Raw genomic sequence first — 72,089 nt, forward strand, 5'->3', positions numbered from 1 at the left:
GCCGAGAAGGTGTTCGACAGAGTGGACTAGGATTTCATGCCAAGCCTTCTGAGACACATGGGTTTGGGTCCCCTGAGTCTTCATAGAATATTGTCACTTTATAGTTCTCCTTCAGCCAGAATTAAGGTTAACGGCTCCTTGTCTGTGTCACTCAATATCCTAAAGAACACAAGGCAAGGATGCCAATTATTGCTAATGATTTTTGTCCTATGCATGGAGACTCTAGTGAGGGTTATTAGAGCAAATCCAAACATCTCTGAAATTAATATAGGTGAACGAGAATGTAAGTTGGCATTATTTGCTGACGACCTGCTGGCATCGATCTCCTACCCTGTGACTTCACTCCCTAGCTTGATGACTGAGTTCAATACTTTTAGGGCACTTTCGAACTTCAAAATCATTTTCACAAAATCCATAGCTATGAACCTGACTAGTACTTCACCAGTGGTTGAAGGTTTAAAGACAAGCTTCCCCTTTGTGTGGCATATGTCCCGCCTTACTTATTTGGGGTTTCGGTTGACCAGAGACCTCTCCCAGATTTTAAACACCACCATCTCCTCTGTCACCCTACTTCGCTGCCTGGGTGTCACCCTCGACTCCTCTCTCTCTTTTGCCCCCCACATTGACTCCTTTGCCAAAGCCTGTCTCTTCCAACTACGCAACATCGCCCGCATCCGTCCTTTTCTCTCTCAGGATGCCACCAAAACTATCATCCAGGCACTCATCATCTCCCGCCTCGATTATTGTAACCTCCTCCTCACTGGCTTCCCCCACTCCCTTCTCTTCCCCCTCCGCTCTATACTCAATGCAGCGCGCGAGACTCATCTTCCTCTCACGCCGCCTTATCCTCTGCCTCCCCTCTCTGCCTTGCCTTACACTGGCTCCCCTTCCCCTACAGAATCCTTTTCAAACTCCTCACCACCACTTATAAGTCTCTCTCCCACTCTACTGCCCCTTATATCTCTAACCTCCTCTCCATTCACACTCCCACCCGCTCCCTGTGCTCGGCCAACGACCGCCGCCTCTCCTCCACCCTTATCACCTCTTCCCACTCCAGAATCCAAGACTTTTCCCGTGCAGCCCCCCTTCTCTGGAACGACCTCCCTCGTTCCATCCGTCTCTCTCCTTCTCTGTGCTCCTTCAAACGTGCACTCAAAACTCACCTCTTCCTCAAAGCCTACCAACCATCTACTTAACCCCCATCTCCTCTCTTTTGCTCATCCTCCTTTCTCTCCTCTTGCCTCAACTGGCTCCTCTTGTGCCTGGTCTGTTTACCCTCACTTAGGATGTAAGCTCGTATGAGCAGGGCTCCCTCCCCTCCTGTCTCCATACCTGTTCTTCCACTCCATCTTTAATGCATATGACTGGCCGGAGTTTCTGAAGTATTGGTACTTTTTGTTCATTGTTCTGTATGGTTTCACCCTGTATAGTCTACTGTTAGTACTGTGTGCGGCGCTGCGGATACCTTGTGGTACCTAACAAATAAATGATAATAATAATAATAATAATAATAACTTCTCATCTATTCCCTCTTCATTGAGGGCAGATTATGAGAAATGGCACTCTTTACCCTTGTCATGGATTGGTAAAATCAATGTGATCAAAATTAATACATTACCCAAAATCCTAAACGTAATGCAATCTCTTCAAATCCACATATCTTCGAAATAGCTCCACGATGTACAGGGTGTAATCAGGCGCTTTAACTGGGGACAAATGCTCCACCACATACAACAAGAAATTTTATTCAGACGCAAGAATTTGGAGGGGCTCCAACTACCACACATCTCTACCTATTATAATGCCATTATGCTAAACAAGATCTTAGAATGGACCAGAACAAAAGATAGCAAACAATGGGTCTCAATAGAAGAATATTTCCTTCAATCCCCATCTAAAATAGCTCCCTGATTGCTGAGTCTACCCTTGCTTTCTCACATGACTATTTCACCCACACTTAGATGTTGGAAACAATTAAGAACCATGCCATGCATCTCTTCTATGCTCTCACCTCCTTTATAGCGAACCTAGTTTTCCAACCGGGCATAAACTTACCTTCCTTCCACAATTGGTCACGGAGAGGGGTCTTCAGATTGGGCTAGCAGGTGGACTCAAAGGGTATCTATCCATTCTCTGACATTAAATCTAAATGGGATTTATCCAATGCTGATTTTTGGAGATATTTGCAGCTCTGACATTTCTTACAATCCGCAAAATGAAAACAGATAATACTCAGAGACTTTACTGTTTTTCAGACTTTATATGTCTCTGTTTCTTCCCGTTTCCACACCATATCTACTCTATTGTAGATACTCATTGTAGAAAATATGTTTTAATCCATGCCGGCTTTCAGCAGATGTTGGGAACGAGATTTAAATAGAAACATCTCTATAGAAGAATGGCAGATGGTCTTCCAGCTTACACATGTATGCTCCATCAGTATCTCTGTAGTGGAAACACAATATAAAATATTGACACGTTGGTATAGACATCCGAGTTTAATTCAGAAGTTATACACAAATACCTCAAGCATATGTTGGAGGTGCTCTGGAAAGCTACCTACACATTTTAAGGGAATGCCCACGTATTCAGCAATTTTGGATTGAGGTAGTTATTACTGTTAAAACCATTCAGAACTATGAAGTTCCTTTAGAACCAGCTTTCTGGTTCTTCAACTTGTTTAAAATCTCTATTAATGTATTTAAAATATCCCTGTTAAGTCTCCTGAGCAACGCAGTTATAGCGATTATTCCTATCCAATGGGAATGCCCCGATCCTCCATCACTCAAGGACTGGTATACCCGAATAGACTACTATATGTCAATGGATGACTTGATCTCTTCCTCCTGTGATAAAGTCACTGATTTTTACACCACCTGGCTTTCCTGACTGAAATTCAAGGCCACTGATTGTTATAAAGATTACACGTTCGCAGCAGATGGAGCTCCACTACTGATTGTTTATTGGGAAATTTTGGAGTAAGGTTACCATGATATCACCCTATTTTTCCTCATCTCTTTTACTAATGCCTCCAATCTCCAAGGACATTGACCGTATGTGAGACGTATGTGGTCCTCCTCCCTCTATCATCCCATATCTCCCCACCCGCGGCCCTTTATCTACCCTCTTCTTTTTAGTTCTTCTTTCTCCATATAGGCATATTCTTGTTTTTGTTCTTTTGCACTTTTTTTGATTGATATAATTGAAAATGGAAAGCCTTGTAATCTGTGCATTATATTGTTACATTGCTAGTTATTTAGCTATATGCTTTCAATAAACAAAGTTTAAACATACATTTTATGAAGGCACCAGCCCTATGCTGACCATTTTCACAATTGCAATGGTACCTCATCCTTGTGGCTTCCTTGTTATAGTGGGAACTAGTCCAGGACTTGTGGAGATTTTTTTTTGATGACTGCTCAGTTAATGATTTTTTTAAATGTTATTATTTTGGGCACTTTCCACTATGTAAAACATATAGGATGATACAAGATCTTTGCCAGCTCTGAGTTGGCTAAAAAAATGCAAGTCCTTCTACGGAGTGAAAATGGCCATGAACGGCGAAGAGCTACTATGAAAATGTCCCTCCTGCATCCCATCTACTATGGTATCTATATACAAAACAGGGTGAAATCTTCTATAGGGACCACCTCACTCTGCCTAATCCCCCCCCTATCTGCTCTGCAATCCTATGCGCCCCAAGTGTCCAGGTTCAAGCAGTACACTTGATGTTGATCGGATGGGCTTACGTCACCACATGGTCTGCTGGAAGAAGAAGATGAAGGGATGTTCTTCTTACACAGTTTATCTGGATTTGTTTCTCCCCATCATTAACCGGTCGTTACTGACCACTCCTACTAGTGCCACCAGACACTCGCCGACTGCGCAAAAGTTGGAGCAGAATCTCGCTGCCACCACTAGACTCATTCATGGCACCTAGAACCACTTCATTCTGGGTAGCTGGTATAGCTGCTGAAGCTCTTCCTTGCTGTGGGCTAGCTGGTACCTATCACTTACTATGATTCAAGGCTCTGGGTAGCAGGCAGAGCATTGACACTGAGATGCTGAATTCAGCACAGTAAAGCTGGGGAACGGATTAGAGTGTAAACTCTTACCTGTTGGTCCCAGGATACAGCAGGTAATAGGCATCAGGCAGAATCTTCAAGCAGTGATATTAATAGCTCAACGGTCCTGACAAGGACTATTACACACTAGTTGGAGACACTAGTGATCATCCAGAAATACAGATGGTTATAATACATTACATGGGCAAACAAGACTTTTTTTATACACTTTAACAGTTCCAACCTGACAGGAGGTAATCTGGCCTCCTGCCCCTTTAACTAATCCAGGGAGAGGGGGGTACAGCCTCCTCTCCTACTCTGGTGCCAGGATGTTAGGGTGGGAGATTTATCTTTAACTCTCCCACCTAAAAATACTTCAGGGGACCCTGTATCGGGGTCTGGCTCTCCCCCTGGCTGAAAATAGTACCAGAGGGAGAGTGACCAGACCCCGGGGCAGCAGCCCCTTGTCTGTCACTCCTGGAGCTCTCAGAGCCCCAGTATTATTTTCAGCCTGCTGGGTTCCCCAGCATGCCATTCATCTTCATTAGAATCCAGGGGGCACCATTGCAAGACCCCTCCGGCAGCCATGCAGCTGCCGGCAGGGTTACACTCAGGGAGACCCTGGCTCCCTCTTCATCCAGGGGCTGCTCCTGCATCCCCCAGTTGGACCACCAGTGATTAGGGAACCCTCCAGAATCACATCGCTCCAGTCCCATGGACATGGATCTGAGCATCAGCAGGAGCCTATCGTGGGAGCCCTAGTTCCCCACTGGACCTCCATGGAAGGTTGGCGACACACTTCTTTTAAAACATATTCAGTTTTAACATACACATATTTTAAACATACTTTACATCTATGCATGGCTCCCGGAGTTAACCCTTTCTGGGGTTTACTACTCAAAGGGGGGTCTCCAGCTATACTACACCGCTGGTAGCTGCACAGAAATCCCAGCCGCTAATGGCTACTTTATTACTGGCGGCTGAGAATGCTGGTGCTGTGTAATAGTCACACACTTTCCCCAGCAACAATTACAATTGTAATTCCCCTACCTTCTGCATCATGTGTTCAACATGCCTCAAAAGGAAATTCAATTAAGCACAAAGCTCCATGGGAGCCTTGTGTGGTGCGCTACTTTCTTCTTCGCATTTTCTTGCACTTCACGCGTCATCCTTCGAACATACTTCCCTATTTCACTATTAATTGAATTCCCCCCTTTAGATTGGAAGCTCACTTGGACAGAGCCACCTTTACCTTCTGTTTCATGTTGTCATATCCTATATATTTGTATCATGATCCGCTCAAGGTGCTGCGTGGAATAATACGTCAGTATTTTATAAATAAATAATAATAATAATAAAAATATTATGTCCTTTTGTTAAGAGATGCATTGTGCAACGTGTCCTATAAGTGGAAAGTACGCTTTTAGCCACTAGGTGGCAGAGCTCTACAACCGACTGTAAAGCTGTAATACTTCTGCGAATTCAGACACAAAGAGACACCGTTTGTACTCATTTGTGTAGGGTAATTTTATTCACAATACGCCTACCGTCCCTATTACAGGCTTGTGGATTCTCCAGGGAAATACATTCAGGGAAGGGTATAACCACTGTAATTATAAGACATGACTGTGAAAACATGAAGAAAGTGGTGATTTTCTTTTGATCTGGAAATGTTGGGGTAAAGGCTCTGTACCTGGAGTTTTGTGCTGAGAAATAAAGACAAAAGAGTAAAAAAAAAAATATTTATAATAAAAAAAAAATTCAAATTCCCATACCGGGAGTCGAACCCGGGCCGCCTGGGTGAAAACCAGGAATCCTAACCGCTAGACCATATGGGATCTGATGCTTGCTGTGTAGCAACAGCTGAACACAGATATCTCACTGTCCTGCAAGACACCATGTGAATTTTAAACATGACATGGTAACCCTTTACCGGCCGGCTGATCACGGGAATCTCCGCTCTCTCAGTGACCTGAGCTATCACAAGGATCAGGACTTGTGTCTCTATCAGCAGTAACTGCCCTGTTCTTATATGTAGTGTGGTAAACCGTAATTACCCAAATGGAGTCTCAGTAGCATGCTGTATGATTAACATGTAGCAGAAAAGAAAAGAACTTACAGTTTCTCTCACTAAAAAAAGAAAACATTGATCAAAGATTATTTTGTATATTTCTGGGTGCTTACTAATTTCAGAAATTAGCATTAGGATTTAGAAGAAAAAAAACATATTCCTTCGAGCCGGAATTGAACCAGCGACCTAAGGATATCTGTAACAATTTCCTCTACAGTCCTCCGCTCTACCAGCTGAGCTATCGAAGGAGATATGCATTTTTACCTGTTACACAGATATAACTATGTCATTTTTTTTGGCTTAAATATTTTGTTTCTGACAATATTAATTTACCTTTCACCTCTCCTTGTATTTTGTTTATATTTATATCTTTTATTGGTTTTGAAAAAGTAATCTCTTTACAAAATTTCCATCACAAAATTCAATTTATGCTCAATTTTGCAACAGTATATTTCATTTCTACCCCTTGGTCCTGCTGCCCCTTTAGGTTCTGTGACATGTTAGGTGGATCTAAGGGGGTTGCTTAGAACTTCAATATGTCCCGATTCCACATTTTGGGCACGTATATGTAGCTTTCATATAATCTTCTGACTTACACCTTCTTGCCTGTCACTCACTGGGGTTGTATCTACTCAGTGCTTCCAGTTTGGTCATCTTGTACACACGCAATAGGAACGTTTTTTGAGTTTATAAATTGTGGATGTTTGGAAAAACTCCTAACCCTTCGATAGCTCAGCTGGTAGAGCGGAGGACTGTAGTGGAAGTAAGTGCAGAAATCCTTAGGTCGCTGGTTCAATTCCGGCTCGAAGGAGTTACTTTTGTTTTGAATAAGTTCTACACTTCTCTTTTTTTAAAATACTAAATAACCCAAAAAAATACAAAATATACATTACTCCTCCTGATTTCAACTTTTTAATATACTTTTTCTGCTACATGTTAATCATACTGCATGCTGCTGAGCCTCTATTTGAGTGATTATGGTTTACCACACTACATGTGAAGACAGGGCAGAGACAGATGATAGAGACACAAGTCCTGATGCTGGTGATACTTTCCATAGCTCAGCTCACTGAGAGAGAGGAGATTCCCTGTGATCAGCAGGTTATATAGGACATACACATGGTGTCTGGCTGCACAGCAGGTAGATGAGATGTCTGTAGGCAGCTGCTAGTTCAGAAAAGACTCATCAGATCCCATATGGTCTAGCGGTTAGGATTCCTGGTTTTCACCCAGGCGGCCCGGGTTCGACTCCCGGTATGGGAATATGATATTTTATTAGTACTAGTGACAGCTCTACTTGCTTTAGTCATTTATTGGTTATCAAGGCACAAAAATCTATGACAAAGTGTGCTATGGTCATGTAAAGGGAAGTATATGACATATATGAATACAATAAGTGTAATAACACATAAATAATCATGAGCTAACAATTATAGCTATTAGCATGAATATAGGTACATATTCCATGCACATGAGTAAACAAACAGCAAATCATCCGGCTTAAGACAGGACAACAGAGAGCTGCACATGCGCGTTTTACTTACAACACTCGCGGCGCCGTTAGCTGCTGGTGAAGAGTAAAGTTACTTTGTTGCGTAGGGCAGTCTTCATCAGGGCTCCAAGAGCAGCCTGACACACAGAATAGCAGAGGTGCTGCAGGATGTACCTCTGTGATTTTTTGCAGCCATACATAATAATTAGTGTTTAGATAGTGCTGTGGAATAATAAATAATCTGCATAGTTGGTGGGACTCAGCCCTGTGTAGAGGGAAACCAACAGATTTCCAATCCATTACTTTAACCAAGTGGTCACCACAACCTTTGGGGTAAATGTGTATTGATACACTGAATCTTCTATGGGATTAGCTCCATGTCACTTTCAACAATTTAATGTAGATTAATGTAGGTGTTTGCACCTAGGCCATGGTTCTAACTAATTTACCAACACATTTAATGGAATACAAAAGGGGAAAACAGAGATGTAATATGACTTATTGGCTTACAGAAAACTGAGTAGTTTACCAATACCTGTCAAACTTGGTAAACCAGATTCTCAGGTTCCCAACTTTACCTGACAATACAGATAATATATAATTGCAGGCAACAGTCAAACCTGGAAAACCTGGGTCTCCAGCTTCCAGGCTAAACCTGGTTATCCTGACAACCTGCACCCACAGTAATCCTGTTGTGCCAGGTCTCCAGCTTCCAAGACAAACCTGCTTACTCTGACTAATCTAAACCTGGTTATCCTGACAACCTGCACCCACAGTAATCCTGTTGTGCCAGGTCTCCAGCTTCCAAGACAAACCTGCTTACTCTGACTAATCTAAACCTGCAGTTAACCTGTTCTGCCAGGTATTCAGTATGTCTGCTCCTCAGATAACCTAGTTATCTTGAGAGCCTGTTTCAACTATTTATATGGACTTATTTTAGTTGCCTTATTTTTTACTGCATCTCATTTTTATCTGCGTGACCTGTGTCTAAAATAAATCACTGTTTTATTCACATTCTATCTGTTTTCTTCATATTGGGAATCCTGACGTCAACCATCTCCTGGGGTTAAATAGCTGCACTTTACACACATCGGCCAGATATATCACACCAGTCTTGTTCAAAGGTCTTTCCCACACACAAGCAATATACCTGGGCTTATAAAGGATGTAAGGCAGAAAGCCTGGGACAAATATATCTGTCATTTGCCTCATAACCCCCCCCCTTGTTTCATCCTGTGGGAGGAACACTTGTACTCCATAAGCACACCTCCATTATCAAAAACTTTTTAGCCTCATGTTGTTGAATGGGTGCGAGTGAATTGGCTATTGTTCCTTTCATAGCCCCAGGAATAGCCGTTACTGCAAGACCAGGATATCTGATAGAGCAACTTTATCTTTCCAACTGGTTTTTAAACTTTTCATACACTTTTCATGGTAGATCAGATCAGGTCTTCCTTTCCCTGATGGGTAGTGGGACAAGCGTAATTTAATAATGAGGCCTGGAAGCATGGTACTGACACTCAGCAGGAAGCATAGTAGTCAGATTCATCTTTATGAGACCCTGGCCAAATAAAAATCTGCAAAATTCTTTCCCCTAGATGCCCTGCAGTTATGTAACCATGAGCCAGGTCTAATACCGTTTTTCTATATGCTTTAGGAACTACCAACCATTCCAAAATATCTTCTCACTTGTTGTACATTTGATACAACAACCCTAGACTTATTGCCATGTGAGGGTACCACAACCCAATATCAAGCTCTACGGGGTTTCCATCATCCACTTTTACAATCTCTCCAGCCTTTACCAGAGTAGGGTCTTTTAACTGTTCTGAGGCAAAAATATATTTTCTCACTTTAATGTCAGATTATTATTATTATTAATTTTTATTTATAGGGCGCCACTAGGTGTCCGTGGCGCCGTACAGGGACAAACAAAATTACAATACGAGGTGAGACAGCAAAGTACAGTAAACAATAATCACAGTAACTCAGTGAGCTCAGGGCACAGCTAGAGGGGCGGGGAAGAGGAGAGGGGATGGTCTGCCAACAACGGCACCTAGGAGGGAGGGCACGGATGAGAGGGATACCCCCAGGGGGAAGAGGAGGGAGCGAGAGGGGGCGGGGGAAGAGGGTCCTCGAGGAGGAGGCAGGGAAGCTGGCGAGCAGAGTTGAAAGTGGAGAAGACAGGAGGAGAGAAGACCCTGCTCAAAGGAGTGTACAATCTAAGGGGTGGGGTAGACTGACAGAGAGACACAGGGGAGAGAGGGAGAGAAGGAGGAATAGAGAGGGGGAGGGGAATGAAGGAAAGGGGAATGAAGGGGAAGAGTCAGAAGAGCAGGTAGGAAGTTAAGTTGGAGACTGAAAGGCTTTAAGAAAAAGGTGGGTTTTTAAACACCGTTTGAAACTGGACAGATTGGGGGAAGTTCTGATGGAGGGAGGGAGCTTGTTCCAGTGGAGGGGGGCAGCGCGGGCAAAGTCTTGGATACGCGCGTGGGAGGAGCTGATCAGGGGGGGAGAGAGGCGACGGTCATTGGCCGATCTGAGAGGGCGGGATGGAGCATGAATAGAGAGGAGGAAGGAGATGTAGGGTGCTGTGGAGTTGGCGAGAGCCTTGTATGTAAGAGTGAGGAGCTTGAACAGGATTCTGTAGGGTAAGGGGAGCCAGTAAAGGGATTGGTAGAGGGGGGAGACAGAAGAGGAGCGGCGAGAAAGGAAGATAAGCCTAGCGGCAGCGTTAAGTACAGATCGGAGGGGAGCAAGGTGAGAGTGGGGGAGGCTAGTGAGGAGGAGGTTGCAGTAGTCCAAGCGGGAGATGATCAGGGAGTGAATGAGGCATTTAGTGGCATCTTGGGAAAGGAAGGGCCGGATGCGAGCGATGTTCCGCAGCTGGAAGCGGCAGGATTTAGCAAGAGAGAGAATGTGGGGGCCAAAGGAGAGAGAGGAGTCGAGGATGACCCCGAGGCAGCGAAGTTGGGGGACAGGGGAGATAGAGGTGTTGTCGACAGTGATAGAGAGGTCCGAAGGGGGCGGGGAGCGAGGGGGAGGGAAGACTATTGTCCTCAATTTTAGAGGAGAAAAAGGAGGCGAAGTCGGAGACAGTCAGGGAGGAGGGGGTAGGAGGAGGGGGCGGGGCCAGGAGAGTGCTGAAGGTGGCGAAGAGGCAGCGGGGGTTGGAGGATTGGGAAAGGATGAGGGACTTGAAGAAAGATTGTTTAGCGAGTGAGAGGGCAGAGCTGTAGGATGAAAGGATGAATTTGAAGTGGAGGAAGTCAGCCAGGGAGCGGGATTTTCTCCAGTGGCGTTCGGCGGTACGGGAGCATTTTTGGAGTAGGCGGGTAAGTTTGGAGTGCCAGGGTTGGGGTCTGGAGCAGCGAGGGTGCACGATTGGGTAGGGGCGACCGCGTCCAGAGCAGAGGTGAGGGTGAGATTGTAGAGGGAGACCTCCTGGTTGGGGCAGGACAGGGAGGAAAGGGGAGAAAGGAGAGTATCAAGAGAGGAGGACAGAGTGGCCGGATCAAGGGCATCGATGTTGCGAATGGGTAGAGTAGGTTTGGGCAGGGGGAGGGGAGCAGGAGAAGAGGAGAGAGAGAAGGAGAGGAGATGGTGGTCGGATAGAGGAAAGGGAGAGATGGAGAAGTCAGAGAGATTACATAGGTAGGAGAAGACAAGATCAAGGGTGTGGCCAAGGCAGTGGGTAGAGGAGGAGGTCCATTGGGTAAGGCCAAGGGAGGAAGAAAGGGTGAGCAGTTTGCAGTAAGCAGGGTCAGAGGGATTGTCCATGGGGAAGTTAAAGTCGCCAAGGATGATGGAGGGGAGGTCGGAGGAGAGGTGGTGAGGAAGCCAGGCGGCGAAGTTATCAAGGAAGAGGGAGGTGGGGCCAGGGGGGCGGTAGACGACAGTGACGCAGAGATCGATGGGGAAGAAGAGGCGGATGGAGTGGACTTCAAAGGAGGAGAAGGAGAGGGAGGGTTCAGGGGGAATGACACGAAAAGTGCAGGAGGAGGATAGGAGGAGGCCCACTCCGCCACCTGGACGGGCACCAGGTCTGGCGGAGTGGGTGAAGGAGAGGCCACCATAGGAGAGGGCAGCAGGAGAGGTGGTGTCAGAGTGGGAGAGCCAGGTTTCAGTAAGGGCGAGAAGGTTTAGGGAGAAGGAGAAGAAGAGGTCGTGGATAGCAGTCAGCTTGTTGCAAACTGATCTAGCGTTCCAGAAAGCACAAGAGAAAGGGGGAGAGGAGATGGGGGAGATGGGGATGAGGTTAGCAAGATTGGCAGAGCGCGGGGGAGGGCGGGGAGGGGCAGGAGAGGAAGGGCGGGGGGTGAGTATGGGTATGGATCGAGAGCGGGGGGACATAGTATGGAGAGAGATAAGGAAGACAAAGGCAAAATGAAAGACAATGGCAATATGAAAGACAATGGCAATGCGAGAGACAATGGCAATGCGAGAGACAATGGCAATATGAAAGACAATGGCAATATGAAAGACAATGGCAATATGAAAGACAATGACAAAGACAGTATGAAAGACAATGGCAGTATGAGAGACAATGGCAATATGAAAGACAATGGCAATATGAAAGACAATGGCAAAATGAAAGACAATGGCAAAATGAAAGACCATGGCAATATGGAAGAAGTTAGGGCAAGGAAGGTAAGGACAAAGAATGAAGTAGGACTGTAGAGGGCTAAAGACCAGAGCGGAATAGAAAGGCAGTGTCAGAGACAAAATAGAGTACAGTAAGCAAAAAAAATAAATAAATAGGAAATACAAATAAAATCAGATACAGTAAATAAAAAACAATGAAATTAACTAAAAAGAGAGAAGGTAAAGGTGGCCTAATGGTAAGATTGAATTGGGAGAAAAAAGTACAATGAGAAGAAAAATACAATGTAGATGAGATGAAAAATGCAAAGAGAATTAAAATGAAAAATACAAAGTAACAGAAAAATGGAGGACTAAAGAGAGCAGGTACCAGGCGATGAGGAAGGAGATCGCAGGAAACAAGCGAGTCCAGGCAGAGTCCAGGCAGATCACGGGTCACAGGTAGTAGCTGGAGGGATGGTGATCTGAGGGAAACCAAGTTCAGGCTGGATGAGAGGTCCGGGGAGTCGCAGAGTCACAGAGAGCAGGTAGGACTAGAGGACGGGAGACTAGAGGTGAGGAAGGACCAGGAGAGCCCAGAGATCAGGTGGACCAGCGATCAGGAGGGCCAGATGAGACAGCAATGGAGCAGCAGCACGGGAGACCACAGAAGACGGAGCAGCAGGAAATCACGGGCGGCGGCCCAGGAGAGGATCAGAAGGATCGGAGAGAGCAGCAGCGTAGTCCCGGAGGAGTGAAGTAGAGAGGGCCACAGGACTGGAGGCAGCCGGAGGACCAGGATCGGAGGCAGCTGGAGGACCAGGATCGGAGGCAGCCGGAGGACCAGGATCGGAGGCAGCCAGAGGACCAGGATCGGAGGCAGCCGATGAAGGAGCAGCAGCAGAGGACAGCGTCTTGGAGGCAGGAAGTGGCCACGTGGTCAAGACTGCAAGTGTCCAGCGGAGATGGAGTCAGGAGGGCAGCGGGAGTCGGCAACATAAGAGCCAGGAGGCAGCGTGGCAGACGGACCGGCAAACAGGTAAGAGCACCCTAGAATAGGCAGCCGGGAAGTCAGGTGGACAGCCGGGGAGAAGACCCAGGTCAGGGTGGAGGGGGAGGCCGGAGAGTGAGGCCGAAGCCACGGCCTGGAGTGAGGTGAGTTGTCCGGGGGGGGGGGAGGCATCGCCCAGTAGCCTAGTTCCCCATCAGCAGCAGCAGTCGTCAGCGGGGGAGGCAGGCATCACCGTGGAGGGTTAGATCGCCCGTTAGCCTAGTTCCCCATCAGCAGCAGCAATCGTCAGCGGGGGAGGCAGGCATCACCGAGGACAGTGCAGGAGCCAGAAGGGGTTCCTAGCTGGGCTCCGACGGAGGACAGGAGAGCGTGGAGGACACGTGTGTCCTGTTCAGCAGTTCAGCATTATGTGTCATGCAGGTTCAACAACATTTCCTATTTCAGTAGGAGGTACACTATCCTGCGCTTCAACGCTGCTCTCGTCATTTTCTGACTCCACAATCATGTTTGAGAAAGGGAATATTCCAGACTCGAGAACACTCCCACCACGACTGCATCAATAACATTATTCAACGGATCTGGTTTGTACACTGTTGCAATCGATTGAGTTTCCCATAGCTTTCAGAATTGGGAACAATCTCTCCCCAATATAGCATCAAACCCCAAACCAATAATTAATCCCACAGTGACTGTCATGGAACCACACTGTATCTACGTTCACTTAAGTGGTAACATAATGCTGAGTATACCCATGTATGCAGGTTACCTCAATACCCTTGACGCTTTAAGGGTCTCACCAACTCAGCTCTTACAAGAGTAACCAGACTACCAGATCTAGCAGAGCGTTTACCCTTTTCATTTCTACAGTAATTTCACAAATGTGTTCATGTGGCTCAGCCTGCCGGTCTGCAGTGCAGACTAGCTGGGCAAAGAAAGATACTCTGCGATGTACACAAGCATTGTCTCAGTGCATAGGTTCAGAGGAAAGAGGATAATTAACATCAATATGTCCTAAGGTGCAACGTATAACACATCTTTTCACATTATTATCAAGTCTTATTCGAGGTGAGAACCATTTTGGCATAACTGGCCCATCTCCAGGTTCCAAGCATAGTCTCTGCAGATTTCACTTCCACAACCCAGCACCCTTTTCCCCTGGAACAGTTGTGATGAAACAGGGTAACGCTGGAATGAGGAATTTTTATTCATCATCTGTTTCTCACAGATTAATATACTTTTTAATCCTTGGCCCAGTCTAAGAGGTCTATGCATTGATCCTTGATACTTTATCCATTAGCCTGTTAGGAAGAAATAGCTCCACCAAGTTAACCGAGTGTGTGATTTGTTGATACATTTGATTAACAAGCTAAGTGAGCTTGCATTTACACTTGTATAACAGACTGGAGAAGAGTTAACCCTGTGCTTGCTGGTGTGTGTCTTGCTAATCTGTGGATAGGTAGAAGCCTTGTGTGCCAGTGTGGGACAGTATATTGGGGTTCTCTTGCCCGTATGTAATAGGTGGTGGCAAACCTGAAGTGTCTGGGTGTGTGAAAGCGCTGTGTTTGAGGGCGATTCAGTAGGTCAATTCCCTGTGTGATAGGTAAAGAGAGACTGCAGGCTGGACTTGGCAGCACGGTGGCCTAGGGGTTAGCACTTCTGCCTTACAGCACTGGGGTCATGAGTTCAATTCCCGACCATGGCCGGAGCACCTGGAGGAAACCCATGCGTGGTGCTCAAGTTTCCTCCCACACTCCAAAAACATACTGGTAGTTTAATTGGCTGCTAACAAATTGATGTGTGTGTTAGGGAATTTAGACTGTAAGCTCCAATGGGGTGGGGACTGAGTGATTTCTCTGTACAGCGTTGCAGAATTAGTGGCGCTATATAAATTGATGGTGATGACTTCATACAGCAAATACCCTCAAAGTCACATCAGCTGGGAGCGTGTTCGTAAAACTATGTAGAACACTGAGAATATTTTATGTAAAATTCCAAAGTATATTTTGTTACCTGACCTGAGTATGACCTAGGCAAGTGTCAATGGTTTTTTTAAAGTGGCCAGGCCCAAAGACAGATCTGGGAGTAGTTTGTATATACAGAGGAGTTGGACTTAGCCTGGAAAAAAGAACAGTGGTGAGAGATTATCTGAGTTGCCCAAGCATATATATTAGTGATAGATAATTTACTTTGAAAAGCTCTGTGACATTTGGGAGATTAATCTCTCTTTATTAACAAACTAAATTCCTAAGGTGGGGGATGACGAGCCAACAAGAAATGGTTTGAAAATCTCTTCTTTCAGACATCAGATTGTCCATTTCTTTGAGGAGGGTCTGCCACGACAGAAATGTTCCATGCTTCTCAATGTGTACTCCTCACACTCCAATTCCTGAACTTATAAGTAGGGATTCTGGTTTTATTTCCTATTTTGTTTTCTGAAACTCATTTGTGCAACCTATGGTATGTCTGTTTATTACTTTTTTGTAAATAACCCTTGTAAACATTTTTCAGAGTAAACATATTTTATCTAGCGTACTCGCGTACTCCGTGATTCTTTGTGAACTAACGAAGCCCAGGGAGGCTCATGCTACATATGTATGTGATTTAAGTGTGAAATATTAATAAGTGGTTCTGGTGAACGTAAGGACATCATTGGTGGTCGCAGAAATTGTGTATTTATTGTTAATTAACTAAGGTAACACCAGTCACGGCCAGCTGAACAGATTGCTGTATCTGGGATAGGCTGGCCGTTCGTGACAAGTACGAAGCCAATTCACCACCCGCACTGGAAGACCATAACACACAAGTAGAGCCCATTGGTATTAGTGGACCACCCTATCGAAGGTAAGCTGCGGCAAGATTGATTTTCCTTGCAAATCGTTATTCCTCTTTTGAATCACTCTGTATGTCTCTACACTGGTTGCCTGTTTTCTACCGAATCCAATATAAAATACTTTTACTAACCTACAAGGCCATCAACAAAGCGGCACCAACATACATCTCCTCTCTTGTCTCAAAATATCTCCTAACTCGCCAACTCCATTCTGCACTAGATTTGCGTCTCTCATTCACACTCATTACATCCTCCCATTCCCGGTTATAGGACTCTTCAGACAAGCTTATAATATTCCTCAACCACCCTCTTAACCTCACTACATTACCCTATTACCACCCATTACACAATTTCACACAAGACAACTACCCCTTGACCAACATTGTTGTGTGACAGGATGATTTAGCTTATGAGTCACTTTTACCTTTGCAGCCTGGCTGGGCCCAAAATGCAAAATGTAGACTTAACCTCATGTGTCAAACTCCCATTGTCCCATAGATTGTAAGCTTGCGAGCAGGGCCTTCTTACCTCTTTTTCCGTTTTACCCAGTTTGTTTATTAGTTTACTGTGTTTGTCCCCAATTGTAAAGCGCAAAGGAATATGTTGGCGCTATATAAATAAACTATTAAAATGATGATGGTCTAGAAAATGGCAAGATGCACATCCACCAGACCCGCCTGCCTCACCATACTAACTCCAAAAAATAAATCATAGCAAAGAGAAGCGCTTGAACCTTCCCTGTCTTTGGTCCTAATAATAGTGTTAAAGTCACCACCAAAGATTGCTGGGTCAAAAAAAGATATGGCTTTATCTCTCTGAAAAGACATTTCCTCTCCCACTTCGTTTGGGGACCATAGATGTTAATTAATCTCAGGTCGTGTCCTCTCAGATTGACATCCAAAACCATACATCTACCTACTTGAAGCTCTATAACTCATTGAACAGTTATCATGCCGGTAAAAATGATCGCCATCCCACCGTACAGAGACCAGTATGAAGCACCATGCATCCACTATCTTTTAGCCTTATGCAGGTCAGCTAAGCGACCTATTCTGGTCTCTTGCAAAAATAAAAAATCAGCCTCAATCGTGCTGAAAAAATCAAAGGCCATGCAATGAGCTAGTTCAGACAGAATTGATTATTATTATTATCTTTGACTTTTAAGGCACCACAAAGGGTCCACAGCGCCGTACATTACATATACAGAAAACAGAACCAAGACACAACATGATACAAAAATATATACAAACACAGGTGACAGGCTAAAGCAAATCAGATTATATCTGGGACAGATAGTGAAAGGGATGGTAGAAATCAGCAGGAAGAAGGCCAAAGCTTAAGAAAACAGGGAGAACAGGACTAGCAAAGCAGCCAAAAGGTACAGAGGGTGAAGGAACAGTAGAAGTAGCACAAAAGGAAAGAGGGCCCTGCTCATGAGAGCTTACATCCTAAAGGGAAGGGGGAGACACAAATAGAGTGGTACTAACTGGGGGAGAGAGCCAGGACAAGGAAGTTAGGAGGAGGACTGATAGACTTGAATAAAGAAATGAGTCTTAAGGGCACGCTTGAAGCCTTTGAGAGTAGATGCTAACCTGATGGAATGTGGAAGATCGTTCCACAGCAGGCGAGCAGCCCGGGCAAAGTCCTGAAGACGAGAGTGAGACGAGGTGATCAGTGAAGTAGTGAGGGGGCGGTCACAGGCAGAGCGGAAGGGGCGGGTAGGAGTGTAGGCAGAGATGAGATTGGAGATGTAGGGAGGGGAAGATTGACTAAGAGCTTTAAAGGTGAGGGTGAAGAGTTTAAATTTAATTCTGTATGGTATGGGGAGCCAATGTAGTGACTGTTGGAGGGATACTGCAGATACAGAGCGGCCGGGAGAGAAAAATGAGGCAAGCAGCAGCATTGAGGATAGACTTAAGAGGGTCAAGATAAAAATCAGATAGGCCAGAGAGAAGGAGGTTACAGTAGTCAAGGCGAGACATAACAAGAGAGTGAACAAGGGTTTTCGTGGCTTCCGTGGGGCGAAAGGGATGCATCTTAGATATATTCCGAAGGTGGAAGTAGCAGGATTTTGAGAGGGAAAGAATGTAAGGCTTGAATGAGAGGGAGGAATCAAGGATGACCCCAAGGCATTGGACTTGGGGGACAGAAACAAGGGTAGTGTTATTATCAGAAATAGAGAGGGGGGAGGGGGGAGAGTCCTAGCAGGGGAGAAGACTATAAGCTCTGTCTTGGAAATATTGAGTTTAAGGAAGCGTTGGGACATCCAAGATGAGATGGCAGAGAGACAGGAGGAGACACGAAACAGAAGGGAAGGGGAGAGGTCAGGGGATGAAAGATAAATTTGGGTATCATCAGCATAGAGGTGGTACTGGAGGCCAAAAGAGTGTATGAGGATACCAAGGGAGGAGATGTAGAGGGAGAAAAGCAGGGGACCAAGAATGGAGCCTTGAGGAATGCCAACAGGTAAGGGAAGAGGGGGTGATGTAGAGTCATGAGTAGAGACTGAGAAGGAGCGGTTGGTGAGGTAAGAGGAAAACCAGGAGAGGATAGTGTTACATAGGCCTATAGAATTGAGAGTTTGCAAAAGGAGTGCATGGTCAACGGTATCAAAGGCAGCAGAGAGGTCAAGAAGGATAAGAAGGGAGTAGTGTGGATGCCACATTAATGGTGGCAAACCTTATAGGCTGGGAAGCTATCCTTCAGAGTTATACAAGTAGGACCCAGTTTACTTCTTTACTTGCTTCTCAGACTCTTCATCAGAGGATACCCACCTTTTACAACTAACACTGATCGGCAAAGTTTCCCCATCCTGGAGGACTAGCTCCTCCCCATCAGGGACAACCCCACCCGACACTGTTGAAGCCAACTCACCACCTACCACCCTATCTACATCACCTCTAGAAATCAGGTCCACCTTGCACTAGGACCCGATTGTACTATCCTGTGAGTCTGGAGGTATACTGGGAGTTGGAGGACCGGGGCTAGCAAACAAGACAGAAGATTGATCGTTACTTGTCATGATCACAAGCCCTGAAGTACCTTGAGGGGATGGAGGCAGGAGCTAAATCCTCTATTGAGACAGGCTTAGAAAAGGGACTTACAGATGTTTTTAGGAAATTCTCCTTAGTCTGCACTGGTGACCAATCTCTCCTAGATTTGTCTCTAGGTTTCCTATATACAGGTATTGTCTCACAAGGGACTGACTCCCTAGCCTTTTTCCTTTTTCTCGTTACATTAGATTTGAAAACCAAGTCTCTGCTATCTGACTGTCATGAGCTGTGGCAGCTCCGGGCACCGTCGCGACTCGCTCCTTCCTCTGGCCCAGCGTCACGGCCGTCATCATGATGACCGGGACATCACCATCGGTGTGATCGTGTCTGGGTATGGGGTGTTGGGTTTGTCTTGATATGAAGACTACCACCGGTGTAACTCCCACCTGAAGCTCACCCTTCCTCTGCGGGGATGATTTCTCCTTTGAGCTCTGACACTTCTCTCTGTGTACGCACAGTCCCTGGGTCTGACACTCCTCTCTGTGTACGCATAGTCCCTGGCTCTGACACTTCAGCTACCATGCCTCTTGCAGCCACCCTCACTCCAGGGTCCGTTCCATGCAAAATGTTCCCCCCTCTCTCTTGGGGTTCTATTTATTTATATATGGGTTTCTCCCCCCTCACTGGGATTGGGGACTCTGTATATGCAGCCACACTACTGCATGCAGCAATGCCCATTTCTCTTTTGGGGTCCTTCCCCTTATGGGACTCTTGCTTAGGGGACAGTAGTGATTGTCTCTAGATGGCAGCCACCACTCACCCACTCTTGGGCAATGCCGGGGGGACCCGGGAACACCCACCTCCACTGTCCAAAGTCCCCAGATTTTACACCAGCTCTGCTAGTCCTGTCTCTCTCTCTCTCTCTGTCTGTCTCTGCCTGTCTTTGAGTTATCCCCATAGCAACCAGCTTGTGTCATTTTTCACAAAACACCTAACTTGCCCTCTATGTGACTCCTCCTGTATTCACTGGGGGGGCAGGGTTTACTAAAATGCCACTAGGGGGTGTTCCAGAGTAATAGAGTTTCAATAGTTTTCGTACATTTTAGATGGTGTATGAGTGTAACAAGCCTTAATCAGACATGTTAAACTGTAAGGCTTTTCATCTATGGAATTATAGTATCAATTTGCTGTAGACAATACTGTAGCATTTCTATGGCACTATGGGAGACATTTATGAAAATTGGTGCACAGGAAAGTGCTGTAATCACTCATTTGCAGTTATTTTCTAAACTGTACTGATAAAAGCAAAGGAAAAATCAACATTGTCATGGGTTACAGCACCTTTTGTGTGTGCATTCAATTTGTGTAAAATCTTCCCACAGTCTCTCTCATCTCTACCCCTCGTCTGGCCCTCAAGGAAGGTGGGGGACTACTTGGTAATTATTTTGACTTGTGGGTACCTTGAAAATATTATGGAGACCCTAAGGGTGCCTTTAACTGAAAAAGTTTGTATCTCCTCAGTACACCCAGTTAGATAGCATTTTGTGCAGGCATTTTCGGAATTAAATTTTTTTGAGTTTACAATTTGTGATTTTTGTTTGACCTCTGAGGTCACAGGATCTGACTGTGGTGGAGGTTTGTGCAGAAATTCTTAGGTTTCTGTTTCAATTGCAGCTCAAACAAGTTTTTTTTTTGTCTAATTACTAAAATTATAATTTTTGAAAATAGCAAATTCACACAAAAATACAAAATATACAAAACTTATCCTGTTTTCATCCTTCTTTAATGAGAGAAAAACAATTTTTTCTGCTACATGTTAATCATACTGCAGGCTGCTGAGCCTCTCTTATGATGATTACGGTTTACCACGCTACATGTAAGAACAGGGCAGAGACAGCTGATAGAGAGACAAGTCCTGATCCTGGTGATACTTTCCATAGCTCAGCTCACTGAGAGAGAGGAAATATCCTGTAATCAGCAGGCTATATTGGACATGGTGTCTGAGTGATTAAGGAAAGCAAAACATAAAAAGTATGCACCTGGGCAAAACCATGATTCATTGAAGCGGGAGGTAAATTTAAAATGTCTTTTTAAAAAAGATGCAGAGAAAAGCAAGATATATTTATGTAAATTTCATTCATTAAAATGTAGATTTACAGAACATATGGATTATATTTTTGAAGACACTTTTCCGTTAATATCTCTAAGTATGTATTCATTGTTACTTAATTATTTCAGAAATATATTAGACTTTTAAAGGGCTGCTAAATAATGTTGCTCCTAAGCATGATTATCCAAATATTGTCTTAAACAGACTTTCTTGTACAGCTTTAGCAGCAGTAATAATAATACATATGATCTGTATTTCCCTCACTTGTTTCATGATGCCTGACTCCAATGTTTCTTGTATAGATTAATTAAAAATATTGTTGCGTTGGCCGGGAATCGAACCCGGGTCAACTGCTTGGAAGGCAGCTATGCTCACCACTATACCACCAACGCTGTACATTTTTAACTGAACAAAACTCCTCTTTTCTGTACTACCTCATACACAGACTTCTCCCTTTCACTGGATCCAACCTTCAAACTATCGCATCAGTGTAATATAATAATATGGAAATAGTTCACTCCTATTACTGCCCATGGATTTGATTTTACTTAATTTTGATAATGAATTTACAAGGTAATATTAGTACTAATATAGTATTAGCAATAAAAGTAGAATGCAACAAAATATAATACAAGCAAAAATATAATGATACAGAAATAATACATGTAAGTAATAAATAGTGAAAATAAAGTGTTTAATGGGATTTCAAATGTTCGGAATGCAGGAGTCTGTCCAAACTTGTTTCACCTCTGTTCTCTTCTCTTTTTTTTCTGCCTTTGAGGACAACTCCTGAACTCATTTCTTCATCATCATTTATTTATATAGCGCCAACATATTCTGTAGCGCTTTACAATTGGGGACAAACATAATAAACTAATAAACAAACTGGGTAAAACAGACAAAGAGGTGAGAAGGCTGCTCGCAAGCTTACAATCTATGGGACAATGGGAGATTGACACATGAGGTTAAGTCTACATTTTGCATTTTGGCCCAGCCAGGCTGCAAAGGTTAAAGTGACTCATAGGCTAAATGATCCTGTCGCACAACATTGTTGGTCAGGGGGTAGTTGTCTTGTGTGAAATTGTGTAACACGTGGTAATAGGCTAAGGTAGTGATGTTAAGAGGGTGGTTGAGGAATATTATAAGCTTGTCTGAAGAGGTAGGTTTTCAAAAAAACGCTTGAAAGTTTGTAGACTAGAGGAGAGTTTTATTGTGCGAGGGAGAGAATTCCATAGAATGGGTGCAGCGCGAAAAAAGTCCTATAACCGGGAATGGGAGGATGTAATGAGGGTGGATGAGAGACGCAGATCTTGTGCAGAACGGAGTTGCCGAGTTGGGAGATATTTTGAGACAAGAGAGGAGATGTATGTTGGTGCAGCTTTGTTGATGGCCTTGTAGGTTAGTAAAAGTATTTGATATATTGGATTCGGTAGAAAACAGGCAACCAGTGTAGAGACATACAGACTGATTCAATAGAGAAATAACGATTTGCAAGGAAAATCAGTCTTTCCGCAGCGTGCAAAATAGATTGTAGGGGTTTGAGTCTGTTTTTGGGAAGACCAGTAAGGAGGGAATTGCAATAGTCAATGCGGGAGATGATAAGTGTATGAATTAAGGTTTTTGCAGTGTCTTGCATGAGATATGTGCAAATTCTGGAAATGTTCTTTAGATGTATGTAGCATGATATAGATATAGAGTCAATGTGGGGAACAAAGGATAGGTGTGAGTCAAGGATTACATCTAGGCAGCGAGCTTGTGGGGTGGGATTTATGGTCATGTTATCAACAGAGATGGAAATGTCAGGTATGCTCTTGTTGGTGTTTTGGAATATTATTAACTGTTTTTAGAAAGATTAGGTTTGAGTTGGTGAGAGGACATCCAAGATGATATGGCAGAAAGACAGTCAGTTACATGGGACAACACAGATGTCGAGATATCAGGAGAGGATGGATAGATTTGGGTATCATCCGCATAGAGATGATACTGAAAGCCAAAGGAACCTATAAGTTTTCCAAGAGAAGCGGTATAGATAGATTACAGCAGAGGACCTAGCACTGAGCCTTGTGGTACTCCAACTAATAGAGGAAGCAGAGCAGAGGTGGATCCATAGAAATTAACAGTGAAAAAGCGATTAGAGAGGTAGGATGAGAGCCAGGATATAACAGTGTCTTGAAAACCTAGGGATTGCAGCTTTTGTATGAGAAGAGAGTGGTCAACGGTGTCAAATGCAGCCGAAAGATCCAGGAGAATTAGAAGAGAGTAAAGGCGTTTCGTTTTTGCAGTGATCAGATCATTGACAACCTTAGTCAACGCAGTCTCTGTGGAGTGTTGAGAACAAAAGCCAGACTGAAGAGGATCCAACAGGTTGTTTGCGGAAAGAAAGCGTGTGAGGCGAGTGTAGGCAAGTCTCTCTAGAAGCTTGGAGGGGCAAGGGAGCTGAGAGATGGGACGGTAATTTCAGAGAGAGTTTGGGTCGGAGTTTTGTTTTTTTTAGAATAGGAGTAATCACTGCGTGCTTGTATAGTGATGGAAAGATGCCAGTAGAGAGTGAGAGATTACAGATTTGAGTTAGAGGTGAAATGAGCACAGGATACAGGGATCTACCAATTTGCGAGGGAATAGGATCAAGAGGACAGGAGGTAGAGTAAGAAGATAAGAAGAAAGTAGAAATTTCCTCTTCATTTTTGGGGTCAAATGAAGAGAAGGTGTCAGAGGGTAGTGGGAAGGAATTGTGCTGATTGCTTGTCGAGGAAAAGGATACTATTTCTAGTCTGATCTTATCAATCTTGTCCTTGAAGTAGGAAGCAAGATCCTAAGCACTGATAGTAGATGGAGGGTTCGGGGGGGGGGGGGGGGGATTGAGAAGATATTTAAATGTATTGAAAAGGCGTTTAGGGTTAGAAGCCTGAGCATAGATAAGAGATTTGAAGTATGTTTGTTTTGCAGTGTCCATAGCATTTCAATAGGAGTGGTAGATATCAGTATATGTGAAGAAGTCATTAGAGGTGCGAGATTTACGCCAGAGACATTCTGCTTTATGGGACAGTTTTTGAAGATTTCACGTTGCTGCAGTGTGCCACGGTTGACATCGAAGTCGACGTGTAGTATGTAGTGTCGCTGGAGCCACTTGATCAAGGGCCGTTGCTAAGGTTTGGTGAAAATGAGGTACTGCCATCTCAGGGGATGAGAATGTAGAGATATGGGAGAGAAGTTGTTGGAGAGAGATGGAAAATTGTTGAAGATTAATAGAATTAAGATTTCTGCGGGTATGAGGAGGCTTGGTAGAGTTAGACAGTAGAGAGGTTAGAGCAGTGGGAGTAAGTGTGTAACTGATAAGGTGATGATCCGAGAGGGGGAAGGGTGTGTTAAGAAAATTAGAAACTGAGCATAGTCTAGAGAAAACAAGATCAAGGCAGTGCCCATCCTTATGAGTAGATGATTCAATCCACTGGGAGAGGTCAAGTGAGGAGGTTAGCGAGAGCAGTTTATAATCAGCTTTGGAATGTGGGATATCAATGGGGATGTTGAAATCACCCATGATGATGGTGGGGATGTCTGAAGATAAGAAGTGAGGGAACCATGCAGAGAAATCCTCAATAAATTGTTGGTGTGCTCCAGGGGGGAGGGTGATAGATCACCGCAACACATAGAGAGAATGGATTAAAAATGTGAATAGCATGTACTTCAAAAGATGTGAACGTGAGTGATGGGACATTTGGTAGAACTATGAACGTGCACTGTGGGTAGAGAAGTAGTCCAACCCCACCTCCTTGTCTGTCTTCAGGTCTGGAGGTGTGGATGAGATGGAGGCCACCATGTGAAAGTGCTGCAGGTGAGGCAGTGTCTGATTGCATGAGCCATGTTTCTGTTAGTGCCAGAAGGTTGAGGTTTCTTGAGAGGAAGAGATCATGAATGGAGGTAAGTTTGTTACAAACAGAGCGTGCATTCCAAAGGGCACATTTAAAGGACTTTGGAAGAGAGGGGAGACAGGTGATGTGTTTGAGGTTTGCTATAGAGCGGTAGTGCTCTGATATATGTGTGTGTGAGGAGTGTGGGGGACCTGGATTAGGTGATATATCACCAGCTAATAGAAGCAGAGAGAGAGAAAGATAGGCAAGGGGATTGTAAGATGTGTGACTATTTATTTTCTGGCGACAGGTGGAGGCTGTACTTGTTAGAGATAATAAATAGGACAACAGTTCATGGGTGTTAACTAGAGGTGAGTGAAGTAATGATGGTGCAATGTGGATAAATGTTTGTGTTGGTGGAGGGGTGAAAGATCATACAGTCCTAAAGATAATGCCATGAAAAGAGACCAAGAAAAAAAATTGGTAAAAGATTTTGATGAAAGAGTAAAAGCAAAAAAGTTAGTGGATTTAAAAGAATTACCTATTTGCAGTGTCCCGAATAGATTGACAAGTAATGCAGAAATAGGATGTGGCAGATGTAGCTTATCCCTGGAAGTAATCAAATGTTTGTCCAACTGTTTTGTCTATATACACTTTGTGAGAAAACTGACTGTGCAGAAAACACACATACGTCACCCCATAGACTGAAACTAAGATGTAGTCAGGCTAATTTAGGAATAAACTACAGATGTGCTAATTGGTCAGCTAATCAAAGTGAAAGGAAACATTTGTTGAAAAGACTAGAGGAGGCCAGATACCTATCATAAATTAGGCATCAATAAAAGACTCTGGCCGAACTGTTAACATTTTCCTTTAACATACTTTTAAACACACAGTTGCAGAGATGAGATACAGAAATGAATGTAGTTCTGAGTAGTAGAATCTGGACATACTCCACATATGTTGCCCCATATTTTATTCTGGCTGTATCTTCTCAGTGCATCCAGTTAGATCGCTGGGTCATATTGTACAATCATCTTAGGAATTTTTTATTTTGAGTTTACAGTTTGTGACAGTTTTCACTGGGACTATGGCCCTTCGATAGCTCAGCTGGTAGAGCAGAGGACTGTAGTGGATGTGGATGCAGAAATCCTTAGGTTGCTGGTTCAATTCCAGCTTGAAGGAGTTATTTTTTTTTGTTTTGTATAATTTCTAAAATTCTCATTTTCTAAATTAGTAAATGACCTCAAAATACAAAAAATATGTTACTCATCCTGATTTCAACTTTTTCTTTTAAAACTTTTTATTTATAACAGCAGACAGACATAAAGCACAACCATACATAACATTGACATTAATCGTGTATCAAGAATATAAAATGCACCGAGTTGGAGAAAAAAAAGAGATAAGCGAAAGGGACATATATTACATATATGTCACTCTCACAATGTGGTACATTCCAAACGGTAGCTGAGAATTAAAAACCTAAAGGACAAATAAAACAAAAGTAGAGATTTTTCCCGTACCAGCGATAGACTATGTAAGGTTGGGAGTAAATATCAAGTAGGGTAATCTGCTGGGTATTTTTTGAATTATTTTGTTAGGGGAAAGAAGAGAAGGGAGCTGGGGACAGGGGGAAGGGGCATTCCAAGCTGGGGGTATATCTCTGTTCGTGACCCTTACACGCCCGGGTAGTCTTGAGGAATGAGGGGAGTGAAAGAAAAAGAAGGGCGGGGGGAGAGGGCATATAAGACTTATAAGAGGCCTGGCATAGTACTATTATTAAAACTATACCAAGGGCCCCACACTTTGTGGAATGCGGGAACTGTGTCATGGAGATGACTTGTTATATATTCCATGGAAGCAGTGTGCCAGGTTCGATTTATAACAGCCTCCCTAGAGGGTTGTGTAGCTTTCTTCCAATCACTAGCTATCTGTAGCTTAGCTGCATTATATATGTGTCGAACAAGTTTATAAGATGACTTCGAGATCCCTTTCATAGGTTTATACAGTAACACCGACAGCGGGTTCTTAGGCATTTTGATTGAGGTAACCTGTTGAACCAGTAACAAAACCTCATCCCAAAATCTGGCCACAAGCGGGCAATCCCACCAAATATGGAGGAAAGAACCCACATATCCACAGTTACGCTAACATAGGTCTGAGGCGTGGGGGAAGATAGATTGTAGTCTCGCAGGAACCATGTACCACCTAGTATATATCTTGTATGTATTTTCACGAATAGCTGTGTTAATGGAAGACTTTGAAATCTTTTTTCGAATGAGCGACCACCCCTCCTCGTCCAGAGTTACTCCAAGATCCTGTTCCCATGCCCGCTCAAATGGTTCCTTGAGAGGGGATGAGGAGGACACGAGATAACTGTACAGGATTTATATGTAGCCACGGCGACCCGGGCAATAAATACAATGCCTCTCAAACGGTGTTGGGGATGTAACTTGGACGATTGTGTCTGGGCCTGGATAAAACTTTTTACTTGTAGGTAGTGAAAATACAGATTGCTTGGAAGGGAGTGTCTCTCACTCAGGTCTGTGAAGGAACGTGGTGCATGCTCACCCATCAGATGAAAGAAACGATCTAGTCCCACTTTCCTCCAAGGGAAAGCAAATGCCCCAATACAGCCTTGTGGGAAATAAAAACTCCCAGATAGCGAATTGCTCGGGGCCGCCACTGAAACTCAAACTTAAGTTCCAATAATTTCTTTACATGTGGTGCAAGGTGTAAAGCAATAGCCTCTGACTTGGAGGAGTTTACTTTATAACCGGAAAGAGAACCAAAGTTTTGCAGCTCGGCAAATAGATTAGGAAGGGAGGTTTGAGGTGAGGCTAGAGTGAGGAGGACATCATCGTCAAACAACAAAATCTTATATTCTCTACTTCTAACCTGGATTCTCCTCACATCCAGGTTCAGTCGGATCCGAGCGGCAAGCGGTTCAATACATAGTGCGTAAATAGGAGGGGAATGAGGGCACCCTTGTCTTGTCCCGTTGTTAATACCAAACACGGATGAACTCAAGCCATTTGTCGATACCGAGGAGGACGGGTTGTGATATAGAGCTTGAATGCCTTGAAGAAAATTACCACAGAATCCGAAGGATTGAAGGGTTTGAAACATGAATGGCCAAGAGAGCCTATCAAAGGCTTTTTCTGCATCTGAAGCTAAAATTACAGAAGGAAGTTTAGTTTGGTTTATATAGGATATCAAATCTATAGTCCTCCTGGTATTATCCAGGGCTTGTCTGTTAGGGACAAACTTGACTTGATCTGGGTCTATAAGCCGTGATAGTTTATTATTCAACCTGTTTGACAGGATCTTAGCAAATAGCTGGATATCCGTGTTTAGCAAAGAAATGGGCCGATAATTGGCGCAGATTGTGGGATCTTTGTTTGGCTTTGTTAGAACTATAATATTGGAACGTGTGGTGTCTCTATGGAATTTCTCCCCTCGAAGGATCGAGTTGAAAGTAGAGAGTAAGTGCGGGGTCAGAATCTGGGCAAAAGTTTTACAGTATGAGATGGTAAAACCATCAGGACCGGGAGCCTTGGATGCCTTTTGGGATTTAAGGGCTATTTTAAACTCCTCCCCACTTATTTCAACTTTTTAATGGAGACAGCTAGTGATTTTTCTGCTACATGTTAATCATACTGCAGGCTGCTGAGCTTCTCTTATGGTGATTACGGTTTACCACACTACATGTAAGAACAGGGCAGAGACAACTAATGAAGATACAAGTCCTGATCCTGGTGATACTTTCCATAGCTCAGCTCACTGAGAGAGAGGAGATTCCCTGTGATCAGCAGGCAGGTAAAGGGTTACCAGGTTATATAGGACATACACAGGGGGCCTGAGTGATTAAGGAAAGCAAAACATAAAAAAGTAAGCACCTGGGTAAAACCATGATGCATTTGAGGGGGAGGTAAATTTAAAATGTGGGGACAGATTTATAGTTGGGGTTGGACATATCCCAGATCAACTTTAAATTTCAGTGTAACAATAAAGCTATCATGTAATTGTGTGCTACATGAAAAAACAGCCAGAATTTTACTTATGTGCAAAATAATAAACTAATTTGCACCCCTTGTATTGTAACATGGTTTGTCCAGGAGAAAACTTGCTTCTTTTTTTTTTTTTTTGCTTAGCTCTCCTTAATGACTCAGACCCCCTGGTGTCTGTCTGCACAGCAGGTAGGTGAGAGATTTGTGTTCAGCTATTACTATGGAGGGGGTGGGTTTTGTCAAGTGAGGATTTGGGTCATTTTATCCATAACAAACCACTGAAACTTAGCAGAAAACCTGCTGGGTGTACTGTTACTATTTTAATTAATAAATGTGGTTCTATTAGTATTTTTATGTATAGAGGGGGCATGTACATGATTTGGGTTTTTTGACTGAAGGAGACACAGCATAAAGTTTGATTTATTCAGGAGACACTTTTTTTATTAACTTGGTATCGGCCAGATGTACCATGATAATGACAATGCTGCTTAGTAATGGCACAAGTATCCCTAGGTAAGATCAGGACCCCCCTGTGGGGCACATCCCCAGCAGTGTGAATGTAATATCACTGGGGAAATGCTTCCATGTGTGGTGGGTTTGATCTCCCTGCAAAACCCGCACGTTGATAAATTCCCCCCATGGTGTCTGGTTACATTGCAGGTAGGTGACATATCTGTGTTCAGTTCATATTATATGTATCCTGCTGTCAGGTCACATAAGTTCTCACAGGTAGGATTGTTGATTTTCCCCCAGGTGGAACAGGTTCTACTCCTGGTATGGGAAATTGAAGATTTATTTGTACTTGTAGCAGAGCTCTTAGCTTTAGTCATTTATGACTTTTCACCTGTGCCCACCCTTGACTTGTGCTCCCATATAGCAGTGCCCACCCCGGACTTGTGCCCACCCCTGACTCGTGCTCCCATACACCTTTCCCTCCAGGGACTTGCAAGAATCCCTAAATAAGTTTAGCTTACAATGTGATTGCTCGGCACACACAGACTTTTTGGCCTTGTAATTATGTTTGTTTTATGTTTACATTTACATCTTTTTACATTAAATGTAAATTTAATTCATTGAAATGTAGTTTAACAGAAAAAAAAAATATTTTTAAGATACTATGCTGTTAATGTCATCTCTACATATGTTGGGGGGTTGTCTATTATTTCAGATGACCTAAAGGTGGGTAAGCAATGTAACAAAACAATGAGAAAGGCAAGTCAGATGCCTGGTTGACATTCAGTACAAGCTGGAAGCCTGTGCCCAAGAGGGTGGGCGCTGGTTAAGAGACACGGAAAAGGTGCAGAGAAAAGCAAGATATATTTATGTAAATTTCATTCAGTAAAATGTAGATTTACTGAACATATGGATTATATTTTTGAAGACACTTTTCCTTTAATATCATCTCTAATTATGTATTCATTGTTACTTAATTATTTTAGAAATATATTAGACTTTTAAAGGGCTGTTAAATAACGATGCTCCTAAGCATGATTATCCAAATATTGTCTTAATCACACTTACTTGTACAGTTTCAGCAGCAGTAATAATAATACATATGATCTGACTTTCATTGTTTCATGATACCTGACTCCAATGTTTCTTGTATAGATTAATTAAAAACATTGTTGCGTTGGCCGGGAATCGAACCCGGGTCAACTGTTTGGAAGGCAGCTATGCTCACCACTATACCACCAACGCTGTACATGTCTCATTGAACAAAGCTCCTCTTTTCTGTACTACCTCATACACAGACTTCTCCTTTTCACTGGATCCAACTTTCAAACGATTGCATCAGTATAAAATAAGAATATGGGAATAGTTCACTCCTATTATTGCCCATATTTTACTTAATTTTGATAATGAATTGCCAAGGTAAGGAACAGATGGGTTTTGAGAGCCCGTTTGAAGGAGCCAAGACAAGGGGACAGGCAGATGGAGGGAGGGAAATTGTTCCAGTGAAGGGGGGCAGCACGGGAGAAGTCCTGAATTCTGGCATGGGATGAGGTGATCAGTGCAGAGGAAAGGCGGCGGTCATTGGCTGAGCGCAGAGAACGGGCAGGAGTGTGGATGGAGAGGAGGTTAGAGATATAAGGGACAGTGGAAAGAGAGAGGACCTTGTTGATGACAGTGAGGAGTTTAAAGACAATTCTGAAGGGGAAAGGGAGCCAGTGAAGGGCAAGGCAGAGAGGGAATGCAGAGGAAGAGCGGCGTGAGAGAAAGATAAGTCTTGCAGCCACGTTTAGAACAGAAAGAAGAGGGGCGAGATGGAAGTGGGGGACGCTGATGAGGAGAAGGTTGCAGTAATCGAGATGGGAAATAATGAGAGCATGGATTAGGGTTTTTAGCAGCCTCCTGAGAGAGGAACAGCCGAATGCGGGCGATGTTCCATAGTTGGAAGCAACAGAAGTGGGCCAGAGATTGAATGTGGGGGCAAAAGAGAGGGAGGAGTCCAGGGTGACACCCAGGCAGCAGAGTTGGGGAACAGCAGAGTCGGTGGTGTTATTAACGGTGATGGAAAGTTCACTGGGGGTAGAAGATTTAGAAGGAGGGAAAACAATTAGTTCAGTTTTCGTAACGTTGATTTTCAGTAAATGTGAAGACATTCAGGAGGATATAGCGCAGGGGCAGTCGGAAACGAGAGAGGATGAGGGGGGGGGGAAGGTCAGGAGAGGACATGTAAAGTTGAATGTCATTAGCATAGATGTGATACTGGAGACCAAAGGAAGAGATGGGTTCACCCGGGAAGGTTGTGTAAAGTGAGAAAAAAGAGGGCCGAGAACAGAGCTCTGAGGTACCCCAACAAGGACGGCGGAGGGGGGTGAGCATGAGTCAGGAATGGAAACAGAGAAGGAGCGGTTGGCAACGTAGGAGTTGATCCAAGTGAGGACAGTGCCAGAGAGAGAAGGGTCTGCAGAAGAAGGGGGTTGTCCACGGTGTCAAAGGCCGCAGAGCGGTCCAAGAGAATGAGCAGGGAGTGTCATTAGTGTCTTTGGCCAGAGCGGTTTTAGTTGAGTAGAGGGGGCGGTAGGGAGGAGGTCAAGTAGGGCGTTAGCAGAGAGGGGAGTGGAGGGGCGGTTGCAGACAATCCGCTCAAGTAGTTTGGAGGCGAAGGGGAGAAGTGATATGGGGCGGTAGTTCGCTAGAGAGGTGGGGTCAAGGTTAGGTTTCTTAAGAAAGGGGGAGATTAGGGCATGTTTGAATGAAGAGGGGACGATTCCAGTAGAGAGAGACAGATTGAAGAGGTGTGCAAGGTAGGCGCAGACAAAGGGGGAAAGGGTGCGAAGGAGGTGAGAGGGGATGGGATCCAGTTGGTAGGTGGAAGGAGGAGAAGAGAGAATGAGGGAGTGGTCTTCATCACCTGATGTGGGGTGGAAGGAGCACTAGAGTACTAGAGTGCTCCTTCTGCCCTCACATTTTTGACCTATACAGTGACAAATAATGTAACTGTATATGTCAGTTGTACGGCCTTATCTACAATATTGTGATCAATTCTGGAGGCCATATCTCCAGAAGGATATAAATACATTAGAAACTGTACATAGAAGGGCAACTAAAATGTAGCATGGCCTACAGCACAAAACTACCCGGAAAGACTAAAAGATCTTAATATGTAGAGTTTGGTGCAGAGAAGGGAACGGGGGGCCATGATAGAAACTTTCATATATATCAGGGGTTATAACATGTTGCAGGAGGGAAACATTCTACAAAGGAAGAGAAGTATTAAAACACGAGGACATGCACTGACACTGGATGGAATTAGGTTCAGAGGAAATGGGAGGAAACACTACTTCACAGAAAGGGTAGTGGATAAGTGGAATAGCCTCCCATCAGAAGTGGTAGAGGCTAATACTGTAGAGCAATTTAAACATGCTTGGGATAGACATAAGAATATCCTATAAAGAACTAAGGATCAAATAGGGGTTGAGGTGACTGTAGGTTAAGAAAATGGGCAGACTAGATGGGCCTAGAGGTTCCTATCTGCTGTCAAATTCTATGTTTCTATGTGAAATCCAGAAGATTCACATAATTCCCAACAGTTCTGCAATAAAAATCAGGACATAAACTCTGTTGTTATTATCAATGTTTATTAATAGGGTAACACAGGTTCTGCAGATCTGCACAATCGTCAAACTGATATGACATACAGTGACACAATATATATAACACGTACATGGACACAATAAATAGAACACGTACATGGACACAATAAATAGAACACGTACATGGACACAATGAATATAACACATACATGGACACAATAAATAGAACACGTACATGGTCACAATAAATAAAACACGTACATGGACACAATAAATAGAACACGTACATGGTCACAATATATATAACACGTACATGGATGCCATGAGATAAGTTACAGAATTAATAAGCAACAAATTTTATCCACGTCAGTAAACAAACAGCAAAACATTCACCTTAATACAGGACATCAGGGATGTTCGAGGTAGAGAGGACGCTGCTCATGTGACTTATAGTCTAGAGGGAAAAATACTTGAACAACCGCACTGATTACCATTATGATTTGGCCGCGCTCCTATCTGATAAGCAACACATTTTTATAGTGAAAATTTGGGATTTTTCTGAAAAACCCCCAGAACTGTTGGAGTTATAGATTCCTTCTCTGAATGGATTTCCCTGGAGAGTTCACAGGTCTGTAATAGGGACAGAATGAATATTGTGAATAAAACTACACTACACCATACTTGTCTACTTTTGTGAAGAGCGAGTCCAGGGAGCGGGACGACGTCACACATTACATCATTTTGGCCCTGTACATTCTAGGAGAGTGGGCAAGTATGCTTGTGTGTCTTGTCCTTCTCTGTCTGCCTTCCTGAGTCAACATAGGGATCATCTGTTGTACACCACTGCCACCTAGTGGCTAAATATACACTCTGTTACAGATGATTGGTCATACGAAAGAAAAGAAAGTGAAACCGTAGTTGGCAGGATTTGAACCTGCGCGGGGAGACCCCAATGGATTTCTAGTCCATCGCCTTAACCACTCGGCCACGACTACAACCTCTCTCTTACCTGACTTATACGTGGTATTATCCATGGACTCAGGGATATCACAGATCACCATCTCTGTACATTAGGCGACATTTCTAAAATAATCTTTCTGATGACTGTAAGATTCAAAAGTCTGATCTGTAAATATAAAGCATGAAATTATGACAAGATTATTACCTAACAAAATTAATTAACAAACTTCCTTTAATCTGGGGTTTTCAACTTAAGTTTAATTTGATGTATGTGTTTACATATGTTTATATTTGTAATATTTACTATTCTTGTACTTTTGGACACCCTCATAATTGTGTCAGTGACACAAGACTGGCGGAGAGCAGACGTGGCAGCAAACTGTAAGGACAAAGGAGAAAATTATAGACCTATGAGCCTGGCGTGAAATGATATAATGGGATTCTGAGGGATGTGATAATGAAGTAACATGTAGAACATAATTAGGTAACACAGGGGCAGCCTGGAGTCATGAGGGACAGATGAACTAAGATCTGGTAGACAGAGAGCAGGAAATGGGTAATTATATACAGAACATCTTCACACCGGGCTAAACCTATCAGTAGTGTACATCAGTAGTGGGTGCTGCACTGTGTGTCTATAGATACTGATGGCTCTATGTAATGACACAGGCACAGTGGCCTAGTGGTTAGCACGTCTGCCTCACAGCACTGGGGTCATGAGTTCAATTCCCGACCATGGCCTTATCTGTGTGGAGTTTGTATGTTCTCCCTGTGTTTGCGTGGGTTTCCTCCGGGTGCTCCGGTTTCCTCCCACACTCCAAAAACATACTGGTAAGGTAATTGGCTGCAATCAAAAAAAAAATTGACCCTAGTCTCTCCCTCTCTGTCTGTCTGTCTCTGTGTGTGAGTGTGTGTCTATAGTAGGGAATTTAGACTGTAAGCTCCAATGGGGCAGGGACTGATGTGAATGAGTTCTCTGTACAGCGCTGCGGAATTAGTGGCGCTATATAAATAAATGATGATGATGAATGTAGGGTTATTAGGACAGAGTAAGACAGTAGCTTGCCCTCCCCTGACTCTGCACCCACACACCTGTGCCCTCACCTGACTCTGCACCCACACACCTGTGCCATCCCCTTACTTGTGCACCCACACACCTGTGCCATCCCCTTACTTGTGCACCCACACACCTGTGCCATCCCCTTACTTGTGCACCCACACATACCTGTGCCATCCCCTTACTTGTGCACCCACACACCTGTGCCATCCCCTTACTTGTGCACCCACACACCTGTGCCATCCCCTTACTTGTGTACCCACACACCTGTGCCCTACCTGACTTGTGCACCCACACACCTGTGCCCTCCCCTGACTCTGCACCCACACACCTGTGCCATCCCCTTACTTGTGCACCCACACACCTGTGCCATCCCCTTACTTGTGCACCCACACACCTGTGCCATCCCCTTACTTGTGCACCCACACACCTGTGCCATCCCCTTACTTGTGTACCCACACACCTGTGCCCTACCTGACTTGTGCACCCACACACCTGTGCCATCCCCTTACTTGTGCACCCACACACCTGTGCAGAGCCGTAACTAGGGTGGTGCGGGCGGTGCCGTCGCCCTGAGCGCAAACCCAAGAGGGCGCAGCAGCTGCCCGCTACCTTCCCCTACCCGCCGGCATAGTAAAAAAAAAAGTCAATAAAGTTAATACAAAAGGGGAAGGAAAAAAAAAAAAAAAAAGAAGTCACCTGATCTCCCGGTGGTTCCCAGCAGTCTCCTCGCTCCCACTGAATGTGACGTCATCACGCCCGACGTCATATTCAGCGAGGAGCACTGCTGGGGCAGAAGCAGCAGGACACAGGACACAGGACACAGGAAAGGTAAGTAAAATTGTATTTATATTATGTGTGTGTGGGTAAGCTATGTATTTTTACTCAGCTTAGGAGGTCACTCAATATTCAAAACCCAGTATTTTTTTGCAAAATGCCTTTTACAACAATCCAGTAATTGTTTTACTAAACAATTGATCTGTAAGCGATCTGGAATGTACCCAAAGTGCTTATTTATTAACTTATCCAGCAAGTTAGTAGGTCAAATGTATTTTAGAAAAAAAACTAAATTAAAAAAAAAATTTGTGTTCTGCAAAATTAAATATCCTTTTTGCTTGTGGGCACTTGTGAGTGCTAAAGGAGGCACACATTTATTTTCTTTACTACCCCCTGACCTATAAGATCTGTTCTGTTACTTGACCTAATATTCCCATCTTGCCTCTTTTTAGTGTACTATATTAAAATAGCAATGTATGTCATAGGGCTTCTCCTTTCTATATAAAAAAAGCTAGGTTAATGGAATCCCACCACTGTGTGTGTGTGTATATATGTGTATGTGTGTATATATATATATATATTCTTTCAGTAAAGTGCTAGCCACACCCACACATTAGGTTGGCCACACCCACTTGTCAAATGCCACTCCCACTTAGATGGGGGGCGCCGGTGCCCTGTCTCGCCCAGGGCACTAAAATGTCTAGTTACGGCACTGCACCTGTGCCATCCCCTTACTTGTGCACCCACACACCTGTGCCCTCACCAGACTTGTGCACCCACACACCTGTGCCCTCCCCTGACTCTGCACCCACATACCTGTGCCCTCCCATGACTCTGCACCCACACACCTGTGTCCTCCCCTGACTCTGCACCCACACACCTGTGCCCTCCCCTGACTCTGCACCCACATACCTGTGCCCTCCCATGACTCTGCACCCACACACCTGTGCCCTCCCATGACTCTGCACCCACACACCTGTGCCCTCCCCTGACTCTGCACCCACATAACTGTGCCCTACCATGACTCTGCACCCACACACCTGTGCCCTCCCCTGACTCTGCACCCACACACACACACATGTTCCCTCCCTGGACGAGCAAAAATCCCCAAATAAGTTACACTTATATTGTGAGTGCTTAGTACACAGAGACTTGATTTCATTGCTATTATGTTTGTTTTATGTTTATTTTTAAATTATTTTATGGTTTATTTAAAATAAATTCATTGAAATGTACTTTTACAGTACAAATGGATTATATTTTTGAAGATACTTTTCCGTTAATGTCATCCCCACATATGTTTTTTATTGTTACATAATCATTTGAAAAATATATTAGAATATTAAAGGTCTGAAAAATAATGTTGTTCCTAAGCATAGTTATCATAGTATTGTCTTATACACACTTGTTTGTACAGTTTTAGAACAGCAGTAATAATATCTATTATCTGGCTTTCCCTCACTTGTTTCATCATACTTGCAATACGTTCTTTAAATTGATTAAAAACATTGTAGATTATTTTAAAATTGAGTTGCGTTGACAAAAATATGGGGATAGTTTACAGTTTGTGACCGTTTTGACCTATGATTTCACAACATTGCTGACAATGTAACCCTTCGATAGCTCAGCTGGTAGAGCGGAGGACTGTAGTGGAAGTCAATGCAGAAATCCTTAGGTCGCTGGTTCAATTCCGGCTCGAAGGAGTGATTTTGTTGAATTCCTAAAATGCTCACATTTTAAAATAGAAAATTTCCTCAAAAATGCAAAATATACAAAACTTATCCCGATTTCCAGTTTTTTAAATGAGAGAAATAATAATTATTGTGCTACATATTAATCATACTGCATGCTGCTGAGCCTCTCTTATGGTGATTACGGTTTACCACACTACATGTAAGAACAGGGCACACACAGCTGATAGAGACACAAGTCCTGATCCTGGTGATACTTTTCATAGGTCAGCTGACTGAGAGAGAGGAGTTTCCCTGTGATCAGCAGGCAGGTAAAGGGTTACCAGGTTATATAGGACATACACAGGGGGCCTGAGTGATTAAGGAAAGCAAAACATAAAAAAGTATGCACCTGGGCAAAACCATGATGCATTGGAGGGGGAGGTAAATTAAATTGTGGAGACAGATTTATAGTTGGGGTAGGACATGTCCCAGATCAACTTTAAATTTCAGTGTAAAAGTAAAGCTATCATGTAATTGTGTGCTACATGAAAAAACAGCCAGAATTTTACTTATGTGCAAAATAATAAACTAATTTGCACTCCTTATATTGTAACATGGTTTGTCCAGGAAAAATTTAGCACTTTTTCTTTTTTTTTTTGCTTATCTCTCCTTAATGACTCAGACCCCTGGTGTCTGTCTGCCCAGCAGGTAGGTGAGAAATCTGTGTCCAGCTATTACTATGGAGAGTTTTGTCAAATGAGGATTTGGGTCATTTTATCAATAGCAAACCACAGAAATTTAGCAGAAAAACTGCTGGGTGTACTGTACTATAACTATTTTTATTTATAAAGGGGGCATGTATATGATTTGAGTTTTTTTACTTAAGGGGACACAGCAATCGGTTTGATTTATTCAGGAGACACTTTTTTTTTAACTTGGTATCGGCCAGATGTACCAAGATAATGGCAATGCTGCTTAGTAATGGCACAAGTTGCATCCCTAGGTAAGACCAGGACCCCCCTGTGGGGCACATCCCCAGCAGTGTGAATGTAATATCACTGGGGAAATGCTTTGATGTGTGGTGGGTTTGATCTCCCTGCCAAACACGCACATTAATAAATTCCCCCCATGGTGTCTGGTTGCATTGCAGGTAGGTGACATATCTGTGTTCAGTTCTTATCACACGTATCCTGCTGTCAGGTCACATAGATTCTAGAGGTTAGGATTTCCGATTTCCCTCCAGGTGGCCCAGGTTCAACTCCCAGCATGGGAGATTTATTTGTACTTGTAGCAGAGCTCTTAGCTTTAGTCATTTAGGACTTTTCACCTGCGCTCACCCTTGACTTGTGCTCCCATACAGCTGTGCTTGTCCCTGTCTTATGCTCCCAAATAGCAGTGCCCATCCCTGACTTGTGCTCCCATACACCTTTTCCCTCCAGGAGGACGCCGACGCGCGTTTCGCTAAGGTCTGCTTTGTCCGCCTTGGACAAAGCAGACCTTAGCAAAATGCGCGTCGGCGTCCTCGCTGTCTGTCTACCTGATATCTCTCATACTGGCAGCTGCTATAATACCCCGATATACCCAGAGTCAGTTCGGTGGTATTCTTTAGGTAGTTAGCAATCCACTCCCCGTATTACCTAGTAATTTATTACCTTAAAGGCTAATAGATCATACCTATGAATTACTAATTTTGGCATTGATTGGCAACACTATAGCCTAATTTAATACTAGGGGAATGTTAGCTAGATGTGGCTATGAGCAATAGGTATATCTGTTAAAACAATCACCACAGCGCTACTATAATTCCTACCAGCATAAGTCCTAATATTAAAAGAGATTATATATACAGATAGCGAGTATTTTTATTTATTTTAACCTATATTTTAACCTTTATTTCAGATGACCTAAAGGCGGGTGAACAATGTAACAAAGTAATGAGAAAGGCAAGTCAGATGTCTGGTTGACATTCAGTACAAGCTGGAAACCTGTGCCCAAGAGGGTGGGCGCAGGTTAAGAGAGACGTACAAGCTGCAGAGAAAAGCAAGAAATATTTATGTAAATTTTGTTAATTAAAATTAGAGATGGGCGGGTCCGGTTCTCCGAGAACCGAACCCACACGAACTTTGGGTATCCGAGTACCGAGCTGAGCAGCTCGGTACTCTCCCGCCCATTCCGAATCCAAATCGAGGCCGAACGTCATTGTGACGTCGTCGGATCTCGGGACTCGGTTCTCGCGATACTTCAACTTTATAAATACACGCCTCCACAGCAATCCATCGCCATTTGACAGAGGGAGAGAGCAGGGTGTAGTCATAGGCTAATTAGAGCAGGGACAGAGAATACAATATTGTTCTTGCAATTGCTCTAACCAAAATCGCTAGTGCAGAGAGGAGGATAGAGGTTTATTATTTTTTCTTCATATTTGGCACTCCCCAGCGCTTTTGGGGTGTCCCCCATAATTGTGCATTAATATTTCTGGCTGTCAAAAGTCATATCTGTCAGCAGTATCTACTAAATAATTTGTAGCACTCCTCAGTGCTTTTGGGGTGTCCTCCCTAATTGTGCATTAATATTTCTGGCTGTCAAAAGTCATATCTGTCAGCAGTATCTACTAAATAATTTTTAGCACTCCTCAGTGTTTTTGGGGTGTCCTCCCTAATTGTGCATTAATATTTCTGGCTGTCAAAAGTCATATCTGTCAGCAGTATCTACTAAATAATTTTTAGCACTCCTCAGTGTTTTTGGGGTGTCCTCCCTAATTGTGCATTAATATTTCTGGCTGTCAAAAGTCATATCTGTCAGCAGTATCTACTAAATAATTTGTAGCACTCCTCAGTGCTTTTGGGGTGTCCTCCCTAATTGTGCATTAATATTTCTGGCTGTCAAAAGTCATATCTGTCAGCAGTATCTACTAAATAATTTTTAGCACTCCTCAGTGTTTTTGGGGTGTCCTCCCTAATTGTGCATTAATATTTCTGGCTGTCAAAAGTCATATCTGTCAGCAGTATCTACTAAATAATTTTTAGCACTCCTCAGTGTTTTTGGGGTGTCCTCCCTAATTGTGCATTAATATTTCTGGCTGTCAAAAGTCATATCTGTCAGCAGTATCTACTAAATAATTTTTAGCACTCCTCAGTGCTTTTGGGGTGTCCTCCCTAATTGTGCATTAATATTTCTGGCTGTCAAAAGTCATATCTGTCAGCAGTATCTACTAAATAATTTTTAGCACTCCTCAGTGCTTTTGGGGTGTCCTCCCTAATTGTGCATTAATATTTCTGGCTGTCAAAAGTCATAACTGTCAGCAGAATCTACTAAATAATTTTTAGCACTCCTCAGTGTTTTTGGGGTGTCCTCCCTAATTGTGCATTAATATTTCTGGCTGTCAAAAGTCATATCTGTCAGCAGTATCTACTAAATAATTTTTAGCACTCCTCAGTGTTTTTGGGGTGTCCTCCCTAATTGTGCATTAATATTTCTGGCTGTCAAAAGTCATTTCTGTCAGCAGTATCTACTAAATAATTTTTAGCACTCCTCAGTGTTTTTGGGGTGTCCTCCCTAATTGTGCATTAATATTTCTGGCTGTCAAAAGTCATAACTGTCAGCAGAATCTACTAAATAATTTTTAGCACTCCTCAGTGTTTTTGGGGTGTCCTCCCTAATTGTGCATTAATATTTCTGGCTGTCAAAAGTCATATCTGTCAGCAGTATCTACTAAATAATTTTTAGCACTCCTCAGTGCTTTTGGGGTGTCCTCCCTAATTGTGCATTAATATTTCTGGCTGTCAAAAGTCATATCTGTCAGCAGTATCTACTAAATAATTTTTAGCACTCCTCAGTGCTTTTGGGGTGTCCTCCCTAATTGTGCATTAATATTTCTGGCTGTCAAAAGTCATTTCTGTCAGCAGTATCTACTAAATAATTTTTAGTACTCCTCAGTGTTTTTGGGTGTCCTCCCTAATTGTGCATTAATATTTCTGGCTGTCAAAAGTCATATCTGTCAGCAGTATCTACTAAATAATTTTTAGCACTCCTCAGTGTTTTTGGGGTGTCCTCCCTAATTGTGCATTAATATTTCTGGCTGTCAAAAGTCATATCTGTCAGCAGTATCTACTAAATAATTTTTAGCACTCCCCAGTGGTTTGCGCTCAGAATGGATTCAAAGCAGTCCACATATGATCTAAATGAGCAACCAGGTTCTGTCACCAGTCCTGATGTTAGTGTTCCCAGTATGTCATCTGGCCAAGGCGATGTCAAACAACAGAGTGTTTTCAAATTAGTGCAAAAAACAAAAACCAAAAAAAAATTTACTGTATTGAAGCGAAAAAGAAGTGTAACTGAGCAAAAGTTAAGTGACGATAAAAAAAAAATTGCAAGCATGCTATTCTACACACGCAGTGGCAAAGAGAGAATGAGGCCTTCACCTTTGGCTATTAGTGGCAGATCCCAAAAAGTTACCCAGCCTACAATTGGTGCACAACTACTGTTACGCGTCAAAGCCGAGCTGCAAGATAACAGTGAGGCATTACAGGAGAATATTTGCTCTGATTCACAAATGACAACAATCCCTGTGGAGAGTCCATCCAACAGTGGGATGTCTAATCGTGAGCATTCTGCTGATGTGTGCCTTAATAGCCCGAGTGTAGCCGGTGATACCCAAATTGAGGATGCCACTTTGGAATTAGAAGAGGATGAGGGGGAGATTTGTGTAGGCGACGAGGGCGCTAATGAGGATGTTGATGAGGTTGTTTGTGTAAGTCCTGCACCAGTGGCAGCAGTTCTGGCACGTGACAAGAAAAAGGCCATTGTCATGCCTGGGCATAAAACAAAAAAATCCACTTCTTATGTGTGGAATTATTTCTACCCAAATCCAGACAACAATTGTATAGCCATTTGTAGTGTATGTGAAGCCACAGTCAGTTGAGGGAGGGACCTTAACCATCTTGGAACCTCGTCTATGTTACGCCATTTAACGAGAGTTCATGGCAAAGTGTTGGGAAAAGCTGAAAGTTGTTCCCAAAAGAATACAAGCACTCCCTCATCAGCTAAGACCCTCCGCTCACCGACATACCGACGGCTACAAAATACACCCACCACACCATCCTCATCAATATCCTCAGTAGCGCTCGGAGTTAGCCCGGCATCCCACTTAAGGCTGGATGACTCCGGCACTATTATTGATTCCTCTGAAGAAAGCGTTAGTCCTGCTGCTGCTGTTGCTGCTGCTGGGGGTGAATCGTCATCCCAGAGGCAGGTGAATAAAATGAGCAGTCCTACATTTCAGCAATTAACTGTGAAACAATCATTTGCGAGGGGAAGCAAATATGACAGCAGTCACCCAGTCGCCAAGCGAATCACAGACGCCATGGCTGCAATGTTAGTGTTAGATCTGCGTCCAATCTCCACAATAAACGCAGCTGGTTTTTCACAGTTAATTGAGGTTTTGTGTCCGCGTTACAGAATTCCATCGCGACACCATTTCTCCCGTAAAGCTATTCCACAACTATACCAAAGAGTGTGTAAAAATGTAGAGATTGCGCTGAAAAATGCCATTCTGCCCACTGTTCACTTAACCACAGATATGTGGACAAGTGGAAGTGGACAAACCAAAGACTATATGACTATGACACTTATCAAGTCCTTGTATCCTGGATCCAATTCTTTATCTGCAGTGTAGGGAACGTTCCTGTAGCATAGAATCCTTTCCTGTAGCTTAGTGTAGGTTTTCTGTAGTATAATGTATTTTCTATAGTGCAGTGTATTCCTATATAATATCTTTTCTGTAATGTAGTATAATATGTATATTTTCTGCAGTGTAGTGTGTCCTATATCTTTTCTGTATGTAGTCTGTCCCTAGTGTAGTGTAGTGCAGTCTAGTATAGTCTAATACTCATTGTCCAGGGGGCAGGCAGCAAGAGAGGGAGGGGGAGTCTGGGTCTGGACTATAAAAGCCAGACCTGGAAACTCCCAGCCTCCCCAGCAGCAACGTGTGTGTGGTGATTCACCACACACACGTGTGTGTCCAGGGGTGATGATGTCATTACCCCTGGTGGTTCTCCTCACTGTGTATGTGCTGACTTGAGTTGGCACACACAGTGGGGGTTCTACTATGCAACTGCACATGCGCACCCGTACCCTACACGTGCATCGCGCACACGTACCCTATACATGCGCGTGCTTATACACACTGGCTCCTCTTCACATCGGCCTATCACAAAAGGGAGGCGGGAAGTCTCCTGGACATTCCAGCAGAGTAGGTAACTATGGCCTAGGGACTGAAGTCATGATGGCAACAGATACATTTAGATAGTTAGGGACTGCTGTAAAGCAGGTGACAATACTGTAACATTTTCAGCAGTATTACCAGTACACAGAGGTGAGGACAGAACACACTGCATCAGAAACTTCAATGTGTGGCTAAAGAAGTGTTGTTATGTGGAGAGACTTGGATTAATAGACCACAATCGTGTCAATTGGGCGTCGAGTTCTTGGGAGGTCATGACCTATCGACCTATGGATGTGGACTAAGGAGAATGTGGCACAGGGGGGTAGATGAGAGGGACTAGGGAGAAGATGGCACAACTTTAGGCACCTTTGTCTCGATGGATACATTTTGGATGGTATCTTATGCCCCCTAGTGCTCGTGGCATGGATTGGTAGTTCTTAGGGGAGTACGGGGCAGCCTAGAGTTTCAAAACATCCCAATTCCATAACCACTTACACCTTCTTCTCTGCCACTCATTGGGGCTGTAACTTCTTAGTACATCCAGTTAGATCTCTGGGTCATTTTGTAGAATCATCTTAGGAATTTATTTTTTGAGTTAACAATTTGTGACTTTTGTTTGACCTATGATGTCACAGCAGCATCAGTACTATAGCCCTTTGATAGCTCAGCTGGTAGAGTAGAGGACTGTAGAAGTAGTAGTAGTTGATACAGAAATCCTTAGGTTGCTGGTTCAATTCTGGCTTGAAGCAGTTATTTTTTTGTTTTGTATAATCTCTACATTTCTCACTGTTTAAAATAGTAAATTACCTCAAAATACAAAATATACATTTCTCATCCTGATTTCAACTTATTAATGGAGAATTAGTCATTTTTCTGCTACATGTTAATCATACCGCTGAGACTCTATTAGGGTAATTACGGTTTCCCACACTATCATCTTCATCATCATTTATTTATATAGCGCCACTAATTCCGCAGCGATGTACAGAGAACTCATTCACATCATTACACTGAAATTTAAAGTTGGTCTACGACATGCCCTACACCAACTATAAATCTGTCCCCACATTTTAAATTTACCTCCCCCTCCAATGCAACATGGTTCTGCCCAGGTGCAAATATTACTCCTTTTATATGCTTTGCTCTCCTTAATGACTCAGACCCAAAAAGTATGCACCTGGGCAAAACTATGTTGCATTGGAGGGGGGGGGGGGGGAATTTAAATTGTGGAGACAGATTTATAGTTGGGGTAGGACATGTCCCAGATCAACTTTAAATATCAGTGTAAAAGTAAAGCTATCATGTAATTGTGTGCTACATGAAAAAACAGCCAGAATTTTACTTATGTGCGAAATAATAAACTAATTTGCACCCCTTGTATTGTAACATGGTTTGTCCAGGAGAATACTAGTTCCTTTTTTTTTGCTTATCTCTTCTTAATGACTCAGACCCCATGGTGTCTGTCTGCACAGCAGGAAGGTGAGAGATCTGTGTTCAGCTATTACTATGGAGGGGGTGGGTTTTGTCAAGTGAGGTTTTGGGTCATTTTATCAATAGCAAACCACTGAAACTTAGCAGAAAAACTGCTGGGTGTACTATTACTATTTTAATTTATGTACATGATTTGTTTTTTTTTTACTCAAGGGGACACAGCAAACAGATTGATTTATTCAGGAGACACATTTTTTTTTTTACTTGGAATTGGCCAGATGTACCAAGATAATGACACTGTGCTTAGTAATGGCACAAGTTGCATCCCTAGGTAAGACCAGGACCCCCCCTGTGGGGCACATCCCCAGCAGTAAACATGTTAATATCGCTGGTGAAATGCTTTGATGTGCGGTGGGTTTGATCTCCCTGCCAAACCCACACATTGATAAATTCCCCCCATGGTGTCTGGTTGCATTGCAGGTAGATGACATATCTGTGTTCAGTTCTTATCACACGTATCCTGCTGTCAGGTCACATAAGGTCTAGCAGTTAGGATTCCTGATTTTCCCCCAGGTGGCCCAGGATCAACTCCCGGTATGGGAAATTGAGGATTTATTTGTACTTGTAGCAGAGCTCTTAGCTTTAGTCAATTATGACTTTACACCTGTGCCCACACCTGAATTGTGCTCTCATACACCTGTGCCTGTCCCTGACTTGTGCTCTCATACACCTGTGCCTGTCCCGGACTTGTGCTCTCATACACCTGTGCCTGTCCCCGACTTGTGCTCTCATACACCTGTGCCTGTCCCTGACTTGTGCTCTCATACACCTGTGCCTGTCCCTGACTTGTGCTCTCATACACCTGTGCCTGTCCCTGACTTGTGCTCTCATACACCTGTGCCTGTCCCTGACTTGTGCTCTCATACACCTGTGCCTGTCCCTGACTTGTGCTCTCATACACCTGTGCCTGTCCCTGACTTGTGCTCCCATACACTTGTGCCTGTCCCTGACTTGTGCTCCCATACACTTGTGCCTGTCCCTGACTTGTGCTCCTATACAGCTGTGCCTGTCTGTGACTTGTGCTCTCATACACCTGTGCCTGTCCCTGACTTGTGCTCTCATACACCTGTGCCTGTCCCTGACTTGTGCTCCCATACACTTGTGCCTGTCCCTGACTTGTGCTCCCATACACTTGTGCCTGTCCCTGACTTGTGCTCTTATACAGCTGTGCCTGTCCCTGACTTGTGCTCCCATACACTTGTGCCTGTCCCTGACTTGTGCTCCCATACACTTGTGCCTGTCCCTGACTTGTGCTCCCATACACTTGTGCCTGTCCCTGACTTGTGCTCTTATACAGCTGTGCCTGTCCGTGACTTGTGCTCCTATACAGCTGTGCCTGTCCCTGACTTGTGCTCTCATACCCCTGTGCCCACCCCTGACTTGTGCTCCCATATAGCAGTGGCCACCTGGACTTGTGCTCCCATACACCTGTGCCTGTCCCTGACTTGTGCTCTCATACACCTGTGCCTGTCCCTGACTTGTGCTCTCATACACCTGTGCCTGTCCCTGACTTGTGCTCCCATACACTTGTGCCTGTCCCTGACTTGTGCTCCCATATAGCAGTGGCCACCTGGACTTGTGCTCCCATACACTTTTTTCCTCCCGGGACTTGCAAGAATCCCTAAATAAGTTTCGCTTAAAATGTGATTGCTCGGCACACACAGACTTTTTGGCCTTGTAATTATGTTTGTTTTATGTTTACATTTACATCTTTTTTACAGTTTATGTAAATTTAATTCATTACAATGTAGTTGAACAGAATAAATGAATTATTATTAGGATACTATGCTGTTAATGTCATCTCTACATATGTTGGGGGGTTGTCTATTATTTCAGATGACCTAAAGGTGGGTAAGCAATGTAACAAAGTAATGAGAAAGGCAAGTCAGATGCCTGGTTGACATTCAGTACAAGCTGGAAGCCTGTGCCCAAGAGGGTGGGCGCTGGTTAAGAGAGACGGAAAAGGTGCAGAGAAAAGCAAGATATATTTATGTAAATTTCATTCATTAAAATGTAGTTTTACAGAACATATGGATTATATTTTTGAAGACACTTTTCCATTAATATCTCTAAGTATGTATTCATTGTTAATTATTTTAGAAACATTTTAGACTTTTAAAGGGCTGTTAAATAACGATGCTCCTAAGCACGATTATCCAAATATTGTCTTAAACACACTTACTTGTACAGTTCTAGCAGCAGTAATAATAATACATATGATCTGACTTTACTTCACTTGTTTCATGATACCTGACTCCAATGTTTCTTGTATAGATTAATTAAAAACATTGTTGTGTTGGCCGGGAATCGAACCCGGGTCAACTGCTTGGAAGGCAGCTATGCTCACCACTATACCACCAACGCTGTACATTTCTCAGTGAACAAAGCTCCTCTTTTCTGTACTACCTCATACACAGACTTCTCCCTTTCACTGGATCCAACCTTCAAACTATCTCATCAGTATAATATAACAACATGGGAATATCTCACTCCAATTATTGACCATGTTTATGATTTTACTTAATTTTGATAATGAATTGCCAAGGTAATAATAGTATTAATATAGTATTAGCAACAAAATAGAATAGAGCAAAATAAAGTAATAAATAATGAAAATAAAGTGATTAATGTGATTCAGAATGTTCGGCATGCAGGAATCTGTCCAAACTTGTTTCACCAGAGTTCTTTTCTTTTTTTTTCAAGAAACTTTCTGCCTTTGAGGACAACTCCTGAAATCCTTTCTTATCTTATTCTAATATTATCAATAATTCTCCATTTACAATGTTATTACTATTAATATATGCTTTGCTGTTATCTGTCTCAGTGAAGAAATAAAGTATACAAAAGGGATTCCTTCATAATGTCCAGTCACTATATTACAGGTGATAAATAAGGTTCAAGCTTGCCCCATTGAGGGTGTACCAGTGTGGGTAGCCGTAGGAGGCAGTAGGGTAAGCTCTAATAAAGAGGTGAGTGTACACAGAGCATATAAAGATTTGAAGCCTTGGGTTGAATAAGATTATCTGTTGTAGGGAATACAATAGGTGGTTACAGTCATAGACACAGGAGTGAGAGGTGTTTATCAGGGACAAGGCACAGGTCAGAGGTAGCTCTAAGAGTGTGAGAGGAAGTGTATCTTGAGATGAGATTTGATATATATACATACTGGTAGGTTAATTGGCTGCTGTCAAATTGACCCTAGTCTGTTTGTGTGTGTGTGTTAGTGAATTTAGACTGTAAGCTCCAATGGGGCAGGGACTGATGTGAGTGAGTTCTCTGTACAGCGCTGTGGAATTAGTGGCACTACATAAATAAATGGTGATGATATATATGAAGGGGTGTTTTATTGAATGCTTTGAAGGTAAGGGGGAGTAATTTGAATTAGATTCTGGAGGATACAGTAAGACTGTTTTGGAATTTGCAAAATGGTGCAGCAGATGTTGAGTAGCAAAGGAAGTTGATCAATCTTGTTGTGTCATTTAGGGTGGTTTGAAGAGGGGAATGGTAGGTTGGAGGAGTTTACAATAGCCATGGCGGAAGATGAGAAGAGAATGGAACAAAGTTTTAGTACCATCGGAACATATTCTAGCAATGTTTTGAAGATGGAGACGACAGGACTGGATGACAGACTTGATGTGAATATCACAGCCTTCCGCTACAGTATCCTCTGGGTCTATGATCATGGTCCCTTCTAATTTCCTATGCGTTTAATGCCATAAATACTGCTGCCTTGCTAGGACATATGATTCCCTGATATTCTCCAAACAATTACAAACATTGACAAATAGAAAGAGGTACTATTAGTATCAAAAGGAAATATAAATCCACATGGTTTCTGTGGGTCTTGATCCTGAGTCTGGCTGTTTGGGAAAGCATGGTGTTTTATGGAGACATATAACACCAGTTTTAGAGAACTTTTTACATTACATATTTGCCTGAAACAGGATGAAGTCAGCTTATGCCCTTACTCTCTGCAGCCAAACCCTGACTTCAGGGGCTATATAAGTCTATAAGTCCATTGCACAAACCGTCACAATATTATACCTATATCTTACTTTTCTTTCTCTCTGACAACCCGTATAACTGTGTACCAACTCCTGGCATTATATTATGACTCTTACGCTCATGCAATGTGGTTTCAACTATGGAAGATTCAAGAATTATACCAAGGCAGCAGGCTTTGGGCCTCATGAAAAGGACTTTATGCCAATGAAAGCAATTCATGTCTGAGCACAAATGACACAACTCTCCACCACCTGAGAGGGGGAAGGGGGAGGAAGGATAGGACTAACGTAGTCCATGTACAGTGAGGATGTTCCAACACAGATCATCATCATCATCATCATTTATTTATATAGCGCCACTAATTCCGCAGCGCTGTACAGATCCGGCTGATTCAGGTCCCGTGTGTGCCGTATGTCAACGTTGGACCTCTTCCTTAACAATATTCAGTGTGTGTAAATTTTTTCGACAGTCTAGGTCAGGGGTCGGCAACCCCCTGAGTCCTGGCACGCCGTCCGCTGTCTAAATGACAGCCGGAAAAGAGCTGAACTGCTGCGCTTGTATATACAAAATATACATTAGTGATCCTGATTTCAACTTTTTATTGTAATTTTTCTGCTACATGTTAATCATGCTGCATGCTGCTGAGCCTCTATTAGGGTGATTACGGTTTACTACACTACATGTAAGAACAGGGCACAGACACAAGTCCTGATTCTGGCGACACTTTCCATAGCTCAGCTCACTGAGAGAGATGAGATTCCCTGTGATCAGTAGGCAGGTTATATAGGACATACACATGGGGCTAGATTTACTAGGCTGCGTTTTTGAAAAAGTGGGGATGTTGCCTATAGCAACCAATCAGATTCTAGCTTTCATTTATTTAGTACTTTCTACAAAATAACAGCTAGAATCTGATTGGTTGCTATAGGCAACATCCCCACTTTTTCAAAAACGCAGCTTAGTAAATCTAGCCCATGGTGTCTTCCTGCACGGCAAGTAGGTGAGATATCTGTAGGCAGCTACTACTTCAGTGACAATCTCATCAGATCCCATATGGTCTAGCGGTTAGGATTCCTGGTTTTCACCCAGGCGGCCCGGGTTCGACTCCCGGTATGGGAATTTGATTTTTTTTTTAAATCTGTTTATTTTCGTCAACAACAGGAACATAAAGGGAAAACCAAATGGCATTAGATATTTGACTTCTAAATAAATATGACATTATTGCATAACATTTTTATAGCTAGAAAATAGAGTTTATACATGTGCTACTAAATATATTCGTAGAGCATGTTCCAAAATAACTTATTACAATAGTGAAATACAGTAAACTGGCGTCTGACAGGTAATGCCTGGATCTGAATCTAATCCTGAAATCCAAGCTGGTAAAAGTACAATGTTGTTGGATTTTTCTGTATAAATCTAGGAAAGGGGAAGGGACCAGGGAAGGGAAAGGGGGTGATAAGGAAGACAAGATATATGTCCATCTAGTGCGGGGTAATCTGCACAGCTACCGTCCCAGAGGGTAAAAGAGACAATATTTTGGGAGAAAGGAGAAAAATACTTAACTGTCAAGAAGTGAGGAAGTGCTAGAGAGAGAAGGGTCTGCAGAAGGAGGGGGTGGTCCACAGTGTCAAAGGCCGCAGAGAGGTCCAAGAGAATGAGAAGGGAGAAGTCGCCCCTGGATTTGGCCGAGAGGAAGTCATTAGTGACTTTGGCTAGGGCGGTTTCAGTTGAGTGGAGGGGGCGTAAACCAGATTGGAGGAGATCAAGTAGGGAGTTAGTGGAGAGGCGGTTGCAGACAATCCGCTCAAGTAGTTTGGAGGCGAAGGGGAGAAATGATATGGGGTGGTAGTTAGCTAGAGAGGTGGGGTCAACGTTAGGTTTCTTAAGAATGGGGGGATAAGGGCATGTTTGATGGAAGAGGGGACAATGCCAGTAGAGAGAGACAGATTGAAGAGGTGTCCAAGGTGGGCGCAGGCAGAGGGAAAAAGGGAGCGAAGGAGGTGAGAGGGGATGGGATCCAGTTGGCAGGTGGAAGGAGGAGAAAAGAGAATGAGGGAGTGGACTTCATCACCCGATGTGGGGCGAAAGGAGCGCCAGAGTGCTCCTTCTGCCCTCACATTTGTGACCTATACAGTGACAAATAATGTCACTGTATAGGTCATTGGTACGGCCTTATCTACAATTCTGTGATCAATTCTGGAGGCTGTTTCTCCAGAATGATATTGTCATGACTATATTTTGCGTACCTGCGTATCATTGGCACTACTCAAGAGAAGTTGCGGAATCTAACGTGCCCCTGGTGTTCACCAGGGACCCCCACAAGGAGTTATGGAATCCACCGAAGGAGACACGCAGCTCGCGGTCCTTCCACGAGTCAGATAGCGAAGCACGAGAGAAGATTTGTGAGACAAGCCGGGTCTGTAATTGTGCTGGCAGTGAAGGTACACAAGGAGTATCCGGAACGATGGTGAGACAAGCCGGGTCTGTAACGTTCTGCAAGTGTGGTACAATTGGGAGATCCAAAAGGGGTAGTCAAAACGGTCTGGGTCACAAGGGTCACAGGCAGGCAGGAAGATATCACAAACCGGCAAATACTAGAACACTGGGAATGCTGGAGGCAGCTAGAGACCTGGTACAGGTGAGGGGCCAGGAAATGCTTTAAATAGTTTGGTGGACCAATGGGGCAGAGCACATTTGCGCTGTCATAATTAGCGCCAGAGAGGTACAAGCGTCCCATTGCATAGCAATGGGACGCGTGTGCATGCTGTAGCCTGGTTCAGAGGAAATGTGGGGAAAAAGTAATCACAGATAGGGTAGTTGATAATTGGAATAGCCTCCATCAGATGTGGTAGAGGCTAATACTGTAGAGCAATTTAAACATGCTTGGGATAGACATAAGGATCCTTACAAACAACTAAGGTTCAAATAGGGTTTGAGTAAACTGCAAGTTAAGAAAATGGGCAGACTAGATCGGCCTAGAGGTTCCTATCTGCTGTCAAATTCTATGTTTCTATGTCACATCAAGAAGATTCATATAATTCCCAACAGTTCTGCAAAAAAATCAGGATAAAACTTATCTGTCATTATTATCAATGTTTATTAATAGGGTAACACAGGTTCCGCAGATCTGCACAATTGTCAAACTGATATGACATACATGGACACAATAAATGTAACACGTACACGGACACAATAAATGTAACACGTACACGGACACAATAAATGTAACACGTACACGGACACAATAAACGTAACACGTACACGGACACAATAAATGTAACACGTACACGGACACAATAAATGTAACACGTACATGGACACAATAAACGTAACACGTACACGGACACAATAAATGTAACACGTACACGGACACAATAAATGTAACACGTACATGGACACAATAAACGTAACACGTACACGGACACAATAAATGTAACACGTACTCGGACACAATAAACGTAACACGTACACGGACACAATAAACGTAACACGTACACAATAAACGTAACACGGACACAATAAACGTAACACGGACACAATAAACGTAACACGGACACGGATGCTATGAGATAACAGTTACAGTTATTAGAATTAATAAGCAGCAAATTCTATCCACATTAGTAAACAAACAGCAAAACATTCACCTTAATACAGGACATCAGGGATGTTCGAGGTAGAGAGGACGCTGCTCATGTGACTTATAGTCTAGAGGGAAAAATACTTGAACAACCGCACTGATTACCATTATGATTTGGCCGCGCTCCTATCTGATAAGCAACACATTTTTATAGTGAAAATTTAGGATTTTTCTGAAAAAACCCCCAGAACTGTCGGAGTTATAGATTCCTTCTCTGAATGGATTTTCCTGGAGAGTTCACAGATCTGTAATAGGGACAGAATGAATATTGTGAATAAAACTACACCACACCATACTTGTCTACTTTTGTGAAGAGCGAGTCCAGGGAGCGGGTCGACGTCACACATCACATCATTTTGGCCCTGTACATTCTAGGAGTGGGCAAGTATGCTTGTGTGTCTTGTCCTTCTCTGTCTGCCTTCCTGAGTCATCATAGGGATCATCTGTTGTACACTACTGCCACCTAGTGGCTAAATATACACTCTGTTACAGATGATTGGTCATAGGGAAAAAAAAGAAAATGAAACCGTAGTCGGCAGGATTTGAACCTGCGCGGGGAGACCCCAATGGATTTCTAGTCCATCGCCTTAACCACTCGGCCACGACTACAACCTGTCTCACATCTGTCTTATACGTGGTATTATCCATGGACTCAGGGATATCACAGATCACCATCTCTGTACATTAGGCGACATTTCTAAAATAATCTTTCTGATGACTGTAAGATTCAAAAGTCTGATCTGTAAATATAAAGTGCTAAATTATGACAAGATTATTACCTAACAAATTTAATTAACAAACTTCCATTAATCTGGGTTTTTCAACTTAAGTGTAATTTGATTTATGTGTTTACATATGTTTATATTTGTAATATTTACTATTCTTGTACTTTTGGACTCCCTCATAATTGTGTCAGTGACACAAGACTGGCGGAGAGCAGACGTGGCAGCAAACTGTAAGGACAAAGGAGAAAATTATAGACCTATGAGCCTGGCGTGAAATGATATAACGGGATTCTGAGGGATGTGATAATGAAGTAACATGTAGAACATAATTAGGTAACACAGGGGCAGCCTGGAGTCATGAGGGACAGATGAACTAAGATCTGGTAGACGGAGAGCAGGAAATGGGTAATTATATACAGAACATCTTCACACCGGGCTAAACCTATCAGTAGTGTACATCAGTAGTGGGTGCTGCACTGTGTGTCTATAGATACTGATGGCTCTATGTAATGTAGGGTTATTAGGACAGAGTAAGACAGTAGCTTGCCCTCCCCTGACTCTGCACCCACACACCTGTGCCCTCACCTGACTCTGCACCCACATACCTGTGCCCTCCCCTGACTCTGCACCCACACACCTGTGCCATCCCCTTGTGCACCCACACACCTGTGCCATCCCCTTACTTGTGCACCCACACACCTGTGCCCTACCTGACTTGTGCACCCACACACCTGTGCCCTCCCCTGACTCTGCACCCACACACCTGTGCCATCCCCTTACTTGTGCACCCACACACCTGTGCCATCCCCTTACTTGTGCACCCACACACCTGTGCCATCCCCTTACTTGTGCACCCACACACCTGTGCCCTCACCAGACTTCTGCACCCACACACCTGTGCCCTCCCCTGACTCTGCACCCACATACCTGTGCCCTCCCATGACTCTGCACCCACACACCTGTGCCCTCCCCTGACTCTGCACCCACACACCTGTGCCCTCACCAGACTTGTGCACCCACATAACTGTGCCCTACCATGACTCTGCACCCACACACCTGTGCCCTCCCCTGACCCTGCACCCACACACCTGTGCCCTCCCCTGACTCTGCACCCACACACACACACATGTTCCCTCCCTGGACGAGCAAAAATCCCCAAATAAGTTACACTTATATTGTGAGTGCTTAGTACACAGAGACTTGATTTCATTGCTATTATGTTTGTTTTATGTTTATTTTTACATTATTTTATGGTTTATTTAAAATAAATTCATTGAAATGTACTTTTACAGTACAAATGGATTATATTTTTGAAGATACTTTTCCGTTAATGTCATCCCCACATATGTTTTTTATTGTTACATAATCATTTGAAAAATATATTAGAATATTAAAGGTCTGAAAAATAATGTTGTTCCTAAGCATAGTTATCATAGTATTGTCTTATACACACTTGTTTGTACAGTTTTAGAACAGCAGTAATAATATCTATTATCTGGCTTTCCCTCACTTGTTTCATCATACTTGCAATACGTTCTTTAAATTGATTAAAAACATTGTAGGTTATTTTAAAATTGAGTTGCGTTGGCAAAAATATGGGGATAGTTTACAGTTTGTGACCGTTTCGACCTATGATTTCACAACGTTGCTGAGAATATAACCCTTCGATAGCTCAGCTGGTAGAGCGGAGGACTGTAGTGGAAGTTGATACAGATATCCTTAGGTCGCTGGTTCAATTCCGGCTCGAAGGAGTTATTTTTTTGATTTTGTTGAATTCCTAAAATGCTCACATTTTAAAATAGAAAATTTCCTCAAAAATGCAAAATATACAAAACTTATCCCGATTTCCAGTTTTTTAAATGAGAGAAATAATAATTATTGTGCTACATATTAATCATACTGCATGCTGCTGAGCCTCTCTTATGGTGATTACGGTTTACCACACTACATGTAAGAACAGGGCACACACAGCTGATAGAGACACAAGTCTTGATCCTGGTGATACTTTTCATAGCTCAGCTCACTGAGAGAGAGGAGATTCCCAGTGATCAGCAGGCAGGTAAAGGGTTACCAGGTTATATAGGACATACACAGGGGGCCTGAGTGATTAAGGAAAGCAAAACATAAAAAAGTATGCACCTGGGCAAAACCATGATGCATTGGAGGGGGAGGTAAATTAAATTGTGGAGACAGATTTATAGTTGGGGTAGAACATGTCCAAGATCAACTTTAAATTTCAGTGTAAAAGTAAAGCTATCATGTAATTGTGTGCTACATGAAAAAACAGCCAGAATTTTACTTATGTGCAAAATAATAAACTAATTTGCACCCCTTGTATTGTAACATGGTTTGTCCAGGAAAAATTTAGCACTTTTTTTTTTTTTTTTGCTTATCTCTCCTTAATGACTCAGACCCCTGGTGTCTGTCTGCACAGCAGGTAGGTGAGAGATCTGTGTCCAGCTATTACTATGGAGGGGGTGGGTTTTGTCAAGTGAGGTTTTGGGTCATTTTATCAATAGCAAACCACAGAAATTTAGAAGAAAAACTGCTGGGTGTACTGTACTATTTTTATTTATAAAGGGGGCATGATTTGAGTTTTTTTTTACTTAAGGGGACACAGCAATCAGTTTGATTTATTCAGGAGACACTTTTTTTTTAACTTGGTATCGGCCAGATGTACCATGATAATGGCAATGCTGCTTAGTAATGGCACAAGTTGTATCCCTAGGTAAGATCAGGACCCCCTGTGGGGCACATCCCCAGCAGTGTGAATGTAATCTCACTGGGGAAATGCTTTGATGTGCGGTGGGCTTGATCTCCCTGACAAACCCGCACATTGATAAATTCCCCCCATGGTGTCTGGTTGCATTGCAGGTAGGTGACATATCTGTGTTCAGTTCTTATCACACGTATCCTGCTGTCAGGTCCAGGGCCGCCATCAGGGGGGTACAGGGGGTACCGGCGTATGGGGCCCGGGCTCACTAGGGGGCCCGCTCTCCTCTAATCCCGGCGTCCCCACTGCTGCATTGATCCTGGCGGTCACTGACAGGCAGCTTTCAAACACAATCGCAGGGGAATGATCGTTCCACCCCTGCGATCATGTGATCCGCCCCCCTCTCCCTGTCAGCTGACCTCACACTGAAGTTCCTGCGGATGATATAGGGAGAAGCAACAGAGAGGCTGCAGCCTGCAGGAGTCATGTAGGGAAGTATTTTTTATTTTAAAACAGATAGAGGTACTTAATGGAGGGATAAAGACAGCTAGGAGTTACACACAGAGAGAACTGGATTAAGGGCTGAGCACACAAAGGAAGATTTATTGTTCATATGCAAACCCAGGACAGACTAAGACACCACTTCCATCTGTTAGTGAGGTTTTTTCTGGGTTCCTGTATGTACACCACTGCCTGATACATGTGTCATTATTAATCAGAAGTGTAGTTATCCAGAGGGTCAGGTGTGAGAGTAGTTTATAAGTGATTCATACTGTATACTGAATTAACACAATTAGAGTAAGGTACATTACTGTGATCAGCCACCTATAGCAGTTAGGAATTGCATGATAATATCTGAATTTAGTAGTAATTATGTTATTAGAGTTATTTGCCTGTTACTGTGATTTACATTGTATGCTCCTACTCCAATCTGCAACTGAACTTACCACACTACATGTAAGAACAGGGCACAGCAACAATTGTTGATCCTGGCGTCACTTTCTATAGCTCAGCTCACTGAGAGAGAGGAGAGTCCCTGTGATCAGCAGGCAGGTAAAGGGTTACCAGGTTATATAGGTTTTTGGTCAGCTGTTACTATGTGTGAGGGGGGGTAGTCTAGAGGTGATTTTTTTCTTTTGGGTGATTTTATCAATGCCAAATTGCTTGAATATAGGAGAAAACCCACCGAGTGTAATATTACTATTTTAAATCATAAAGGTCGCACTATTAGTAGTTTTATTTATAAAGGAGTCACATATGATTTTTCTATTACTTAAGGAGCACCGAAAACAGTATTTTATATTTATTTTTTTAAGTTGTTCCCCACCGACCAGGTGTATCAGGATGGGGACAATACTACTTATCATTTGCACAAGCATCCCTGGGTCTGTTCAGTCCCCCATAGAATGGGCGAGGCCACACATCACCACCAGTGTGGAGGTGATAATCGCTGGTGAAATGCTTCAATGTGCGCTGGGTTTGAACTTGCTGCCAAATCTGCACATTGATAAATTCCCCCCATGGTGTCTGGAGCATTGCAGGTAGGTAACATATGTGTGTTCAGCTCTTACTACATGTATCCAGCTCTCAGGTCACATGTGGTCTGTATAGTGATTGTAATCTGAGGGGAGAGTGTGACTGTGTCTGTGCTGTGCTGTGCTCTGCGTTCTTACTGGGTGTTAACAAATATAGGTGTGAAGTGATCTCCGGGAGGGGGCTCCATCATGGGACATAGCCACGTGGATCACTTCGTTAGGCCCCCTGTCAAACTTTTTCAATATCGGCTGTAAAAGGACCTGTGGTAGCGCCTCACATGCGCACGCTATCCTCTCATTCTGTTCTCAGATACACTTGAGAAATGTGATTTTGCTAAGCTGACGCCATCTTGTTGCCTTATAATCATTTTGTTCTGTTATAGCTTAAATACAAATTAGATGCACCTGTTTTGTAGGAGTAATTCATTATTTGCAAGGCTATGCTTATAACCTTGGACTTGGCAGACAGGAGATAAGCCAACCCCCCCTCCGGGGAGTAGATCTGTGTGATAATGAGAGAATATAGTAACATCTGTGTGAAGGGAACATGAGTGGTTAAAACCTTTTGGGGCGTAGTTTTCTGTAATACGTGATTTTTACTATATAGATAGGGACTTGTAGCTAATAAAGCAAAGTTTATTGTACACTCAAACCATGCAGTGTATTTAATTCTCTCCAGCTGATGAGCTCATAACTGATAAACTGACACTTACAGGTGAACAATCTGATTTAGATTCGACACTCGTTATAAAACTCGCACTTTTATGCACTGTTCCTTACACAGTGTTGCCTTACTCAGTCTTTTGACCACACTAAATAACACTTAAACTTTACAGAACTATTTATCTAATAATCACTGTATCTCAGCAGTACTTCACAGTATATATTCGTTATAAGTAACTAGTACTCACAACATATGTATGTATTTAAATCAAAGTATTTTACTGTTAACACAGAGATGCTTGTATTCACAATTCACACATATATCATAACGTTGTTCAACATAACGTAGTATATCAATATAACATTAACCCTAGGTTCACCATCGTTATTCCTTACACTATCCTAGCTTTACATATGTATCCTTGATAAGAATCAGTATTTATAATATTGATTTAACTATCACAGATATCGGACAATAGCTACTCAATTATATAGTCAAGTCCATAAATATTGGGACATCAACACAATTCTCATATTTTGGGCTCTATACACCACCACAATGGATTTGAAATGAAACTAACAAGATGTGCTTTAACTGCAGACTTTCAGCTTTAATTTGAGGGTATTTACATCCAAATCGGGTGAACGGTGTAGGAATTACAACGGTTTCTATATGTGCCTCCCACTTTTTAAGGGACCAAAAGTAATGGGACAATCGACTCAAAACCTATTTCATGGACATGTGCGGGCTATTCTCTCATTAATTCATCATCAATTAAGCAGGTAAAAGATCTGAAGTTGATTCTAGGTGTGACATTTGCATTTGAAATCTGTTGCTGTCGACTCTCAATATGAGATCCAAAGAGCTGTCACTATCAGTGAAGCAAGCCATCATTAGTCTGAAAAATCAAAACAAACCCATCAGAGAGATAGCAAAAACATTAGGTGTGGCCAAATCAACTGTTTGGAAGATTCTTAAAAAGAAAGAATGCACCGGGGAGCTCAGCAACACCAAGACCCGGAAGACCACGGAAAACAACTGTGGTGGATGACAGAAGAACTTTTTCCCTGGTTAAGAAAAACCCCTTCACAACAGTTGTCCAAATCAAGAACACTCTCCAGGAGGTACGTGTATATGTGTCAAATTCAACAATCAAGAGATGACATCACAAGAGTGAATATAGAGGGTTCACCACAAGATGTAAACCATTTTTGAGCCACAAAAACAGGAAGACCAGATTAGAGTTTGGCAAACAACATCTAAAAAAGCCATTACAGCTCTGGAACAACATCCTATGGATAGATGAGACAAAGATCAACTTGTACCAGAGTGATGGAAAGAGAAGAGTATGGAGAAGGAAAGGAACTGCTCATGATCCAAAACATACCACCTCATCGGTGAAGCATGGTGGTGGTAGTGTCATGGCGTGGGCATGTATAGCTGCCAATGGAACTGGTTTTCTTGTATTTATTGATGATGTGACTGCTGACAAAAGCAGCAGGATGAATTCTGAAGTGTTTCGGCAATATTATCTGCTCATATTCAGTCAAATGCTTCAGAACTCATTGGACGGCGCTTCACAGTGCAGATGGACAATGACCTGAAGCATACTACAAAAGCAACCAAAGAGTTTTTTAAGGCTAACAAGTGGAATGTTATGCAATGGCCAAGTCAATCACCTGACCTGAATCCCATTGAGCTGCAGTTCACTTGATGAAGACAAAACTGAAGGGAAAATGCCCCAAGAACAAGCAGGAACTGAAGACATTTGCAGTAGAGGCCTGGCAGAGCATCACCAGGGACGAAACCCAGCGTCTGGTGATGTCTATGTGTTCGAGACTTCAGGCTGTTAGTGACTGCAAAGGATTTGCAACAAAGTATTAAAAAGTGAAAGTTTGATGTAGGATTGTTTAGTTTTTCCCATTACTTTTGGTCCCTTAAAAAGTGGGAGGCACATATAGAAACCGTTGTAATTCCTACACTGTTCACCTGATTTGAATGTAAATTCCCTCAAATTAAAGCTGAAAGTCTGCAGTTAAAGCAGATCTTGTTAGTTTCATTTTAAATCCATTGTGGTGGTGTATAGAGCCCAAAATATGAGAATTGTGTCGATGTCCCAATATTTATGGACTTGACTGTATGTATATAAGTAGTTAAATCCACATTACAAACACACATATAGGTATATATATATATATATATATATATATATATATATATATATATATATTTATGACACTTATCAAGTCCTTGTATCCTGGATCCAATTCTTTAACTGCAGTGTAGGGAACGTTCCTGTAGCATAGAATCCTTTCCTGTAGCTTAGTGTAGGTTTTCTGTAGTATAATGTATTTTCTATAGTGCAGTGTATTCCTATATAATATCTTTTCTGTAATGTAGTATAATATGTATATTTTCTGCAGTGTAGTGTGTCCTATATCTTTTCTGTATGTAGTCTGTCCCTAGTGTAGTGTAGTATAGTCTAATACTCATTGTCCAGGGAGCAGGCAGCAAGAGAGGGAGGGGGAGTCTGGGTCTGGACTATAAAAGCCAGACCTGGAAACTCCCAGCCTCCCCAGCAGCAACGTGTGTGTGGTGATTCACCACACACACGTGTGTGTCCAGGGGTGATGATGTCATTACCCCTGGTGGTTCTCCTCACTGTGTATGTGCTGACTTGAGTTGGCACACACAGTGGGGGTTCTACTATGCAAATGCGCATGCGCACCCGTACCCTATACGTGCATCGCGCACACGTACCCTATACATGCGCGTGCTTATACACACTGGCTCCTCTTCACATCAGCCTATCACAAAAGGGAGGCGGGAAGTCTCCTGGACATTCCAGCAGAGTAGGTAACTATGGCCTAGGGACTGAAGTCATGATGGCAACAGATACATTTAGATAGTTAGAGACTGCTGTAAAGCAGGTGACAATACTGTAACATTTTCAGCAGTATTACCAGTACACAGAGGTGAGGACAGAACACACTGCATCAGAAACTTCAATGTGTGGCTAAAGAAGTGTTGTTATGTGGAGAGACTTGGATTAATAGACCACAATCGTGTCAATTGGGCATCGAGTTCTTGGGAGGTCATGACCTATCGACCTATGGATGTGGACTAAGGAGAATGTGGCACAGGGGGGTAGATGAGAGGGACTAGGGAGAAGATGGCACAACTTTAGCCACCTTTGTCTCGATGGATACATTTTGGATGGTATCTTATGCCCCCTAGTGCTCGTGGCATGGATTGGTAGATCTTAGGGGAGTACGGGGCAGCCTAGAGTTTCAAAACATCCCAATTCCATAACCACTTACACCTTCTTCTCTGCCACTCATTGGGGCTGTAACTTCTTAGTACATCCAGTTAGATCGCTGGGTCATTTTGTAGAATCATCTTAGGAATTTATTTTTTGAGTTTACAATTTGTGACTTTTATTTGACCTATGATGTCACAGCAGCATCAGTACTATAGCCCTTTGTTAGCTCAGCTGGTAGAGTAGAGGACTGTAGAAGAAGTAATAGTAGTAGTTGATACAGAAATCCTTAGGTCGCTGGTTCAATTCTGGCTTGAAGCAGTTATTTTTTTGTTTTGTATAATCTCTACATTTCTCACTGTTTAAAATAGTAAATTACCTCAAAATACAAAATATACATTTCTCATCCTGATTTCAACTTATTAATGGAGAATTAGTCATTTTTCTGCTACATGTTAATCATACCGCTGAGACTCTATTAGGGTAATTACGGTTTCCCACACTATCATCTTCATCATCATTTATTTATATAGCGCCACTAATTCCGCAGCGATGTACAGAGAACTCATTCACATCATTACACTGAAATTTAAAGTTGGTCTACGACATGCCCTACACCAACTATAAATCTGTCCCCACATTTTAAATTTACCTCCCCCTCCAATGCAACATGGTTCTGCCCAGGTGCAAATATTACTCCTTTTATATGCTTTGCTCTCCTTAATGACTCAGACCCAAAAAGTATGCACCTGGGCAAAACTATGTTGCATTGGAGGGGGGGGTAAATTTAAATTGTGGAGACAGATTTATAGTTGGGGTAGGACATGTCCCAGATCAACTTTAAATTTCAGTGTAAAAGTAAAGCTATCATGTAATTGTGTGCTACAGGAAAAAACAGCCAGAATTTTACTTATGTGCGAAATAATAAACTAATTTGCACCCCTTGTATTGTAACATGGTTTGTCCAGGAGAATACTAGTTCCTTTTTTTTTGCTTATCTCTTCTTAATGACTCAGACTCCTGGTGTCTGTCTGTCCAGCAGGAAGGTGAGAGATCCGTGTTCAGTTATTACTATGGAGAGGGTGGGTTTTGTCAAGTGAGGTTTTGGGTCATTTTATCAATAGCAAACCACTGAAACTTAGCAGAAAAATTGCTGGGTGTACTATTACTGTTTTAATTTATGTATATGATTTGTTTTTTTTTTACTCAAGGCGACACAGCAAACAGATTGATTTATTCAGGAGACACATTTTTTTTTTACTTGGAATTGGCCAGATGTACAAGATAATGACACTGTGCTTAGTAATGGCACAAGTTGTATCCCTAGGTAAGACCAGGACCCCCCTGTGGGGACACATCCCCAGCAGTAAACATGTTAATATATCTGGTGAAATGCTTTGATGTGCGGTGGGCTTGATCTCCCTGCCAAACCCGCACATTGATAAATTCCCCCCATGGTGTCTGGTTGCATTGCAGGTAGGTGACATATCTCTGTTCAGTTCTTATCACACGTATCCTGCTGTCAGGTCACATAAGGTCTAGCAGTTAGGATTCCTGATTTTCCCCCAGGTGGCCCAGGATCAACTCCCGGTATGGGAAATTGAGGATTTATTTGTACTTGTAGCAGAGCTCTTAGCTTTAGTCATTTATGACTTTACACCTGTGCCCACACCTGACTTGTGCTCTCATACACCTGTGCCTGTCCCTGACTTGTGCTCTCATACACCTGTGCCTGTCCCTGACTTGTGCTCTCATACACCTGTGCCTGTCCCTGACTTGTGCTCTCATACACCTGTGCCTGTCCCTGACTTGTGCTCTCATACACCTGTGCCTGTCCCTGACTTGTGCTCTCATACACCTGTGCCTGTCCCTGACTTGTGCTCTCATACACCTGTGCCTGTCCCTGACTTGTGCTCCCATACACTTGTGCCTGTCCCTGACTTGTGCTCCCATACACTTGTGCCTGTCCCTGACTTGTGCTCCTATACAGCTGTGCCTGTCCGTGACTTGTGCTCTCATACCCCTGTGCCTGTCCCTGACTTGTGCTCTCATACCCCTGTGCCTGTCCCTGACTTGTGCTCCCATATAGCAGTGGCCACCTGGACTTGTGCTCCCATAAACTTTTTTCCTCCCGGGACTTGCAAGAATCCCTAAATAAGTTTCGCTTAAAATGTGATTGCTCGGCACACACAGACTTTTTGGCCTTGTAATTATGTTTGTTTTATGTTTACATTTACATCTTTTTTACAGTTTATGTAAATTTAATTCATTACAATGTAGTTGAATAGAACAAATGAATTATTATTAGGATACTATGCTGTTAATGTCTTCTCTACATATGTTGGGGCTTGTCTATTATTTCAGATGACCTAAAGGCGGGTAAGCAATGTAACAAAGTAATGAGAAAGGCAAGTCAGATGCCTGGTTGACATTCAGTACAAGCTGGAAGCCTGTGCCCAAGAGGGTGGGCGCTGGTTAAGAGACACGGAAAAGGTGCAGAGAAAAGCAAGATATATTTATGTAAATTTCATTCATTAAAATGTAGTTTTACAGAACATATGGATTATATTTTTGAAGACACTTTTCCATTAATATCTCTAAGTATGTATTCATTGTTAATTATTTTAGAAATATTTTAGACTTTTAAAGGGCTGTTAAATAACGATGCTCCTAAGCACGATTATCCAAATATTGTCTTAAACACACTTACTTGTACAGTTTTAGCAGCAGTAATAATAATACATATGATCTGACTTTACTTCACTTGTTTCATGATACCTGACTCCAATGTTTCTTGTATAGATTAAAGAAAAACATTGCTGCGTTGGCCGGGAATCGAACCCGGGTCAACTGCTTGGAAGGCAGCTATGCTCACCACTATACCACCAACGCTGTACATGTCTCACAGAACAAAGCTCTTCTTTTCTGAACTACCTCATACACACACTTCTCCCTTTCACTGGATCCAATCTTCAAACTATCGCATCAGCATAATATAACAATATGGGGATAGTTCACTCCTATTATTGCCCATGTTTATGATTTTTCTGAACTACCTTCATAATGTCTAGTCACTATATCACAGGTGATAAATAAGGTTCAAGCTTTCCCCGCTGAGGATGTACCAGTGTGGGTAGCCGTAGGAGGGAGTAGGGTAAGTTCTAAGAAAGAGGTGGGTTTTCATAGCGCAAATAACATAACAACCAGTTTACATAAATGGCCCCTTGATAAAGATAAGCAAAAATTTGGACCTGTTCCTCAACAATATTCAGTTTGTGCCAAGATTTCCCACAGTCTTGGTTACCTGTCATCTGCCCGCACACATCACCTTTACTCTATGTGGATCTTTAGTGATTAACTGGCAGTGATGTGCAGGTGTTAGTTTACCGGTTGTCCCAATTTAGGCAGTAAAGGTCTGATTGATGAGTCATCCCAACTTTCGGCAACTTTGTCCAGGTGGTTACATTTTGTACACTGGTGCTCATGGCAAGTATTGGTAGTCTTTAGAGAAGTTAGAGGCAGCCTAGAGTATCAATACATCTCGTTTCCATACCGACTTACACCTTCTTCTCTGCCACTCATTGGGGCTGTATCTTCTTAGTGCATCCAGGTAGATTGCTGGGTCATTTTGTACAATCATCTTAGGAATTTTTTATTTTGAGTTTACATTCTGTGATAGTTTTGTTTTGACCTATAATTTCACATCACCAACAAAAAGTTCTACAATTCTCATTTTTTATAATACTAAATTACCCCAAAAAATATACAAAATATACATTACTCTCCCTGATTTCTACTTTTTATGTAATTTTTCTGCTACATGTTAATCATACCGCATGCTGCTGAGCCTCCATCAGGGTGATTACGGTTTACCACACTACATGTAAGAACAGGGCACAGCAACAACTGTTGATCCTGGCGTCACTTTCTATAGCTCAGCTCACTGAGAGAGAGGAGAGTCCCTGTGATCAGCAGGCAGGTAAAGGGTTACCAGGTTATATAGGTCTTTGGTCTGCTGTTACTATGTGTGAGGGGGGGTTGTCTAGAGGTGATTTTTTTCTTTTGGGTGATTTTATCAATGCCAAATTGCTTGAATATAGGAGAAAACCCACCGAGTTTAATATTACTATTTTAAATCATAAAGGTCGCACTATTAGTAGTTTTATTTATAAAGGAGTCACATATGATTTTTTTATTACTTAAGGAGCACCGAAAACAGTATTTTATATTTATTTTTTTAAGTTGTTCCCCACCGACCAGGTGTATCAGGATGGGGACAATACTACTTATCATTTGCACAAGCGTCCCTGGGTCTGCTCAGTCCCCCATAGAATGGGGCGAGGCTACACATCGCCACCAGTGTGGAGGTGATAATCGCTGGTGAAATGCTTCAATGTGCAGTTAGTTTGAACTTGCTGCCAAATCTGCACATTGATAAATTCCCCCCATGGTGTCTGGAGCATTGCAGGTAGGTAACATACGTGTGTTCAGCTCTTACTGCATGTAACCTGCTGTCAGGTCACATATGGTATATATAATGATTGTAATCTGAGGGGAGAGTGTGACTGTGTCTGTGCTGTGCTCTGCGTTGTTACTGGGTGTTAACAAATATACGTATGAAGTGATCTCCGGGAGGGGGCTCCATCATTGGAAATAGCCACGTGGATCACTTCGTTAGGCCCCCTGTCAAACTTTATCAATATCGGCTGTAAAAGGACCTGTGGTAGCGCCTCACATGCGCATGCTATCCTCTCATTCTGTTCTCAGATACACTTGAGAAATGTGATTTTGCTAAGCTGACGCCATCATGTTGCCTTATAATCATTTTGTTCTGTTATAGCTTAAATACAAATTAGATGCACCTGTTTTGTAGGAGTAATTCATTATTTGCAAGGCTATGCTTATAACCTTGGACCTAGCAGACAGGAGATAAGCCAAGCCCCCCTCCGGGGAGTATATCTATGTGATAATGAGAGAATATAGTAACATCTGTGTGAAGGGAACATGAGTGGTTAAAACCTTTTGGGGCGTAGTTTTCTGTAATACGTGATTTTTGCTATATAGATAGGGACTTGTAACTAATAAAGCAGAGTTTATTGTACACTCAAACCATGCAGTGTATTTAATTCTCTCCAGCTGATGAGCTCATAACTGATAAACTGACACTTACAGGTGAACAATCTGATTTAGATTCGACACTAGTTATAAAACTCGCACTTTTATGCACTGTTCCTTACACAGTGTTGCCTTACTCAGTCTTTTGACCACACTAAATAACACTTAAACTTTACAGAACTATTTATCTAATAATCACTGTATCTCAGCAGTACTTCACAGTATATATTCGTTATAAGTAACTAGTACTCACAACATATGTATGTATTTAAATCAAAGTATTTTACTGTTAACACAGAGAAGCTTGTATTCACAATTCACACATATATCATAACGTTGTTCAACATAATGTAGTATATCAATATAACATTAACCCTAGGTTCACCATCGTTATTCCTTACACTATCCTAGCTTTACATATGTATCCTTGATAAGAATCAGTATTTATAATATTGATTTAACTATCACAGATATCGGACAATAGCTACTCAATTATATAGTCAAGTCCATAAATATTGGTACATCAACACAATTCTCATATTTTGGGCTCTATACACCACCACAATGGATTTAAAATGAAACTAACAAGATCTGCTTTAACTGCAGACTTTCAGCTTTAATTTGAGGGTATTTACATCCAAATCGGGTGAACGGTGTAGGAATTACAACGGTTTCTATATGTGCCTCCCACTTTTTAAGGGACCAAAAGTAATGGGACAATCGACTCAAAACCTATTTCATGGACATGTGCGGGCTATTCTCTCATTATTTCATCATCAATTAAGCAAGTAAAAGATCTGAAGTTGATTCTAGGTGTGACATTTGCATTTGAAATCTGTTGCTGTCGACTCTCAATATGAGATCCAAAGAGCTGTCACTATCAGTGAAGCAAGCCATCATTAGTCTGAAAAATCAAAACAAACCCATCAGAGAGATAGCAAAAACATTAGGTGTGGCCAAATCAACTGTTTGGAAGATTCTTAAAAAGAAAGAATGCACCGGGGAGCTCAGCAACACCAAGACCCGGAAGACCACGGAAAACAACTGTGGTGGATGACAGAAGAACTTTTTCCCTGGTTAAGAAAAACCCCTTCACAACAGTTGTCCAAATCAAGAACACTCTCCAGGAGGTACGTGTATATGTGTCAAATTCAACAATCAAGAGATGACATCACAAGAGTGAATATAGAGGGTTCACCACAAGATGTAAACCATTTTTGAGCCACAAAAACAGGAAGACCAGATTAGAGTTTGGCAAACAACATCTAAAAAAGCCATTACAGCTCTGGAACAACATCCTATGGATAGATGAGACAAAGATCAACTTGTACCAGAGTGATGGAAAGAGAAGAGTATGGAGAAGGAAAGGAACTGCTCATGATCCAAAACATACCACCTCATCGGTGAAGCATGGTGGTGGTAGTGTCATGGCGTGGGCATTTATAGCTGCCAATGGAACTGGTTTTCTTGTATTTATTGATGATGTGACTGCTGACAAAAGCAGCAGGATGAATTCTGAAGTGTTTCGGCAATATTATCTGCTCATATTCAGTCAAATGCTTCAGAACTCATTGGACGGCGCTTCACAGTGCAGATGGACAATGACCTGAACCATACTACAAAAGCAACCAAAGAGTTTTTTAAGGCTAACAAGTGGAATGTTATGCAATGGCCAAGTCAATCACCTGACCTGAATCCCATTGAGCTGCAGTTCACTTGATGAAGACAAAACTGAAGGGAAAATGCCCCAAGAACAAGAAGGAACTGAAGACATTTGCAGTAGAGGCCTGGCAGAGCATCACCAGGGACAAAACCCAGCGTCTGGTGATGTCTATGCGTTCCAGACTTCAGGCTGTTAGTGGCTGCAAAGGATTTGCAACAAAGTATTAAAAAGTGAAAGTTTGATGTAGGATTGTTTAGTTTTTCCCATTACTTTTGGTCCCTTAAAAAGTGGGAGGCACATATAGAAACCGTTGTAATTCCTACACTGTTCACCTGATTTGAATGTAAATTCCCTCAAATTAAAGCTGAAAGTCTGCAGTTAAAGCAGATCTTGTTAGTTTCATTTTAAATCCATTGTGGTGGTGTATAGAGCCCAAAATATGAGAATTGTGTCGATGTCCCAATATTTATGGACTTGACTGTATGTATATAAGTAGTTAAATCCACATTACAAACACACATATAGGTTTATAGATATATATATATATATATATATATATTTATGACACTTATCAAGTCCTTGTATCCTGGATCCAATTCTTTATCTGCAGTGTAGGGAACGTTCCTGTAGCATAGAATCCTTTCCTGTAGCTTAGTGTAGGTTTTCTGTAGTATAATGTATTTTCTATAGTGCAGTGTATTCCTATATAATATCTTTTCTGTAATGTAGTATAATATGTATATTTTCTGCAGTGTAGTGTGTCCTATATCTTTTCTGTATGTAGTATGTCCCTAGTGTAGTGTAGTGCAGTCTAGTATAGTCTAATACTCATTGTCCAGGGGGCAGGCAGCAAGAGAGGGAGGGGGAGTCTGGGTCTGGACTATAAAAGCCAGACCTGGAAACTCCCAGCCTCCCCAGCAGCAACGTGTGTGTGGTGATTCACCACACACACGTGTGTGTCCAGGGGTGATGATGTCATTACCCCTGGTGGTTCTCCTCACTGTGTATGTGCTGACTTGAGTTGGCACACACAGTGGGGGTTCTACTATGCAACTGCGCATGCGCACCCGTACCCTATACGTGCATCGCGCACACGTACCCTATACATGCGCGTGCTTATACACACTGGCTCCTCTTCACATCAGCCTATCACAAAAGGGAGGCGGGAAGTCTCCTGGACATTCCAGCAGATTAGGTAACTATGGCCTAGGGACTGAAGTCATGATGGCAACAGATACATTTAGATAGTTAGGGACTGCTGTAAAGCAGGTGACAATACTGTAACATTTTCAGCAGTATTACCAGTACACAGAGGTGAGGACAGAACACACTGCATCAGAAACTTCAATGTGTGGCTAAAGAAGTGTTGTTATGTGGAGAGACTTGGATTAATAGACCACAATCGTGTCAATTGGGCATCGAGTTCTTGGGAGGTCATGACCTATCGACCTATGGATGTGGACTAAGGAGAATGTGGCACAGGGGGGTAGATGAGAGGGACTAGGGAGAAGATGGCACAACTTTAGCCACCTTTGTCTCGATGGATACATTTTGGATGGTATCTTATGCCCCCTAGTGCTCGTGGCATGGATTGGTAGTTCTTAGGGGAGTACGGGGCAGCCTAGAGTTTCAAAACATCCCAATTCCATAACCACTTACACCTTCTTCTCTGCCACTCATTGGGGCTGTAACTTCTTAGTACATCCAGTTAGATCGCTGGGTCATTTTGTAGAATCATCTTAGGAATTTATTTTTTGAGTTTACAATTTGTGACTTTTGTTTGACCTATGATGTCACAGCAGCATCAGTACTATAGCCCTTCGATAGCTCAGCTGGTAGAGTAGAGGGCTGTAGAAGTAGTAGTAGTAGTTGATACAGAAATCCTTAGGTTGCTGGTTCAATTCTGGCTTGAAGCAGTTATTTTTTTGTTTTGTATAATCTCTACATTTCTCACTGTTTAAAATAGTAAATTACCTCAAAATACAAAATATACATTTCTCATCCTGATTTCAACTTATTAATGGAGAATTAGTCATTTTTCTGCTACATGTTAATCATACCAGTGAGACTCTATTAGGGTAATTGCGGTTTCCCACACTATCATCATCATCATTTATTTATATAGCGCCACTAATTCCGCAGCGATGTACAGAGAACTCATTCACATCATTACACTGAAATTTAAAGTTGGTCTACGACATGTCCTACATCAACTATAAATCTGTCCCCACATTTTAAATTTACCTCCCCCTCCAATGCAACATGGTTCTGCCCAGGTGCAAATATTACTCCTTTTATATGCTTTGCTCTCCTTAATGACTCAGACCCAAAAAGTATGCACCTGGGCAAAACTATGTTGCATTGGAGGGGGGGGGGGTAAATTTAAATTGTGGAGACAGATTTATAGTTGGGGTAGGACATGTCCCAGATCAACTTTAAATTTCAGTGTAAAAGTAAAGCTATCATGTAATTGTGTGCTACATGAAAAAACAGCCAGAATTTTACTTATGTGCGAAATAATAAACTAATTTGCACCCCTTGTATTGTAACATGGTTTGTCCAGGAGAATACTAGTTCCTTTTTTTTTGCTTATCTCTTCTTAATGACTCAGACTCCTGGTGTCTGTCTGTCCAGCAGGAAGGTGAGAGATCTGTGTTCAGTTATTACTATGGAGGGGGTGGGTTTTGTCAAGTGAGGTTTTGAGTCATTTTATCAATAGCAAACCACTGAAACTTAGCAGAAAAACTGCTGGGTGTACTGTACTATTACTGTTTTAATTTATGTACATGATTTGTTTTTTTTTTTACTCAAGGGGACACAGCAAACAGATTGATTTATTCAGGAGACACATTTTTTTTTACTTGGAATTGGCCAGATGTACCAAGATAATGACACTGTGCTTAGTAATGGCACAAGTTGTATCCCTAGGTAAGACCAGGACCCCCCTGTGAGGCACATCCCCAGCAGTAAACATGTTAATATCGCTGGTGAAATGCTTTGATGTGCGGTGGGTTTGATCTCCCTGCCAAACCCGCACATTGATTAATTCCCCCCATGGTGTCTGGTTGCATTGCAGGTAGATGACATATCTGTGTTCAGTTCTTATCACACGTATCCTGCTGTCAGGTCACATAAGGTCTAGCAGTTAGGATTCCTGATTTTCCCCCAGGTGGCCCAGGATCAACTCCCGGTATGGGAAATTGAGGATTTATTTGTACTTGTAGCAGAGCTCTTAGCTTTAGTCATTTATGACTTTACACCTGTGCCCACACCTGAATTGTGCTCTCATACACCTGTGCCTGTCCCTGACTTGTGCTCTCATATACCTGTGCCTGTCCCTGACTTGTGCTCTCATACACCTGTGCCTGTCCCTGACTTGTGTCTGTCCCTGGCTTGTGCTCTCATACACCTGTGCCTGTCCCTGACTTGTGCTCTCATACACCTGTGCCTGTCCCTGACTTGTGCCTGTCCCTGACTTGTGCTCTCATACACCTGTGCCCACCCCTGACTTGTGCTCCCATATAGCAGTGGCCAC

At 42.8% G+C, this 72,089-nt stretch overlaps 14 non-coding genes across 14 annotated transcripts; 6 read left to right on the forward strand and 8 right to left on the reverse strand.

Moving 5' to 3' along the window:
* Positions 1–5,830: 5,830 nt before the first annotated feature.
* Positions 5,831–5,902, reverse strand: TRNAE-UUC (transfer RNA glutamic acid (anticodon UUC)). Its single transcript has one exon. It is a non-coding gene; the product is annotated as a tRNA-Glu (tRNA).
* A 391-nt stretch (positions 5,903–6,293) lies between these two features.
* Positions 6,294–6,383, reverse strand: TRNAY-GUA (transfer RNA tyrosine (anticodon GUA)). Its single transcript is given in 2 exon segments — positions 6,294–6,329; positions 6,347–6,383. It is a non-coding gene; the product is annotated as a tRNA-Tyr (tRNA).
* Positions 6,384–6,856: 473 nt separating this feature from the next.
* Positions 6,857–6,946, forward strand: TRNAY-GUA (transfer RNA tyrosine (anticodon GUA)). Its single transcript is given in 2 exon segments — positions 6,857–6,893; positions 6,911–6,946. It is a non-coding gene; the product is annotated as a tRNA-Tyr (tRNA).
* Positions 6,947–7,326: 380 nt separating this feature from the next.
* On the forward strand, positions 7,327–7,398 carry TRNAE-UUC (transfer RNA glutamic acid (anticodon UUC)). Its single transcript has one exon. It is a non-coding gene; the product is annotated as a tRNA-Glu (tRNA).
* A 14,075-nt stretch (positions 7,399–21,473) lies between these two features.
* TRNAG-UCC (transfer RNA glycine (anticodon UCC)) lies at positions 21,474–21,545 on the reverse strand. Its single transcript has one exon. It is a non-coding gene; the product is annotated as a tRNA-Gly (tRNA).
* A 4,551-nt stretch (positions 21,546–26,096) lies between these two features.
* On the forward strand, positions 26,097–26,186 carry TRNAY-GUA (transfer RNA tyrosine (anticodon GUA)). The gene is given in 2 exon segments: positions 26,097–26,133; positions 26,151–26,186. It is a non-coding gene; the product is annotated as a tRNA-Tyr (tRNA).
* A 4,454-nt stretch (positions 26,187–30,640) lies between these two features.
* On the reverse strand, positions 30,641–30,712 carry TRNAG-UCC (transfer RNA glycine (anticodon UCC)). The gene has a single exon. It is a non-coding gene; the product is annotated as a tRNA-Gly (tRNA).
* Positions 30,713–33,967: 3,255 nt separating this feature from the next.
* Positions 33,968–34,049, reverse strand: TRNAS-AGA (transfer RNA serine (anticodon AGA)). The gene has a single exon. It is a non-coding gene; the product is annotated as a tRNA-Ser (tRNA).
* Positions 34,050–37,461: 3,412 nt separating this feature from the next.
* TRNAY-GUA (transfer RNA tyrosine (anticodon GUA)) lies at positions 37,462–37,551 on the forward strand. Its single transcript is given in 2 exon segments — positions 37,462–37,498; positions 37,516–37,551. It is a non-coding gene; the product is annotated as a tRNA-Tyr (tRNA).
* A 9,976-nt stretch (positions 37,552–47,527) lies between these two features.
* TRNAG-UCC (transfer RNA glycine (anticodon UCC)) lies at positions 47,528–47,599 on the reverse strand. The gene has a single exon. It is a non-coding gene; the product is annotated as a tRNA-Gly (tRNA).
* A 2,688-nt stretch (positions 47,600–50,287) lies between these two features.
* Positions 50,288–50,359, forward strand: TRNAE-UUC (transfer RNA glutamic acid (anticodon UUC)). Its single transcript has one exon. It is a non-coding gene; the product is annotated as a tRNA-Glu (tRNA).
* A 3,048-nt stretch (positions 50,360–53,407) lies between these two features.
* Positions 53,408–53,489, reverse strand: TRNAS-AGA (transfer RNA serine (anticodon AGA)). Its single transcript has one exon. It is a non-coding gene; the product is annotated as a tRNA-Ser (tRNA).
* Positions 53,490–55,266: 1,777 nt separating this feature from the next.
* On the forward strand, positions 55,267–55,356 carry TRNAY-GUA (transfer RNA tyrosine (anticodon GUA)). Its single transcript is given in 2 exon segments — positions 55,267–55,303; positions 55,321–55,356. It is a non-coding gene; the product is annotated as a tRNA-Tyr (tRNA).
* Positions 55,357–64,596: 9,240 nt separating this feature from the next.
* TRNAG-UCC (transfer RNA glycine (anticodon UCC)) lies at positions 64,597–64,668 on the reverse strand. Its single transcript has one exon. It is a non-coding gene; the product is annotated as a tRNA-Gly (tRNA).
* Between the last annotated feature and the right edge of the window lie 7,421 nt (positions 64,669–72,089).

The sequence above is a fragment of the Mixophyes fleayi genome, chromosome 3 (assembly GCF_038048845.1).
Source record: "Mixophyes fleayi isolate aMixFle1 chromosome 3, aMixFle1.hap1, whole genome shotgun sequence".
Classification (NCBI taxonomy): domain Eukaryota; kingdom Metazoa; phylum Chordata; class Amphibia; order Anura; family Limnodynastidae; genus Mixophyes; species Mixophyes fleayi.